At 43.9% G+C, this 71129-nt stretch overlaps 2 protein-coding genes and 1 pseudogene across 3 annotated transcripts; 2 read left to right on the top strand and 1 right to left on the bottom strand.

Moving 5' to 3' along the window:
• Positions 1–10447: 10447 nt before the first annotated feature.
• On the bottom strand, positions 10448–25800 carry CCT5 (chaperonin containing TCP1 subunit 5). The gene is made up of 11 exons (XM_003899495.5): positions 25461–25800; positions 21632–21692; positions 21003–21167; positions 19680–19878; positions 17240–17432; positions 17008–17157; positions 14666–14785; positions 13829–14014; positions 12984–13121; positions 12182–12362; positions 10448–10870 (listed from the first exon to the last, which is right to left on the bottom strand). The coding sequence occupies exons 1-11, from the start codon at positions 25563–25565 to the stop codon at positions 10743–10745; spliced, it is 1626 nt and encodes a 541-aa protein (XP_003899544.1). The 5' UTR covers positions 25566–25800; the 3' UTR covers positions 10448–10742.
• Positions 25801–25926: 126 nt separating this feature from the next.
• ATPSCKMT (ATP synthase c subunit lysine N-methyltransferase) lies at positions 25927–50335 on the top strand. The gene is given in 5 exon segments (XM_009208151.4): positions 25927–26020; positions 36219–36508; positions 39270–39407; positions 40638–40688; positions 48888–50335. Coding segments are annotated over 5 exon segments (756 nt in total). The 5' UTR covers positions 25927–25950; the 3' UTR covers positions 49095–50335.
• On the top strand, positions 49398–50335 carry LOC103884947 (annotated as a pseudogene). Its single transcript, XR_647796.4, has one exon. The product of XR_647796.4 is annotated as a ferritin heavy chain pseudogene (transcript).
• Positions 50336–71129: the final 20794 nt, after the last annotated feature.

Below are 71129 nucleotides of genomic sequence, written 5' to 3'. Positions count from 1 at the left end.
CGATCCTCACAGAGAGGACAAAGACCAGAAATCATCCCTGAGACAAATGCATAATTGACTTTTCCTCTGCTTGCTTTCTGACGTGTAAAATGTAGATTTACTGAGACTCAGAGCCTCACAAGAATGCGAGCATCTGCCTCACTGTCTCCCTCCCCCGTCTTTTCCCTCCTGCTTGCCCTTGCCTTTTTAAATATTGCCGTTCCCCAAACCCCCTTTGGAAAAAGCACAGCTCACGGATGTTTCTGTGGCTTGTGGTTGTTTTCGTGGGTGTGTTCTCAACCTTGGCAAAATAAACCTCTATGGATTGACAGCTGCCTTGGTCACTTTTTGGTTAACATGGTCTTTCTCAATTACAGCCAGATAATTTATTTACTTGGCAAACTGCTCAAGCCTAGATCTGTGCCTACACTTAGCCCCTCTTCATGTCCACAGACACCAAAAAGGCCATTTGTTTTCCCTCCCATTCAGGCCTGGGCCCTGCAGGCAGCTCCCTCTATCAGGTGAGACCTTAGTTCTCCTTGGGTTCCACACTGGGGCTGTTTTCATCCCGGTGCCTGGCCAGCGTGGGTAAAGTCTTGTCAGTCCTGGGGCGCCAGCAACCTGCAAACTCAGTGCATTCGTGTTCTGGAAGACCAAGCAAGAAGGATGCCTGCAGCCTCAGGATCACACCCACCCTTCTTCTGTAAAAAGGCAGCCAGTCTCCGCGGGACTGGCCCCTCTGAGTCCCAGGGTGGGGGTGTGCTTTTCAGGCCTTTAGGTGAGAGCAGCAGAAGTTATCAATGTTATTTGCATTTTAGAAAGATTAAAGTTGGGCCCCTCTGGAGAGGGAAGGAGCACAGCAGCAGGAAGCAGAGATGTGAGCCTGACTGATATGGTTTGGCTTTGTCTCCACTCAAATTTCATCTTGAATTGTAGTTCCCATAATCCCCACGTGTTATGGGAGGGACCTGGTGGGAGGTCATTGTATCATGGGGGCGGTTACCTCCCTTCTGTTCTCATGCAAGTGAGTGAGTTCTCACGAGATCTGATGGTTTTATAAGGGGCTTTCCCCCGACTTCATTCTGTAGTTCTCCTTGCTGCCGCCATGTGAAGAAGGATATGCCTGCTTCCCTTTCCACCATGATTGTAAGTTTCCTCCTCAGCCATGCTGAGCTGTGAGTCAATTAAACTTCTTTTCTTTGTAAAACATACCCAGTGTGTTTTACTAGACATACCCAGTCTCGGATATGTCTTTAGTAGCAGCATGAGAACAGAATTAATACGTTGACCGAGGCAGCAGAGTGGAGAGTTGCTGAGAGATGCAGCTGCTTTTACTGCAGAGACTGAGAAGACACCAAGAAGCAAGACCCTGAGGTTGGCTTAGAGATGATTATCCAGCAGGAATCCTGAAGAGAAGCGGGCTGTGAGGAAAGAGAATTTAATTTTGGTTCAGCCTCGAGTATCAGTTGAGTTTTCTTGGGCTATAAACAACAGAAAACCCGACTGACAGTGGCTAAGAGAGTAACGTTTAAGTGTCTCTCCCACAGTCCTCCAGAGATCCAAGGTGGTTTGGGGGTTTCCTGGTGTCAGGACCTGGAGTTGGTGCCTGCATTCTCTGGGCCCCAGGGCCTTACAAATCCCAGCCACAGCAGGAAGGGAAGGAAGGAAGGAAGGAGCTCTTTCCTGCACCTCTGTTTTAGCGAGGGAGGGAAATCCCCCAGCTGTGTGCCCCCTGTGCCGTGGGAGAGGCCGAGGACCTGGGCATCAGCTGCAGGGGAGTTGGTGACCGGATTGGATAAGACCCTGACTCACTCAGCCAGAGATGGGTGCGCTGCCTCTGGACAGAGCTGGGCTTTGGTGGGCTATGAAGAGGAGTGTGGAGGCTTGTTGTGGGGGGCAGTTGCGTGAGACCCATGTGGCTGTGTAACGTTGGGAGTCGTCCATCAGGTGGCTGTGGCAGGCATGGCAGAGGGAGAGTGTGAGGAAGATGAGGGTGAGAAGAGGAGGTTCAGGAGGGAAGAGCTGGATGTGTCCACATTCCATGTTTACCTTGTTGTGGATTTGGGCAACTTACTTCTCTGACCCTCTGACTCAGTAAAAGCTATAAACTGAGTAAAATAACAACTCTGCAGGGGCGCGTTGTTAGAGTAGGTAGTCAGGAGCAGGGCAGGAGAGGTCTACCTCCCCAGGAATGTCAGGTGGCCATCAGGTGACGGTCAGGTGGTTGTTAAACTGGCTCTCTAAAATAATACTTGGTCACAGCCAGCACCAGGGAAAGGCAGTCTCTCTACAGATAGAAAGGCCTGAAGCTGGTGATCTGCAGCTTCCTGATAAGATCTCAGGATTTGGGCAAGCAGGCCCAAGGATGCACCCTGAGAGGCAAGATGGTGGACAGCCTGGTCCAAGGGAGGAGTTTGAGTCTTCCCTTGGAAGGGAAAAGAAATGCAAACTTTGGAACCATGCCAATGTATAAAACCCCAAGTCACAGACTGAGCAGGGCACTTGGCCCTCTTCCAAGTGTACTTTGCTTCCTTTCGTTCCTGCTCTAAAACTTTTTGATAAACTCTCACTCCTCCTTTAAAACTTGCCTCAGTCTATCCCTCTGCCTTATGCCCCTCAGCTGAATTCTTTTCTTTGAGGAGGCAAGGATTTGATTTGATGTAGACCCTTCAGATTCACACTGGTAACAGTAGGTGAAGTGTCATCAGCACGCCTCACCCTTGAATAAATGCTGGTGGATACAGGGTGGTTCTCCCTGAATGCATATTAAGTGGCAACCGCAGAGGGGGACAGCCAGAGGTGGGAAGCAGCCAGGGATGTAGGAGCAACTAGAGGGCAGAGCTCCAGGAAAGCCACCAGAGGAGCTTCAAAAAGGAAGAGAATTTAAAAAAAAAAAAAAAAAGACAGGAAAAGGTTGTGTGTGTGAGAAAGAGGACTCCACCTCAGAGGGCACCCCCGGGATTTGCAGCAGCAGGACACAGTGATTGCAGCACAGGTGGTTTCTATGAAGGGCGGGGTCCACAGACCATCACTGTGGGTGGAGGGGGCAGAAGGTGGAAGGCAGAAGAGGAAGGGGGGCCAACAACAGTGCCGCAGAGAAACGGAGTGAACAGGAAGGGAGTGGCTCCAGGGGACACAATTGAAGGTTTTGTTTTCCTATGCTTTGGTTTTTTCTTTCTATCTTTCTTTCTTTTTTTTTTGTTGAGACAGGATCTGGCTGTGTTGCCCAGGCTGGAGTGCAGTAGTCCAATCACTGCTCACTGCAACCTCTGTCTCCCAGGCCCAAGCAAACCTCCCTCCTCAGCCTCCTGAGTAGCAGGGACTACAGGCACCTACCACCACACCTGGCTATTATAAGTCCAGAATGTGTCCTGAGGAGCACTAAAGACACTCTCAGATACAGAAAGAGTCTCACTGTGTTGCCCAGGCTGGTCTCGAACTCCTGAACTCAAGAGATCTCCTGCCTCAGACTCTCAAAGTGCTAGGATTACAGGTGTGAGCCACTGCGCCTAGCTGGTTTTTGCTTTATAAGGTGAGATTCATGCCGGAAAGTGCTAACAGAGGAGGGGAGGCTATGTGTGCTGGTAAGAGATTTACAGACAGGAGGAGCCTATTCTCAGGGTCTAAACCAGCAAAGAGCTGGATTCTCACCATGTTCCATGTCCCTTGCGTGTTGGCAGAGGACTTACATCATCATCACCTCCAGGGAGCCCCCACGGATGGGGGCAGCCACTGCCTTGAATAGTGCACTGTGCTGTGTGCTCAGAAGAAAGAGACTTGGAGGGTCTTGCCTTGGCATGTACATGCTCTAACCTGGAAATCATGCTGCTGCCACAGGGCACTGGCACTGGTCTGCAGTAGTGTAGGGGTTAAGTGAAAACTTCCGTATCACCCTCTGAAAGTCACTGACGAGGCAGGTTAAAAGGAAAAAAGGCATACAAATTTATTTGATCATAGTTTTAGGTGACATGGGAGCCATCAGAACGATGACCAAAAGATACAGGGGAAATTGTACTTTATTGATTGGTCGATTGTTTTAGAGCCAGGCTGCAGTGAAGTGGTGTGATCATGGCTTACTGCAGCCTCCAACTCCTGGGCTCAAGCAATCCTCCAGCCTCAGCCTTTCAAGTTGCTGGGACTGCCAGTGCATGCCACCACACCGGCTTATGTTTTTTTTATAGAGATGAGGTCTCATTATGTTACCCAGATTGGTCTGGAGTTCCTGGGGTCCAGTGATCCTCCCACCTCAGCCTCTCAAAGTGCTGGAATTACAGTCATGAGCCACGAAACTGTCCATTTTTATGCTTAGGTTCAATAAAGTGTGGGCAGCATGTGGAAAAACAATTGGAGAAAAAGGGTCTAATCTAATGCCAGTGGACTGAGTAGGAGCCCCAGCAAGGCCTGGCAAGACTCTTCTTGGCCTCTCAGGGCAGCATTTCCTCCTTCTGGTTATCAGACAGGACCCTCTCTGCAATGGGAGTCTTTGAATTACAGGCAAACAAGATAGGTCAGATAATTTCTTTATGGCCAGTTTTTATAGGGAAGTGGCAACAGGGGGTGGTTTTAGAGTAATACTTTCAGGTTTTGTGGCTGGCTTTGGGGGGAAGGAGGTTCTGGTTTCTATGACCACCTAGGGGAAGAGGGATTCTAGTTTTCAGCTTCAGGGCAGAATGAAGGGCCAGAAACAGGAGGGAAGGAGGTCAGAGAGAGCTGCTTCTGAAGCCTTCATTTTGGGGTGTTGTATTCTGAGACCCTCACCAGTCACAGAACCCCATCCAACCACAAGGAATCCGGGCAGTGCAATCCTACTGTAAGTCCAGAATGTGTCCTGAGGAGCACTAAAGACACTCTCAGATGCAGAAATGAGGAAACAAGCTCTGAGAGATGGAATCAACGGGACACTGGAATTGTCTTGGGCAGAAGGAGGGTACCCTTCCCTCTCCCCTCCCCCACTGAGGCAAGACAGAAGCGTAAGAGTTTCCGATTGCTGCTTTGACAAATTTTCACAAACATAGCAACTTAAACCATGCAATGGCATGTGGAATCTTTTTTTTTTTTTTTTTTACAGTCTCCCTCTGTCACCCAGTGCAGTGGTGTGATCTCAGCTCACTGCAACCTCCACCTCCTGGGTTCAAGTGATGCTTCTGCCTCAGCCTCTGAGTAACTGGGATTACAGGCATGTGCCACCATGCCTGGAAAATTTTTATATTTTGAGTGGAGATGGGGTTTTACCATGTTGGCCAGGCTGGTTTGGAACTCCTGTCCTCAAGTGATCAACCTGCCTCAGCCTTCCAAAGTGCTGGGATTACAGGTGTGGGCCCCTGCGCCCGGCCAAGGCCGCCATCTCGAGTCTCCTGCTGAATCTTTCACCTTTATCCGTGAGCCCCTCTGGGCTTGTGTGACTACACTGGGCCCTCCCGGATCACTGCCCTCTTTTAAGGTCAGCTGATTGGCAACCTTAATGAAATCTGCAAAGTCCCTTCTCCCAGTATCTAGATCAGTGCCTGAAAAAATAAGCAGATGGGCTCTTGGGAGCACAGCTTTAGAATTCTGCCTCTCACAGGAGGTGAGGGAGGATGAGCTGCTGCCAGCGAAGTGGCGGCCGACGAGCTGAAAGTCCACACTGCTGGCTTCAGTTGTGTTTTTGCAGTAGGCGTCAAGATCATGTGATAAATAGCCTGCTAAGTGGACATTTTCAGCTGCTTATACTGAAAACTATATAAAGTTAAAAAGTTTATTTCCATAAGGGAGTGGTCCATTCAAATTATGCAGTGTCGCCGGGCGCGGTGGCTCAAGCCTGTAATCCCAGCACTTTGGGAGGCTGAGACGGGCGGATCACAAGGTCAGGAGATCGAGACCATCCTGGCTAACACGGTGAAACCCCGTCTCTACTAAAAAATACAAAAAACTAGCCGGGCGAGGTGGCGGGCGCCTGTGGTCCTAGCTACTCCGGAGGCTGAGGCAGGAGAATGGCGTAAACCCGGGAGGCGGAGCTTGCAGTGAGCTGAGATCCGGCCACTGCACTCCAGCCTGGGGGACAGAGCCAGACTCAGTCTCAAAAAAAAAAAAAACAAATTATGCAGTGTCTCTTGGACTTGTCAATGACTAGGATTATGATGAGGATCAAATGTTTTGGTTTCAGGATTCTTTTACACTTTTTTTTTTTTTTTTTTTTGAGTCAGGGTCTCACTCTGTTGACCAGGCTGGAATGCAGTGGCAGTGTTAACAGTGGGTAGCTAGTCAGGCATAAGCAGGGCAGAAACAGCGGCCCCTAAGCCTTTGCCGCCTCAGGTGATGCCAGCTGACCCTCAGGTGATTGGGTCAGGCAGTTTTTAACTGTTACCCTAAAATAGTTGGTCACAGCTGGTGCCAGGGAAGGGCAGGCTCCCAATAGATAGAAAACACCTGAAACTGGTGATGAGCAGCTTCCCAACAAGATCTCAGGAGTGGGGCAGGTGGGCTCAAGCATGCGCATTAAGAGGCAAAATGGCGTCATCTAACCGGAATGCTAGACTGGTAAGGGAAGAAGGCCTCAAGTGAACATGTGTAGAACTCAGTGTTTACTAAACACACTGCCCTGCTCCTCTCCCAAGTGCAGGCAGGCCACTGCGCATGCGACAGCCCTCGCCAGGGGCATAATCAGGGGAGAAGTAACACAGGACCCTGGAAATACGCCAACATATAAAACTGCAAGTTTAAAGGCCCAGCCCTCTTTGGCTCTCTCGTCGCCTGCTTGGTCCTCCTCCAAGTGCACTTTTCTTTCATTCCTGCTCTAAAGCTTATTTTTAGTTTTAGTTTTTGAGACGGAGTCTTCCTCTGTCACCCAGGCTGGGGTGTAGCGACGTGATCTCGGTTCACTGCAACCTCTGCCTCCCTGGTTCAAGCGATTCTCTTGCCTCAGCCTCCCGAATAGCTGGGATTACAGGCTCCTGCCACTACACCCGGGTAATTTTTTTGCGTTTTTAGTAGAGACAGGGTTTCACCATGTTGGCCAGGCTGGTTTCAAACTCCTAATCTCAAGTGATCCGCCCACCTTGGCCTCCCAAAGTGCTGGGATTAAAGGTGTGAGCCACTGCACCTGGCCTAAAGATTTTTAACCAATCTTCACTCCTGTTCTAAAACTTGCCTTGGTCTCTCCTTCTGCATTACGCTCCTCAGTCGAATTCTTTCTTCTGAGGAGGTGAGAACTGAGGCTGTTGCAGACGCGTACAGATTCAACGCAAGTAACAGCATGGTCATGGCTCACTGCAGCCTCAAACCCCTGGGCTCAAGGGATCCTCCTGCCTCAGCTTCCCAAGTAGGTAAGACTATAGGCACAGATCCCCACGCCCTGCTAATTAAATTTTTTTTTTTGTAGAGACAGAGTCTCACTTTGTTGCCCAGACTGGTCTCGAACTCCTAGGCTCAAGCGATACTCCTGCCTCAGCCTCCCAAAGTGCTGGGGTTACAGGCATGACCCACTGTGCCTAGCCACAGCATGTTCTGGAATATGAAGATCTGGCCACACAGATATGTAGTTGGAAAAGAGTAGTATTTTAATTGCCTTTCACAAAACTGGATATTCTTCAATATTACACCAAAACCAAGCAAGTGATAGACTAAATACACTTTCTTCTGTCACACTGGTCCATCTTGCATTTTGAAAAGGTCTTGTACCTGTGCATGACACTGTAACATCATATGCATATTTGGCAAATATTGGTCTAGTGAGCAGATCTTCCAGTTGTTGACACATTTCATTATGCAACGTCAAAGATTCATCCTTTATTATTAAGAAAGTGTCTTGCTCTGTCATTCAGGCTGGATTGTAGTGGTGTGATCATGGCTCACTGCACCCTCAACCTCCTGGGCTCAAAAGGATCCTCCCACTTTAGTCTCCCAAGTAGCTGGGACCACACGAGCATGCCACCAGGCCCAGCTAACTTATTTTTGGTAGAGACAGGGTCTGTGTTGCCCAGGCTGGTCTCTAACTCCTGGGCTACAGTGATCCTCTTGCCTCAGCCTCCCGAAGTGCTGGGATTACAGGTGTGAGCCACTGCGCCTGGCCAAAAAAATGATTTTCTTTTTGAAAGTGTATGATGCCGCTGCCTGACTCACACTAAGCTGTGGTTTTAATGGTCATTGCTTTTGCACCATCAGTGCAAATGTCAACACAGTGAAAAACGCAGTAAGTTTAGTGTAGGAAAATACATCTGACCTCGTGGGCCCCTCGAAAGGGCCCTGGACCCCGAGGGATCCATGGAGCAGACTTTGAAAACCAGTTTTAATGTACATAAACCGTTTAGAGCAGTGATAGGGCACACACATTTACATCTTTACTACTTTGTCCTGTTTTCCCCACTTTTCTTGCCCTGCAACACTTTCTCGGGCATTTGCCTTTGGTCCCCGCTTTTCTGGTGCTTTTAGATGACCCCGTCCTGCCAAGGCTACCTGCAAGAAACACCTACGTTGGAGAAACTTCTCCATGCTTACAAATTACTGATTAGTCAATTACTACCATGTCACCTTCCTCTGGCCCCCCAACCCCTAATCTGTTGCAGCTGTTTCACCTACAAAAAGAAAATGAGATTCAAGAAATTCAGTCCCATGTAAAAGAAAGACGGGCCTCTCAGCCCTCCCAGTGGCATTTGTGCTTCACAGCAGCTGCTTACAGAGTTGACCCTCATCTGAATTCAACCAACCTCAGGTTGAGAACACTCAGGGAAAAAAATTGCATCTGTACTGAACATGTAGATTTTTCTTGTCATTACTTCCTAAATACAGTATATTTACATATCATTTACCTTAGGTATTATGAATAATGAGATGATTTAAAGTATACAGGAAGATGTATGTTATATGCAAATACCACACTATTTTTATCAGGGACTTGAGCATCCATGAAATTTGGCACCTGCAGGACATCCTGGAACCACCCCCACATGGAGATTGAGTAGGCTGAAATAAAAAACACGACATTCAACAAACCTCCAATGAATCCAGCACGTGTAGAAATTGGGAACCAGCAGTAAAACATGGGGACTTACATGGGAATCTAGCCTTTGGGTCAAGCACCCTAAGTTGCTTTTGCTCCACATGGGGAAGGAGAGGGTGTGGCCAAAGTACCAGCAAAATCAAACTTGAGTGATTTGGAATGTGGAAGATAAAATACATCACCTGGAAGAGGTTTAGTACAAATCAACAAATGAAACTCATTAAACATGAAAGGCTTGTAAAACATCTCTAAGTTTCTCTGTTCATTGACCAGTTTCTCAACCACAAAAACACACCAGGAATGTCTGTGAGGTTCAATTTTGGAAAGGGGGATTGGTTTATGGCTCTTCTGATACAACCACGGACCCCTCAGATAAGACTCTGGTCCAAAGAAGGCTGCCGTATGTTCTCTGTAGGCTAGAATCAGTCCTTGTAAATAAACTCAGTTTAACGCTTTCAATACTTAACTGCCTAGTTCCATATAAACGTGAAAATTAGGAAGAATGCAATTATTAGCACACATTCCTAAATCCACAGGAGTTATTTAGCAAAACATCCAATGCATGAATGTACAGAGAAAACACAATGACCCAATAGTTACGACTGGGAAATCTCCAGGTTCACATGAGAGGGTAACCCAAATTAATCACTTAAGCAAATTTAGACAAGAGTTACCACTTCCTAATTCTAGGGAATCTGACTAGTTATGGTGGCATAACTAGTGATAAAGTTCATCACGTTGAGCTTTATCATCACGATGCTCTTTAAGAAACACTATTTTAGAAAATCTAGAGAATCACAAGCAAATAGCAGAATAGGGTAGGGGATGAGCTGGGCCACTCTGGGGTCAGACTGCCTGGGATTGACCTGGCCCTACTACTTGCTGGTGGTGAGATGCTGGCAAATTATTAGTACTCACCTGTAAGATGTGAGCAGTAGGAAAGGGTATCTGCCTCACTGGGTTGTGTCGAGTTCTCAGAGCATGTCTTGGCCCAACACTGTTAGCCAGTACTACTTTAGTAAGCACAATTAATTTCAGTCACTCTATCTGAACATGGTAACTGCAAGATTTCTCCCTTATTTCCTGTAATTTACTTTAACCTCCACTTACTGTGTCCCTCTGATAGGAAAACAAGTGGGTTCTGAACTGCCCTAAGCCTGTGCTGGTGGTCAGCTCTGCACATGCTGCTTCTGATTCTGCACATAAGCTGTGTTCAGGGTGGGGCCAGGGCCAGAGGAAAGCAAAGGCTCACATGGGTCTCCATCAGCTCTAAACAATATCCTCGGTTAGGCTGTGAGCAACCTAGTAACAGCACTTAAGGCATCCCGTAATTCTGTGGTGGACCCTCTACAAAGGGCCCACCCATTTAGATAGGAAGAGGATCAAGCCCATATTCCTCTCAATACGAAAGTGCATCTTGAGAGCTCATGTTTAAGCTGTTAAAATAGTCCCTACAGCTTATTTTGAGGGGGAAAAAAAATCCACCCAAACCCCTTCAATTAAGGCAGCATTTAATTACTGTTACAATAAATGTTTCTTAAACCTGAAGAGAAGATAAAGGTTGTTTAAACAGATTCTTTTAATACAATGAATACAAAAGCATGTTGAGATAGTACCCCAATTACACGGCTTTGAACAAGTGAAACTATGGTTACCAAACAGCTATTTTTATTATAGCATCTACAGTGTCTGGAAAAGGATGTAACAATAAATAACTGTAGACACATCACAACACATCCATTTACTTAATCAGAGAAGTGGATCTTACTACATAGTATTCTCAGTGTCTTCATTCTTCAGATTCTCCAGGCTTACGAATGTCATCAATCTTCAAAATCATTCTAACCATTTGTGTTGCAAGAGATATCTGTTGCTTTTTGCCAATCAAGGTTTCTATGACATGCTGTTGCTTCATATCTGAAAAATACAAGGAAATTGATTATCCTAAAATAGCATACAATAAACTATCAATAACCAGCTCTACTTTCTGGTTTATGGAATCACAGTAAGACTTAAGAAATACAAGCTCCTGGAAGCCAAGCAGGAGGCCACTAATTTCAGTTCTATTTCATTTTCAGATGAATGTAATTTCATTATTTCCAATGACACTCTGGAACTCGAACCTGGTAGAGAGAGCTGTTGAGAGGGGGCTTTCTTCAATGACTAGCTACAGGATGAAAATTTTCAGTAACATCTTATCCCACAAAGTAACCATACCCTAACTTAGGAAATCTAAAGTAAGTGAATCCGACCATAGCTGAAATGTAAGATATTTCCAAGAAAGATCTAGAAATGCTAATTTTTTTTTGGAGACAGGTGTCACCCAGGTTGGAGTATAATAGCGTGATCTCGGCTCACCACAACCTCTGCCTCGCCTCAGCCTCCTGAGTAGCTGGAATTACAGGCATCTGCTACCAGGCCCAGCTAATTTTTATATTTTCAGTAGAGATGCTGTTTCACCATGTTGGTCAGGCTGGTGTCAAACTCCTGACCTCAGGTGATCCACCCAGCTTGGCGTCCTAAAGTGCTGGGATTACAGGCATGAATCACTGAGCCCGGCCCTAGAAATGCTAAATTTGAGCACAACCAAGCATTCAAGTTAGAAACATTACATATTTGCCTCACAAAGAGTTGCTATTATTGAAACTCTTGGGATATGAGCATGGAAAGCAGAATGTACCACCTATACTTTTAAGCAAAAACAAACTGTCACATTCTGTGGATGGATTACAGACATGGCCTGATTCAGTACAGAAATGCCTGGGACCACTGTTTCAACAAGCTACAGTCACCATATCTTTTTGGGAGCTGGGCTACAGAGGTTATAGTATTACATTTAGAAAACACTCCACAGTGTGCTGGATTAACCACATAGTGAACTGTGAACTAAAGCCCACTTCAGAGCTGTTTTATACGCTGTCCACTGACAGACATTTGTGTAAAAACAGCAATATGGCATTACTTCCCAAAAACCAGAGATTAAAACCTAAGTCATCTTTGGTGATAGTACCATATGTAGTTTACTGTTACTAAAATGAGTCTTATGTTGCTAGGTCTAGTAGTCTAACCAATTCCTATGGCAATCAATCAAACATTCTAAAATCCAGGATTTGAACACCTGAAGTGGGTTTACATATTTAAAAAGATACCATCATCTCACAGTACACACAGTGGATGATTATTCAGTTTAAATCAGACACCGCACGCAGAGGTGTGACAGCTCCTCACCATTTGTCCCCTTGTGCAAACAGTCGATGCCAAGAGCAGGGTTCATCTCCTTCACCTGTCTGGCTCGGACTTCGGTCATCGTCTGGATGGGATTCATGCCACTGTTTTCAGAGAGGGCCATGGGGATGACCTCCAGCGCGTCGGCAAACGCTCTCATGGCGTACTGTTCTAAAGTGGGGCACTGGAAAGGTGCGGAGGTATGGTAAGTGCACTTGGCAAAACAAAACAACCCAGCAGCACCTTGAAAACACACTGTATCACATACTTGGAAAAGTCAGCTCACAAAGACTTTTAAGAATAGGCTGTCTCTCACACCAACATGGCACAAGTATACATATGTAACAAACCTGCACGTTATGCACATGTACCCTAGAACTTAATTAAAAAAAAAAAAAAAAAGAATAGGCTGTCTCTGTTTCTGTATCTATCAGAATATTATAATGTCATTACAGAATACGGGCAGAGGGTATACATACATGAGAGATGTCTCAAAATACAGCAGCTCTTATGACTTATCTTTAAGTTATACTACTAATTGTGAATTTCACATAACATTAAAAGACCAGAGATTTATTATTTTAAGAATGAACTGGCTGAAAACAGCTGAGAAATGCTAGTTTATGGTAACCTGAATCTGAATACAGGAACATGGGAATTAACTTAGATTAAAACACCTGTCACCTACACACAGCTCACGATGCTTTTGTTCGTTTTGCATCCAGCACCTCGCTGTTCTGCAGCCTCACAGCCTCCACTATCGGCGAGGCCCGAGTCTTTCACTAAGTCTGCACATATCCCTTACCTTATCCGCCTCTTGGCTAACTGCCAGGGCACAGGATATCTCAGCAGCCCCTCCTCCATACACCACACGATTATCACGGATGAGGTTCCGGATGACACACAATGCATCATGAAGGGATCGTTTCGCCTCCTCAATGATCTAAGGAAAACAGCTTTGCCTAAATTAATGTGATCAAGATCTATTCAATTTAGAGGCAAGTATCTGGCACCTTTTTAAAGACAGACAGGCTGTGCTCTAATATTTAGATGGCCTCCACTATCGGATGATCTGTATCTTTCTAGCTTTCCTTCCTGTAACATAGTTAATAAAATTCAAGAGGCAGAGGTGGCCAGTGACTCATTCTAGGATACACGGTTAAGCAAGAGTCAAAAACCAACAAACCTCACAAAGATTTATCACAATGTGCTACAACTCATTCTCAAAGAACAGAGATCATCGATGGTTATTCACTTGGGTTCTCTTTTTCTACCTTAAGGACAGATGTAAGTCATCCTTGGGAATACCATATTGTAATTTGTTATTAAAATGAATCTTATGTTGCTAGGACTAGCAGTTTAACCAACCCCTAAGGTAATTGTACCCAACATTCTAAAATCCAAGACTTGAATATTTAAACTGTGTTTAAGTATTTAAAAAGATATAAAAATCTCATAGCGTATATTGTACACTATAAGGACAGCAGAAAGGCAAATGTGCCTCGTGAAATTAACCATGATACATCATTGTTTGAGAAACATGATTATTTTTCTTAGGGTGACTGTGTCTCTGTTAAATATATACAGGCAAAAAAACCAGACCATGAAGCAAAATAAGCAATAGTATAGGACAAATAGTTGAATTCTCACCATCTTATTTCCTCCTCTAATAAAAATGGTTACAGCTCTGGAGTTCTTACACTGCTCGATGACCAGCATTTTATCCTTAGTTGTCCCAAATGAGATCTCCTGTACAAGACCAGCAAAGCCCAGCTTCTCGGCTGTGAGCTCTGAGAACCTGGGGACGATGCGACCTCCTGTAGCGATGGCAATCAGCTAATCGGGGTGGTCAGGGAGAAGGACGAAGACAGTACTGGTGAAGTTAACTTTCAAAACCGGGCACAAATGAGCAAAACTTGATCTAAGACCACCTTGTTCACTAGAATTGCTGCCCCACTTTGACCAAAACATCTTCAGTTCAACCCAAAGCACTTTGTTAGGTAACAAGGCTCTTGAGGAGCTGGGCGTCTTGATCTGGGGCTTTGGTGCTGCCCGGATCTATCACCCTGCGCCCGTCCCCTAAGCTCATGCCCTCATCTCCCCTCTGCGCAGCCCTCCCTCTCTCTGGGAACCCAGCCTGCATGTTCCTTGCACTGTGCTGCAGTGAGAACCACCAAGGCAGCATTGCCCGGGACTGCCGTTAGTATCTGGATGAGACCAGGTCTTCCAGCCTTAGTAAGTCAACGACAGGGCCAAGTGAGACAACACAGGGAGAGAATTTCAACATGCCAGGGAACACCAGAAACACACAGCACTGTTAACCAAACAGTAACAAAGATTCCAGTGCTTTCCTCTCTCCCAGCTCACCCTCCCCTCATCTCCCAGCCTTGGTATGATGCAGTTATTTAAGGCAGGGCTATCAAAACACCCCTCAACACATAAGCTGAACCCCTACATCTCAAAGTCTCTTCATGTGGAGCAACCTACCTCAATTTCAGGTCCTCCTACCCAGCGAACCGCAGGCAAGTTGTTCTGAAGAAGTAAGTGATTTGCTTCATCATCAAAACCCCACTGACAAATTGCTAGGTTAGCACCAGTCTCTTTAATCTGGGAAAAGAAACACCGCAATCGTATTAAGAGAAAGTGGGTATTTATTCTTCGCTATAATGTTTGAAAAAAGGAGAGGCACAATTGGGTGTAAGGCATGTGCACTTGAACACAAAACCAAAGGAAAGAGAAGGAAGGAAACAGACAAGTGTCCACTTTTCTGTCAGTTCCAAATTCTAAATAGTGAGTATTTTATCAATGGGGATCACCTCATTGTCTAAAGATGCTTTAAAAACCACAAGTAGTAATTCATGCTGAACCCTATTGTTAAAACGATGCGAAGTCAACAGAAATGTCAACAAACAAAGCTAATACCCTTCCCAACCACGGGGGAAATGGCTAACAGCTCTGTCCTGTCACCAATACCTACGGAGTAGTTTCATCTGAGTATGTTTTAAACACACAATGCTATGAACCACTTGCAACCTGCCCATCTCACTTGGATGGACAATCCTCAGTGGATCCATAGATACAAACTAAATCAGGTGCCCACAGAGGCGACCCTGCTTCCCGTAAGGAGCACCCTCACCCCGACCTGCAAAGGGCAAAGTGACTTTTCCCAAATAGGAGGGAAACGATCCGGCTGCCCACCCCACCTCTGGTGCTCACCTGGGACTGCCACACCATGCCCCACAACTCTCACCTACCTGTCTCCATCAGGCCTCCCAGACCACCTGCTACTGCCTGGCTCTCCCTCTCTTCCTTCCCTGACCCTCTGAACTCAGTCCAGAACAGCAGCCTCCTTATACAACCCCTGAAAACCAGCCTGCACCTGCAACCCTCCTCAGATGGCAGCTGCTTTCCCTCTCATGTGCTCAAAACAGGAGAGGGGTCCTTCTTGCTCCTCAGTCACCTACAATGTTCCTCTTTGGGTCCCTGCCTCTCATTCTTTAACATTTTTAGCATCTAGCCCCATCCCCCTTCCTTTCTCATTCTCAGCAACCTGCGCCTCACCAGCATGATCCAGTAACATCCCTGGCCTCTCAGTTTATCTCTGACCTGCCAGCGCAGCTGAGCCACCATTCTCATGACCACTGATGGCCTTTTATGCATAAGCTCCTGCCAGCATGCTCCAATCCCTGAGGGTGGCTGTTCCTTGTAGAAGCCAACACGTTCCTGGCTCAACAGCATCCCCTTCTGTCCTCAGCCTGGAACGCTCCTCCCCTAGGGGCGCTGCTCTCACTCAATGTTGGCCTCTCCTTACAGGTCACGTCTTCTGACCAGTGTCTGTAATGGAGCTGTACCCATCTTTCCCCTATTTGTGCCTCAAGAGCACAAGCTTGGCTTCATTCCCTGCTGTACTTTTAATGCCTACAACAGAGCCTGGTACGTTGTAGGCACAAAGAACTGTATCATCAATGAGTAAGTACAATGACTTTCCCAGGAACAGACATGAAAATCGTCTCTAGTTGGTTTACTATGATAAATAATGCTCTAACCAACACGTTCCTGTCTTCTTGAGTACCGGTGTTTTCAACTCCCAAGGACACAGCCCCCAAAGAGGAGTTGGTAGGTCAGAGAGAAAGCACACCTATGCTAAGGTATTCATAACCCAAACTAGACTTAACCGAGCGAAGAACTGGGATTACTCTAAGTGCATTCTGGTTTAACTCCAGTTACTCATTAACTCTTGTCTAAAATGTATAGTCAGAAATCTTAAGGTAAGCTACATTCAATTTGTCCAGTAGAGCAAATATAATATGTACAATTGAAAACATGGCTTTAGGTAACAGGGTCACTTCTTTCAGGACCCTGAACATACTACCTTTCGAGACAGAGTCTCGGTCTGTCACCCAGGCTGGAGTGTAATGGTGCGATCTCAGCTTGCTGCAACCTCTGCCTCTTGGGTTCAAGCGATTCACCTTTCTCAGCCTCCCGAGTAGCTGGGACTATAGGTGCCTGCCACGCCTGGCTAATTTTTTGCATTTTTAGTAGAGATGCGGTTTCACCGTGTTGGCCAGGACGGTCTCGATGACCTCATGATCAGCCTGCCTTGGCCTCCCAAAGTGCTAGGATTACAGGCGTGAGCCACCACACCCTGCCTGAACACGCTACCATTTTAAGACAAAATCAGAATTCTTCCCTGTTTATGCTTTTCTATGTGATTTTTTTCCTGTGTATGTTTTAGAACTGAAGAAAGACTACACATATTTACTAACCAAACCTAACTAATTGTACCCTTTGGGAGTTTAAATTCCACTGAGGACTCTGGTAAGTCTTACTTGTTGAATCATCTCTTCAAATTTCTCCTTTTCGTATTTCTGAAGGGCTTTATAATCTTCAACAGACGTCACATCCAGCTTATGCTTTGTTTTTGGTTTGGGTGGTTCAAATGGACATGTGAGAATTGCAATCTTAGCATCTTCCACTTTCTATGGGGGAACATAAAGACATTTTAATTGGTGGAATTAAGAGTTAACCAACAGTGCGAAGCTGTGAAATGCAACGGCTTACTTTCGGCATCTGTGGGTGACTGAAATCCTTGTCCACAATCACGCCCTTAATCAATTTAGTGTCCTCCAGCCTGCCACCCACTTTGCCTTCTACTTTGATAAGCTCAAAGTCAACATCTCTCCGCTCCATATCTGCTACAGTGAGGACGGCATTCACAGCAATCTCAGCCATCTGTCGGTGACAACTGTTGACCCTGATGAAAACACAAAACAAACTTCACTGGTTTCACAACTACTACAACCAAAGCAGGCCACATGATACAATGTTACTCAAAGATATAAATCAAATGATATTTTAAGTCTTCTAGAAGGGAATGCCACCTCAACCTGCATTTTCAACAGGTTGGGGCAGAGATTCTTAACCTGTGATCCATGAGCCCCAAAGGGGACCGTATACTTTTATGGGGAAAAAATCACATCTTTATTTTCGCTAACTCTGAAATTTACTATTGCCTTCCATTATGAATGTACTCAAGAAACCACTGTAGTCTGGCATGAACTAAGGTCTTAGAATGCACGACTTCTACAGAATACTGTTACTATTTCACAAGTTCAGAACAGAATGAGAAAGGTAAGTAATCACTCAGGAAAAGTCAGTCTTATATCAATGAAGCGTAGCACTAATCTGGAGGTGAAAGGACTGGACAGGGCTGCTCACTTTCTAAGAATTCACCACAACATCCGTTACAGATGGAGGATGTTACCTTTTTGAAAGCTTTCAAACATGTGAATAGACTGCTCAATAAATTCATTTTAGAGTCAAGAAAAACAACTAGGGAAACCTAGCACTTGAAATAATGTCTGAAATCGTAGATTATCTATAAAAGAGAACCATGAAAGTAAACGTTTTATCTTAAGTAGACGACTTCATACTCGCAAACAGAACGGGGCCAACTTATAAAGCAACAATAGATTTGTACACTTCAAGTAATGATGTTGTCCTCCTTTCATGAGAAAATAGTGTTACACTTATGACAGAGGCTACCCGTAGAGTACTCACTCTTGCCTAGGGAGCTAGTCTCTGCTGAGATCTGTGGTTAGAGGAGGACAACAGGCACTGCTGAAGGCTTCTGCCTTAACACAGGCTTTGCTCAGGGGAAAAGGCAACAGAAGCAGACACTTTTCCTACATTTTCTCTGATTACTCTGAGTTGAGAAGACCCCTCCTTCCTTTTTGCTATAACCACCACAAGCACACAATTGAAAACCTCACTGACTTAATATAATGCCATAAAGCAGCTTACACTGGATTTTTGTTACATTATGGCAACAGACCTCAAGTCTTTGTCATGGTTCATCATCAGTGCACCCCTTGGTTGAGGTTGCCTAGAGTCTCCTGGGGGAGAGCTGTGTCTCAGTGCCCAAAAGACCTGGCAGTAAGCCTGGCAAACGGGTAGTATGCAAACACTGAAAACACCAGAGACAAGTCACTTTCAAGACTCTCTTTACTAAATTGTAATTTTGGATCGGCAATTTGCTGAATAAAAAGGAGAACCCACCCCAGTGGCTCCCCAGCAAAGAAATTATAGAAAGTGTTATGAAAATTCACATATCCTGGCCGGGCATGGTGGTTCACGCCTGTAATGCCAGCACTTTGGGAAGCCGAGACGGGCGGATCATGAGGTCAGGAGATCGAGACCATCCTGGCTAACACGGTGAAACCCCATCTCTACTAAAAATACATTAAAAAAAAAATGAGCCGGGCGCGGTGGCGGGCACCTGTAGTCCCAGCTACACGGGAGGCTGAGGCAGGAGAATGGTGTGAACCCGGGAAGTGGAGCTTGCAGTGAGTGGAGATCGCGCCACTGCACTCCAACCTGGGTGACAGAGCAAGGCTCTGTCCCAAAAAAAGAAAAAAGAAAAAAGAAAAAAGAAAATTCACGTATCTTCCAGGTAGGACCCTTTCTAGTTTTTTTTTTTTTTTGGAGACAGGATCTCACTCTGTTGCTCAAACTGAAGTGCAGTGGTATGATCATGGCTTGCTGCGCCTCAACCTCTCACCTCAGCCTCTGGAGTGCACTATCATGCCTGGCTGGTTTTTTATGTTTTGTAGCAATGGGGTCCCACTATATTGCCCTGGCTGGTCTTGAATTCCTGAGCTCAAGCACACTACTGCTTTGGTCTCCTAAAGTGCTGAGATTACAAGTAGGAGCCACTGCACCCAGCCCTGACTGATTTTTAACACAATCTATTCTGCTAAATTAAAATAACTATATTTTGCAAATATTGTCAAGGGGATTTATGCATGAACTTAGAAATTCAGTTCTCAACTACAATACAAAATGCATGTATCTGCATCTACAATAAAAACAAAGCAAAACCAAGTAATTGAAAGAAATCAAATCAACACAAATCCACCAGTGGTCATTTTGTGCTGCCTTTAAGAGATGGCAAACAAGCTGCCTCTACAAATGTGTGATTGTATCGTCTACTGAAACGTACACTTTGGAGCCCAGCGTGGTTTTTGCTGTCTGAATCAGGGGTTCGGTGTCCTTTATGTCAACAAGGACGCTATCACTGATCTTGTCCAGGTGTTCAATAGCAACGCGGGCAGCCTGCTCATAGCCATCAGCTATTCTGATTGGGTGAATGCCTCGGTCTAGCAATTGCTCCGCTTCTTCTAACAAGGCACCAGCCAGGACTGCAAACAAACCAGCAGACAATCAGTTTAGGAAAACAACAAAACTTCACTTTTAGTATAATCAGCACAAGTTAGATGCTGTCATGGAAAGAAAAAGCTTCCAGAATTAAGCTGGAAGTCATCTTAGAGGCAGAAGCTATCTATTTTTAAAAGAAAGCCTCTTGTTTTGGTTCTAGCAAAGGTCTAATACGACACGTGTCCCCTTATAGACGAACATTCAACCCTCAGTGATGTAAACAATGTAACTAAAGAATATAATGTAAAAAGAACATTTTTCTAAGAGGTAAAAAGCTATTATGTTTCATGGGCCAAGGTCTATTCAGTAAAATTTATCCTGGTGATAAGACTAAAACATTTGTTTATTATTTATTCCCCCCACCCCCATCCTCCTTTCTCCTCATTTTAGGGTCACATAGATGAATTTTGTTTAAATCTACCACTCTCCAAGCGCACCGAGAACAGTGCCTGGCATACAATGGTATCCAATAAATATTTGCTGAATGAATGAATTCAAATTTTATCTGCAGAAAAGAACATTACTGATATTTTGTCTTCAATTTCCCCAACTTTTTAAAGATTTCAAATCTACAAAAAACAAGGTACAATACTAAAATGAGTACCAGTTTACTTATTAACATTTTGCCACATTTTCTCTACTATGTACAAACTGTTTCTGTTCAGCTATTTGAGAATCAGTTGCAGAAACCATGACATGTCACTCCTAAGTATTGAGGCATACAACTGAGAATAAGGGTATTCTCCTACACATATGCAATACAGCGGTCACGCTCAGGAAACTCAGCATTGTAGTACATGATCCATAATCAAATTCCTCCACTTTTCCCAAACCTCTTTTACAGCTTAAAAGACAAACAAAATCAGCGTCCAATCAATCATTACAGATTTCTCTTTGCCTAACAATCCCCAGCCCTCTTTCTATTCTTTTCTAACACTGTCAGTTTTGAAAGTCCCGGGCATTTGTTTTGTAGTGTGTTCTTCAACTTGGATTTGTCTGTCTCCTCAAGCTCTGATTCAGAGACAACAATCTCGGCAGGCATGTTAGCCCTGTGGTCTTAAATGACATCTGTTAAAAGAGAAAGGAAGGATGTTTTGTCTTTTCTTACCAACCACTCCCGTGGTTCCATCTCCAATTTCATCATCCTGAGACTTGGACAGTTCCACCATCAGCTTGGCAATCTGATGATCAACATCCATCATGCTTAAGATGGTGGCCCCGTCATTAGTTACAGTCACATCGCCATCCTTATCCACCATCATCTTATCAAGCCCTAAAAAGACAACATTTAGTAGGCTTTGGGCAAACAACTGGCAACCAGTATCACAAACTATAAAAAAAGACCTCTGCACCCAGCTCTTATCTATGCAATTTATTATATGCAAATATTTCAACATACACAAAATAATAGCTGCATGAAGGCATTTTGAGATTGGCTAATGCAAATGGCAAAAAATTATGGAGCATCATTAAGTATAGTATTAATCTCAAGACAACTATGATTTGGAAAATGCTAATGAAATGATATTAAACATGTTTAAAAAAAAAAAAAGGCCCGACCTAAAACTACACGCGATTATAACCATGTTTGAGAAACCTGAGATACACTACAAAATTTTCGCTGTGTTAAGGAAGTAAGATGCTGCCCTCAATACTCCACCTTTCTGTAGAGAGGTTTGTATTGACAGTTTTATCATTTAAATCTTTTGCTAAAAACATGGAATGGTGGACTCTTACCATTTGGTCCAAGTGATGTTCTCATTGTATTTGCTACAGCCTTTGCTGCCATTATATGAGACTAATGAAACAAACAGAAAAAGCAAATACTGTTACATACAATTTCAATGGTTAAAAGCACATATCTGATGATTAAAAATCACTTACGATTTAGTTTGTTTTCTAGAAGCTTCTACATTTAAGGGGCAACAGACAAGTCTAAGTATTATAACATTTATAACTCGTTTTAATAAGCAATTCTTATATAAAAGAAAAATAACTAAGTGCTTTGTGTTATCTCACTGAATTTTCAACACATTAATGAGACAGATTCTTTTACCAGCTCATTTACAGCTGAGAACAGGGACAGTATGACCATGACCTTACAGGCCTTGCAAGATCACTGTGCAACACAGTCCTCCCTGAGCATCCATGGGGAACTGGTTTCAGGAGCCCCTGAGGACACCAAAATTTATAGATGCTCAAGTTCCTTGCATCCAGGCTTCTATATCTGTGGGTTCCACATCTGCAGATAAGAAGGGGTCTGTACTCATGAGAAACAGTCCAACTGTAAACATACAACACCTCATTGTCACACTATGATTTACTGGATTTACTGCAGAGTTATAATCTTTTGAGCTGGGTGCGGTGGCTAGCACCTGTAACCCCACCTACTTGGGAGGCTGAGGCAGGATTGCTTGAGGCCAGGAGTTTGAGATCAGCCTGGGAAACATGATGAGACCCCGTTACAAAATAAAAAGAAAAAACGTTCTTGCTTTAAAAATCTTCCTCCACCCACCTGAAAGCCTAATAATTATATTTATAGATCAAAGTTAGTGACTGGCTTTTTTTTTGTTGTTGTTGTTGAGACGGAGTCTTGCTCTGTTGCCCAGGCTGTAGTGCAGTGGCATGATCTTGGCTCACTGCAACCTCCGCCTCCCAGGCTTAAGCGATGCTCCTGCCTCAGCCCCCCAGTAGCTGGGATTACAGGCATGTGCCATCATAACTGGCTCATTTTTTTTTTTTTTTTGTATTTTTAGTAGAGACAGGATTTTGCCACGTTGGCCAGGCTGGTCTTGAACTCCTGACCTCAGGTGATCCACCCGCCTTGGTCACCCAAAGTGTTGGGATTACAGGCGTGAGCCACCACGCCTGGCCCGCAACTGGCCCTCTTAAGGAAGGTGAAGTAGCTGTCAAAGCGATAATAAAAAAGTTACCTGGTTTTTTTTTTTTTCACATTTAGCTACCAAATTGAGTGAAATTATTATTATTATTATTATTATTTTTAGGAGAAAGCAAGAGGCAGAAAGAAAAGGATGTAAAGAATTTGGCAAATAGGAGAGATCCCGAAATCCCGAGATATATTTTGCTCTACTGCACAGTAAAGTGGAAAAAATCTTTTTCTTCCTTCTGCTAGTTCTGTGTGTTTCCAGAGGGAAGAGTCTAAACATCAAGCCATAATACATACTATGGACAAACAGAATTATGCTGGCTGGCCTGGAAACTCAGCCTGCTCTGTTTTAGATTATACGGTTTTAGAATATGACTCCTTCCTAAGCCAACTAATGCCTGCACTTTTTTTTTCTTTATTTGAGACACAGTCCTGCTCTGTCACCCAGGCTGGAGTGCAGTGGCATGATCTTGGCTCACTGCAACCTCCGCCTCCCAGGTTCCAGCGATTCTTCTGCCTCAGCCTCCTACGCAGCTGGGATTACAGGTGCATGCCACTACACCCGGCTAATTTTTGTATTTTTAGTAGAGACGGGGTTTCACCATGTTGGTCAGGCCGGTCTCGAACTCCTGATCCTGTGATCCACCCGCCTCAGCCTCCCAAAGTGCTGGGATTACAGGCCTGAGCCACCGCGCCTGGTCAATGCCTGCATTTTTAAGGTGAAATATTATACAGCTAAGTGTTAAACAACTGAAGAATCTCAACAAAATACATATTACCTTTAAGGCTCTAAATGACCAGAGAAAAAGAACCGTGACCATTACCATCAAAACGTTCAAGTCATGGCCCATACATTTCTTTCACTGTTGCCTTCAATTTCTATATATTTTGGTTCTTCAAGTTAGCTGGACGTTTTATGAGGTCAGGGAGCAAGTGTATATCCCCACACTGCTGAGCCTCAACACTCAAAGGATGCCTACCCACAGCATCCAGAGAGATTTAAACACCCACGTTACTGTCCAAATGAGCTCCCACAGCAAAGAATGATCCGACCTCGAATGTCAATAATGTCAAGCTTGAGAATGCTGCTCTAGACCGGCTTTGACTTCGAGAGGTGGCCTTGAACCATGGTGCTGATCTTTGCTTGCAATTGCTCTTTAGAACAATTTCTCAACTGCTCTGGGCCCAAGTCCCCAGTTTTGGAAAAAGAACAACTATCTCAGAGTGTGAGACTTCTGGGCACAAATGCATGCAGTTAGAACAAAATGGCTGATGCAAAACAACCTATAGCTTTAGTTATGTTGTTATAATGCGTGTGTGTACTGGATGTTACTTTCCCTGCCGGTCCCTGTAAGTGAAAAATAAAATAGGATACATAATACAAGTAGCTTGAAACTTTTTTCTTTCTAGAAAGGAAACAAATACTGAGTGCCTGCCATGGATCACCCACTGTGCAGCCCCTCTAAGTCACTCCATTGAACATCACTGTCAAGTCTTCAGCTTTATGGAGATGTATCACCTCCACTGGAAAAGGAGGTTCCGAGAGGTTGTGTAACTTGCACTAAGTCAAACAAAGAGTCCATGGGGGAACTGTATTGTTTCTAACTTTGTGTAAGTAAACTTCCAAGACATTAAGTGAACAGGGACACCTGAGACCTGGTTGAATAGTCTATTAGGAATTCACTTTATAACAAACCCTGAAGGCCCTCCCGGAGTGTCCCTTCCTCTGCATTTTCTGTCGACATCTGGTGCTCAGATGACCCTTTCTTACCTGCACCCCTGCCCTGGCTTCTTTAACCCCTTTGGTCTTCCTTATTCCCTTCGGTCCATCTCAGGCGTTGCTGCCTGAAGCGCAGCTCTACTTAAATTCTGCTCAAAACCCCCCCAGTGGCTCCCCTTCTTCCCCAAGGATAACGTCGTATTTTCCATGCTGGGCATTCAATAGCTTCAGTGCTCCATTAAAACCGGGTGGCTCTTCCACTCTACAACGTGCCATGGGCATTCTTGCCCAAGCCTTTACTTCTACGTTTCCTCTCCCTAGAATGCTCTCACCCCTGATCTAACGCTGTCCTCCAGCACTACGCTTATCAGAACTCTCTCCATAGCTGTCCTTCTCACCGCACACCGCCTTGCATTACGATTTTGTGCGTCCGTTTTTCACTCTTCGCTATTTTTCCTCAAGGGTGGGCAAAAAAGCACTCAGAAATGAAATACCCTGTAAGTGACCACACCTTTACGAGTGACAAAGAAAACGGAAGGGCCGTCGCGGGTGGACCAGCGCAGGGTTAAGCAGCAGCGCCTTAACCAACAGGTGACGGAGCATCTCCCCGGCGCCTTCCCACGGAAGCGCAGCCCCACGCGGCCGTCAGGCTGGAGAGGCCGGGCGGGGAGGCGGTCCCGCTTCGCTCCCGCGGGCGACCGGACTGAGCGGCCCCGCCCAGCTCCGAAGGGCGCTGGCGGCCCAGCCTGCCTGGCCCCCCAATTCCGAGCCCAAGATTAGGCGCTAGCCTCTCCCGAGCTCAGTGAGCCGGGTGCGCGGCCGGAGACCGCCGGGAGACGGGGATTCTCGACCTTTCCGGGGAGCACATGGCACAGCGGCTCCTAAGCTCGCGCAGGCGCAGAGCCACGGCCTCCGCCGCCTCCCCTCAGCCCACCGCGAAGAGGTCCCTGTGCCATTACCTTAAGGGCCTCAAGTCCCATAAGACGGGACTTGCGGTCCTGATCCTTGATGATGAGAAAAGGGCGCCCATATTCATCGAAGGCGAGGGTCCCCATAGACGCCATGGTGGAGTAGCCGGAGTTACTTTACCCCAACCGGCGGAGACCGCTACGGAAGCGAGAACGCACTTTTCTCTCGCGGGAGGACCCAAAAGCTTGCGCACGCGCAGCACAAGACGCGCGGGACTTATATTTTTAACTGAGACTAATTTCACGCCAGACAGTATCTTCTGGAATCGGCGGCCTTCGGGAACTTCTATTATCCAGGAAGCCGTGGGGGGAGGTTTGAAGACACTTAGTGGAAATCTTAGGACACACAAGTCAAGAGAAGATTGAATTTGTCAGTTTTTATAAATTTTACCATTGAGAGTTTCTGATAGTGGGTACCAAGGAGGAATTCATTGACTTAAAGCATTATTTCTTCATTTTTTCCAACTCCGGCTCCGAGAAGATGGTAGGACCCATTTCCTTTTTTTTTCCCCCAAAACCACTTGCAAATCTCGCGATGGAGGGAGGAGGAGGTGAGGCGGGAAAGGCGTGGCGGGCTCCTGTGGGCGTGAGAAGGGGTGCGGGCGGGCTGGCTGGGGGCTCGCGGTCAGCTAAGGTCTCCACTGTCCAGCCGGTGGTCGGGCAGGCGGCTGCCCTGGCCTCCAGCCTGGCATTCGGTGCCCAGAGCTCGTGGCCGCCGCGCCGTGCCCGCGCCGGTTCTGGGGATCGTTGGCGGCGGGCGCGTTTCCCGGTGCGAATTCCTCTCTGCCAGAGACTGTTGTGGGCTCCTTGGGGCAAGTGACTCAGCCTTTAGCACGATGTTAAGGAATAGGAATAGTGGAGGCACACTGATGGATTGGAATCGCAGTTCTGCCGCTCTTCTAGCTGTGGCTTTGGGGAAATCCCTTAACTTATTTATCTCTCGGTTTCCCTGTCTGCAAAGTGACGGTGGTAACAGTAGTGCCTACCTTACAGGGCTGCTGTGAGATTCAAGGAGAACGGTGCCTGGCCCTTAGCAAGCTGTGTTTAAGTGTTGGTAAATCAATTAACATTTTGCACAAATGGCCCAGTAACTTGCCACGGTTTTACAGCTAGTAAGAAACAGAGTTACACAGCCTGATGCAATGGGTGCCACACTCTTTTTTTTTTTGGAGACAAGACTGTAGCCCAGGCTGGAGTGCAGTGGCGCGGTCTTGGCTCACTGCAGCCTCCGCTTCCCGGATTCAAGCGATTCTCGTGCCTCAGCCTCTTAGGCAGCTGGGACTATAGGCACAGGTCACCAAACTCGCTAACTTTTGTATTTTTAGTAGAGACGGCGTTTTGCCATAGTGGCCAGACTGGTCTCGAACTCCTGACCTCAAGTGATGTGCCCGTCTAGGTCTTCCGAAGTGCTGGGCATGAGCAACCGCAGTGCCCTGTGGGTCCCACTCTTAAGCCCTGTATTATGCTGCCTCAGAAAGATCTAGGTAACCGCAGCTGTCCTCTAAATCTCATGCTGCCTTCCCTTGCGCGCTCCAAGATCATGACTTGATATTTGATAGGTTTAGATTTATTTGTTGAGGGGTTCCAGCCTTACTTCTCCGCTACTGCCATAGGCAGGGACTTAGCTAATAAAGTTGTATTATTCCCAGACTTTATTAGGTACTCAGTAAATGTTGAAATGAATACATGCACTATAACATTTGACCCTGGCCTGAAAGTCAAGAACTGACTTGGGGCCTGTGTTCCCACCTACTCCGGGGGCTGAGGCCGGAGGATGGGTGGAGCCCAGGAGTTCAGTTTACAGTGAGCTATAATCCACCACTGCACTCCATCGTGGGCGACAGAGCGAGATTGTCTCTAAAACAAAACAGGGAGGACTGATTTTGTCATTGGATGGTTGGTGATCAGTTAACTCTTAATGCTTGGCATATTTAAATGCGCTAGACATCTTCAAGGACACGTTATTTCACGTTAGCTTTGCCAATTCAGTGTTTCCTCATTAAAAATGGTGGCTTCTGCAATTCATTTGGCTCATTTGATTGTTGTGAAAAATAGAATGTCTTATGGCATCCTCTATGTAGTTTATTTCCTGTCAAAATACTGGGGAGCAAGAGGGGATTTTTCCTAGTATCAATAGCTCATGTATGTCAAAAGGACACAAATGACATTAGACTAGTATAAGAAAGGCTTTGTAAGGACATAAGAATATATGCTAAAGGGACATAACATCTGTTGTAGTTATTAAACAGGTGTGCATATACAAGTGCACAATGAACAGTCCTTACAAGTTGTGACATTCCGATATAAGCCCGCTTTAGACATGTGGCTGGTCACTATTCCAAACAGGGTCCTTCTCTCTTCCTGACCTTTTTCTTTTGGCTTGAACTTGGATTAGAACCTTGGGTACCTTATTGTACATCTGTCACTGCCTCTAGCTTCAGCTGATCCAAATCTTCCACTGAAAATGGAAGTTTTCAACCAATATTAGAAGTCAATAAGCAAGCAGGGCCTGGACACAGTAGAAGTTAACCTCATCTTGTGTTTGATTTTCAAGGATGGACTCTTACTAAGTGCTCAAAGAAAGTAGCCAGTGGCCACTGCCGCCATCATTTAATAGAATGGCTCCTTGTTCCAAAGAACACCTGACAGAAAGTTCTTGCCATTTATGTATGTTGGATAGTCTGGGAGTCTGAACACGTTCCATTAGCAGGATTTGTAGAAACAGTCTTGATGTTAGTTTTGAATATTCAGGGCCTGATTTTCACTGGTAAGAATCGATACAGGGCCTGGCATGGAGGCACTTTGGGAGGCTGAGGCGAGAGAATTGCTTGAGCCCAGGAGTTTGAGACCAGCTTGGGCAACATAGGGAGACCCCGTCTTTAAAAAAAAAAAATTGAAAAAATTAGTTGGGTGTGGTGGCATGTGCCTGTAGTCCCAGCTACTTGGGAGGCTGAAGTGGGAGGATTGCTTGACCCTGAGAGGTCAAGGCTGTGGTGAGCTGTGATTGTGCTACTGCACTCCGGCCTGGACGACAGAGTGAGACTCCATCTCAGAAAGGAATGAATTGTTTTTGCTGAATGGAGCTAACAATGTAGTCCTATGTTGGATGTACTCCTATACTGGATGTACATAGTAACTTCTTCCAGAGCTCCAGCAGTGGGTATGGATCTTGATTTCCCCATGCAAATGTTTGTGACGTTGCAAGACTTGCAGGCATGAAAACTTGGGACAGAAAATAGAACGATTTCATCAAGAGACTCATTGCCCCTGCGTTGCCTTTCTTAAAAACACAAATATTATAGTGACTTTGCTCAGAAAGTTTCATCACAGTGCGCGTAGAATAAAATACACACTGAGCCTGGCATTCAGAGGCCTGCCTTCCTGTTTCTCTCTCTGCCTTCCTGTTTCTCTCTCTGCCTTCCTGTTTCTCTCTCTGCCTTCCTGTTTCTCCAGAAAGGCTTTCCCTGCCTTCCACACCGTGGCTCCAAGGCTTGCTGCTTTTGGCTCCAGCTCAAATACTCTCTCTGCCAACACCTTACTGGTCCTATTGTTGGAATCAGTCTTTTTCTCCACCTCTCTTGTATGCCTGTATCGTTTTGTTTGTGCTACAGCATTTCTCACAACCTGACATGTGTCTGCCTGTCCTGGACCCCACCTCTCATCTGCCTAGACGGGAGGCTGTGAAAAACAGGAACTTTTTATTGTATCTTTTGCTGGTTGAATGGAAAGGTACATATCTACACAGGTGAAATTAAATTTGGGTCATCTGACTTGTGTTTGTTTAATAAACTTGGTGAACAAATGCGTAAACAAAAATACAGCATATCCATACAATGGAATATTATTAAGCCGTGAAAAGAAATAAAGAACTGATACAAGTTGCAACATGGATGAATCTTGAAGACATGCTAAGTGAAAAAAGTCAGTTGCAGAAATCCACACACTATACAATTCCATTCCTTTAAGTCCAGAATAGGAGATTCTTTTTTTTTTTTTTTTGGGACAGAGTCTTGCTCTCTCCCAGGCTGGAGTGCAATGGTGCGATCTTGGCTCCTTGGTTCACTGTAACCTCTGCCTCCCTGGTTCAAGTAATTCTCTTGCCCCAGCCTCCCAAGTAGCTGGGATTGCAGGTGTGCGTCACCATACCTGGCTAATTTTTTGTTTTTTTGTTTTTTGTATTTTTAGTAGAGATGTTGTTTCATGATATTGGCCAGGCTGGTCCTGAACTCTTGACCTCAAGTGATCTGCCCACTTAGGCCTCCCAAAGTGCTGGGATTACAGGCGGGAGCCACCGTACCGGGCCCCAGAAGAGGGGATTCTTGAGACAAAAAGTAGATTAGTGGTTGCTTAGGGCTGGGGAATAGAGGGTGGATACGGGAGTGGTAGCTAAAGGATAAGGGGTTTCCTCTTGAGGTAATGAAAATGTTCAAAAATTGACCGTAGTGTTGGTTGCATATATCTGGATATAAAAAGAAACACTAAATTGTCTACTTTAAAAGGGCAAATTGTATATGTATGAATTATATCTCAAAACTGTTGAAAATTGAGCCCTTCCCTGCAAATGATAGTATTGAGAATAATACTAGCAATTAATAGTCATTACTTAGCCTCTTAGGCTTATGCTAAATGCTTTGCATACATTATTTACCTGTTCCAAGAATCCTATGAGGATAATATTATTGCAAAAGCTTTTTTTTTTTTTTTTTTTGATGAGGTCTCACTCTGTCATCCAGGTTGGAGTACGGTAGCACGATCTCGGCTCAGTGCAACCTCCACCTCCCAGGCTCAAGAAATCCTCCAACCTCAGCCTCCCAAGTAGCAGGGACCACAGGCGTGCACCACAAGGCCTGGCTAATTTTTTGTATTTTTGGTAGAGATAAGGTATTGGCATGTTGCGCAGGCTGGTCTTGAACTCCTGAGCTCAGGTGGTCCACCCACCTCAGCCTCCCAAAGTGCTGGGATTACATGCATGAGCCGCTGTGTCTGGTCAATTTTGAATCGTGTTTAAATGAATTATTTCTAAATTTTACTGAGGAGAAAACCATGCCTTAGTAACAACTTACCTTGTGTTAAACAACTAATTAAGTTCTGAGACTCCAGAACTGTGTGACCCAAATCCCCTTAGCTGCTGTACTGTACAATTGGAATGTCCACAGGATAATTTCTTTATAGAGGGCGTGACAAATGTGCCTTGACTTTTCTTTCTTTCCTTTTCTTTTGTTTTTTTTAAATACCAGGGTATTGCTCGGTCGTCCAGGCTGGAATGTAGTGGTGTGATCATGGCTCACTGCAGCCTCAGCCTCCTGGGCCTAAGTGATCCTCCTGTTTCAGCCTCCCAAAAAGCTGGGACTGCAAGTGCATGCCACCACACATGGCTAATTTATTTTTTGTAGAGATGGGGTCTTGCTGTGTTGCCCTGGCTGGTCTTGAACTCCTGGCCTCAAGCAACCCTCCTACCTCGGCCTTCCAAAGTGCTGGGATTATATGCATGAACCACTGTGCCTGGCCAAATTTTCTTAAATAATTAAATGCGTGACTACCATTTTAGCAAGTAGAGGCATACCTTGTTCTATTGCACTTTGCAGATAATGCACTTTTTTGTTGTTGTTAGAGATAGGATTTTGCTATTATTGCCCAGGCTGGTCTCAAACTCCCGGGCTCAGGCGATCTTCTGGCCTCAGCGTCCTGAGTAGCTGAGATTACAGGTGTGAACCAACATGCCCCATTCAGTAGTGTGCTTCTTACAAATGGAAGGTTTATGCAGCTCTACAAGTCTGTTGGCACCATTTTTTCAACAGCATCGTGCTCACTTTTTGTCTCTCACATTTTGGTACTTCTTGCAATATTTCAAATTTTCCGCTATTTTTTATCTATTATGGTGATCCATGATCAGGGATTTTTGGTGTTTTTATTGTAAATGTTTTGGGGCTCCACAGACCATGCCCAAATAAGAGTGAACTTAATCAATAAATATGTGTGTGTTCCTACTGCTGCACTGGCCATTCCTCCATCTCTCTCCATCTCCTTGGGCCCTCCTATTTCCTGAGACACAGCAACATTGAATTAGGCTGATTAATAACCCTACAGTGGGCTCCAAGTGTTCAAGTGAATGAATCACACTTCTCCCACTTTAAATCAAAAGCTAGAAATTATTAGGCTTAGTGAAGAAGGCAGTGGAAAACTGAAATAGACTGAAAATTAAGCCTCTGGCATCAAATAGCCAAGTTGTGAATGCAACGAAAAAGTTCTTGAGGGAGATTAAAAGTGCTACTCCAGTGAACATGCAAATGATAGGAAAGTGAAAAAGCTTTATTGCTGATATGGAGAAAGTTTGAGTGGTCTGGATAGAAAATCAAACTAGCCACAGCATATCCTTAAGCCAAAGCCTAATCTAGAGCAAGGCCCTAACTCTCTTCAGTTCTCTGAAAGCTGAGAGAAGTGAGGAAGGTGCAGAAGAAAAGTTTGAAGCTAGCAGCGGTAGGTTCATTAGGTTTAAGGAAAGAGCAGCCATCTCCTGAGCATAAAAATGCGACGTGAAGCAGCAAGTGCTGATGGAGAAGCCGCAGCGGGTTATCCAGAAGATCTAGCTAAGATTGTTAATGATGGTTGCTGCACTAAACAGATTTTCTTTTTTTTCTTTTCTTTTTTTTCTTTTGAGACGGAGTCTCGCGCTGTCACCCAGGCTGGAGTGCAGTGGCCTGATGTTGGCTCACTGCAACCTCTGCCTCCCGGGTTCAAATGATTCTCCTGCCTCAGCCTCCTGAGTAGCTGGGATTACAGGCGTGTGCCACCACGCCCGGCTAATTTTTGTATTTTTAGCAGAGACGGGGTTTCACCATGTTGGTCAGGCTGGTCTTGAGCTCTTGACCTTGTGATCCCCCCGCCTCAGCCTCCCAAAGTGTTGAGATTACAGGCCTTAGCCACTGCACCTGGCCAACAGATTTTCGGTATGGATGAAACAACCTTCTGTTGGAAGCTAGAGAGAAATCAATGCCTGGTTTCAAAGCTTCAAAGAATAAGCTGACTCTCTTGTTAGGGGTGAATGCAGCTGGTGATCTTAAGTTGAAGCCAATGCCCACTGGCCGTTCTGAAAATCACAGAGCTCTTGGCCGGGCGCGGTGGCTCAAGCCTGTAATCCCAGCACTTTGGGAGGCCAAGACGGGCGGATCACGAGGTCAGGAGATCCAAGACCATCCTGGCTAACACGGTGAAACCCCGTCTCTACTAAAAAATACAAAAAAAAACCACACTAGCCGGGCGAGGTAGCAGGTGCCTCTAGTCCCAGCTACTCGGGAGGCTGAGGCAGGAGAATGGCAGGAACCTGGGAGGCGGAGCTTGCAGTGAGCTGAGATCCGGCCACTGCACTCCAGCCTGGGCGACAGAGCGAGACTCCGTCTCAAAAGAAAAAAAAGAAAAGAAAAAAAAGAAAATCATAGAGCTCTTAGGAATGATGCCAGATCTACTCTGCCTTGCTCTGTAAATGGAACAGCAAAGCCTGGATGACAGCACCTTTCTTTACAGCATGATTTTTGACTATTTTAAGCCCACTGTTGAAACCTACTGATCAGAAAAAGGATTCCTTTCAAAATATTACTGCTTATTGATACCACACCTAGTTACTACTCAAGAGCTCTGGTGGCCGTATACAAGGACACGAATGTTGTTTTCATGCCTGTCAACACAGCATTCATTTTGTAGCCCAAGGATCAAGGGGGTAATTTTGACTTTTAAGTCTTGTATTCAAGAAATACATTTCATAAGGCTAGAGGCGCCATAGATAGTGATCACACTGATGGATCTGGTCGAAGTCGATTCAGAACCTTCAGGAAAGGATTCACCATTCTAGATGCCATTAATAACATTCATGATCCATGCGAGGAGGTCAAAGTATCAACATTAATAAGAGATTGGAAGAAGTTGATTTCAGTCCTTTTGGATGACTTTGAGACTTAAGTGGAGGAAGTAACTACAGATGTGGTCGAAATAGCAAGAAAATTAGAAGTGGAGCCTCAAAATGAGACTGAATTGCTGCAACCCCATGATAAAATAGCAGTGATGAGGAGTCACTTTTGATGGATGAGCAAGGGAAGTTGTTTCTTGAGATGGAATCTACTACTGGTGAGGATGCTGTAAACATTGTTGAAACGATGACAAAGAATTTAGAATATTTTATGAACTTAGTTGGTAAAGTAGTGGCAGAGTTTGAGAAAATTGACTCTAAATTTGAAGGAAGTTCTGCTGTGGGTAAAATGCTGTTAAACAGCATCACATGCCACAGAGCAATCTTTCGTGAAGGAAAGAGTCTATCAATGCAGCAAACTTCATTGTTGTCTTATTTTTAAAAATTGCCGCAACCACCCCAACCTTCGGCAACCACCACCCTCATCAGTGAGCAACTGTTAACGTCAAGGCCGGATCCTACGCCCATGAAAAGATTTTTACTCACTGAAGGCTCAGATGATCATTAGAATTTCTTAGCAATAAACTATTTTTTAAAAATTAAACAATTTTTTTGAAGATAAACCAGACCAAAATGTCAAGCAATAAAGGATTTTAAAATTAAGTTACATACATTGGTTTTTGAACAGTGCTATTGCACCCTTAATAGACTCCAGTATAGCGTAAACATAACTTTTATATACAGTGGGAAACCAAAAATATTTGTGTAACTTGCTTTATTGCAATATCCACTTTATTGTAGTGGTCTGGAACTAAGTATCTCCAAGGTATGCCTGTAAGTTCCTCCGTAAAATGCCAAAATTATAACTGAAATTATTTAAAGCTTTTGCTTTCTATCAAATGCCATCACCTTCTTAAAGTCAATTTTCTTTACCACCGTCACTAGCATTAGCACTAGCACTAGTACTAGTAGCATTCTTCCTCCCACTGCCCTCTCCCCTGACCCAGTTGGTTTTCCACTATGAAATCAGTTTTACAACTCATTTTAAGGGTCTTCAGGAATCAAGAACAAAGCCGCGCTGAGTGGGGGATACTGGTGATTGGCTGGCTGCCCTGAGGGTGACCCGCTGCTGTTTGCCAGCTTTCTGTGTGTCTTGGGTTCAAATTTGTACTGCACCGGAATAGATTGCCATAGTTCATGGATGTGGTGGGGAGAAAAATGTCCTCTCCAGGAATGTCCACATTCTAATTCCTGCACCTGTACAGATGTAATCAATGGGCTTGAGATGGGAGATTATTTTGGATTATTTATGTGGGCCCAGTGTTATCACGAGGGTTCCTATAAATTAAGAGGGAGCCAGGCATGTGAGAGAAGGTGATGTCAGGACGGAAGCAGAGATTGGAGTGATGTGGGATCCAGAGCCTAGGAATGTGGGCAGCCTCTGGAAGCAGGAAGAGACAAGAAAACCTGCCTGAGGGCCCCAAGAAGGAACGCAGGCCTGCCAGTTCATTTCAGACTGACCTCCAGAACTGTATGATAACAAATGGTGATTTTCTTTTCTTTTTTTTTTTGAGATGGAGTTTCACTCTTGTTGCCCAGGCTGGAGTGCAATGGTGCGATCTTGGCTCACTGCAACCTCTGCCTCCCAGGCTCAAGTGATTCTCTTGCCTCAGCTTCCCAAGTATCTGGGATTACAGGCGTGCACCACCACGCCTGGCTAATTTTGTATTTTGGGAGGCCCGCCTTGGCCTCCCAGAGTGCTGGGATTATAGGCGTGAGCCACTGCGCCTGGCCATAAATGGTGTTATTTTAAGCCATTAATTTTGTGGCAACTTCTTACAGCAGTTATAGGAAACCTATAATTGCATTCAACTCTGTTCTAAGTGCTTTACCTCCATCCACTCATTTCATCCCCACAATATCCCTGTGACCCCCACTTTACAGATGAGAAAACAGGTTCAGCAAGGACAAGGGATTCAGGGGCCCCTCATTAATGAGGTGGCAGAGTTGGGATCCTAACTTTGGCTGGCTCTGGAGGAGTCCTGTTTTTACCTCCTGTACTGTGCTCCTCATTAATCAATTTTAAAATCAATTTCAAGTCAATATTAATTTCAAAACCCTGAGATCTCATTTAAATGCATTTTAAAGGACAAATCTCAAGAGGATATTTAAGGTACCATTCATTTCTTTGTAATCAGTGATTGGGGTCTGCATTATTTTGTGTTTGTGATAGTACTAAAATGATCTTATTTTTTATTCTTTTTGGATCTGCTGTAAAAGTCTCTATTACCATACTTATTTGAGATATTTGGTAAAATCTGATTTTTGTCTCTTCTATTACTTTAAAATTGTGTTGGTGAAACCGGATTGTAGATGCCAGACCAAATTTGATGTGGAATCCTTTAATTCTACTTGAAATTGGGTAATAATTAGACATCTTTATGTTTATTTCTTTTAAAAATAAGACAACAATGAACAAATAAACATATGTTAGCTCAGAACATAAAAATATGTAGTGCATGATTAAAACTTGTAGTAATGGATATTAAATTAATAAATTGCTCGATAAGTTTGAGTACATTGTTTTCTAAGGATGACTCCTAGACACACAAAAAATCAACATGTTGGAAAGAAAAGATTTTAGTCTTCTCGTGGTATTGAATAATGTTCTCCAAAATATCTTAATAGGATTTATTATGGGATCCTACACTTGGCATTTAGCTTGTATTCAGCTGAATTATCCTTTAAAAAGCATGAGTTTATTTGTCAATGAGAATTGTAGGAAAAAATACTCTCTTGGATTTCAGATTTGGTGCTATGTGTGTCTCTTCTGCTTGCTTTCATTCTAGGTATACCCCTAGAAACACTTACAGAAGAAAGTCAGTCAAGACATGTTCTACCTGCAAGTTTTGAAGCCAACAGTTTGCAGAAAAGCAATTGGGGGTTCTTACTTACTGGGCTTGTGGGTGGGACCCTGGTGGCTGTGTATGCTGTAGCCACACCGTTTATAACGCCAGCCCTTCGAAAAGTCTGTTTGCCATTTGTACCTGCAACTACGAAGCAGATTGAAAATGTTGTGAAAATGTTGCGATGCAGAAGAGGATCCCTTGTAGACATCGGTAGTGGCGACGGACGCATTGTGAGTTCTGCTAAAACATTTTAAGGTTTGGAACGAAAACTTAAAATTTCTGCTTTACATTTAGTAAGGCTTACACAAAGACTTACTAAATCTGACAGCTCGAAAGAGTGCTCATTTCATTTTGTGTTTGTTTGACCAAACTATTAAACTACCAGCATGTTTGGAATTCATTTTCCCCAGATGTAATTTGTTCTTAAAGGAGGAAGTGCGCTGTTGACATGCCAGGGGAAAAAGAACGGTTAACTGGTAATTATTAAATTGTCTGTTAAATACTTGGGCCGACAGAGGTGGCATGATGAGAAGAAACATGTTAAATCATGCAAACAACCCCATAGTTGTTTGCTTCTACATTTGTCTGTATTTATCCATGTATAATTAATAATTCCTGGGGGGTAATATAGAGTTAAAATAAGAAAGAGCCAGTGATTAACCCTCACTAAGCCGAAGATCAGACTTTTTTAGCGAACTTCTCTCACTTGACCCCAGTTGGGCACCTATAAATAAAGACAAAAGGCCACTGACGGACAAGTGGGTGTCTCAGAGCAGGTTCCTCTGTGGGCAGGGTGGCACCATCCTTAGCCTTATCGCAGTGATGAGCTGAAAAGTTCCAGCAGCAGTGGGAAAGGCTGGTGCTATGGAAGCATTTAGTGTGAAGGCCAGCAGGACTCTCACCTTTCACCAGCTGCTACAGACATAGAGACTGATTTTGTGATTCTAAGCTAGAATATTCAGGAGGAGATTAGAAAGTTAAGATATTTTTAATTTAATTTATTTTTTTTACTTTTAAAATCGTGTTAAGATACACATACCGTAGTGTTTACCATCTTTTTTTTTTTTTTTTTTTTTTGAGACGGAGTCTCGCTCTGTCGCCCAGGCGGGAGTGCAGTGGCGCAATCTCGGCTCACTGCAAGCTCCGCCTCCCGGGTTCACGCCATTCTCCTGCCTCAGCCTCCCGAGTAGCTGGGACTACAGGCGCCCGCCACTGCGCCCGGCTAATTTTTTTCTATTTTTTAGTAGAGACGGGGTTTCACCGTGTTAGCCAGGATGGTCTCGATCTCCTGACCTTGTGATCCTCCCACCTCGGCCTCCCAAAGTGCTGGGATTACAGGCGTGAGCCACTGCGCCCGGCCGTGTTTACCATCTTAACCATGTGCAGGTGTACGGTTCAGGGTGGGAAGTACATTCACGTTGCCGTGCCACTGTCACCACCACCCATCTCCAGAACTCTTTCCATCTTGCAAAACTGAAACACTGCCCCAATTAAATAACTTTCTATTCCCCTCCTCCCCTCACCCTCTGGGAGCCACTATTTGTTTCTAAGAAATGTGTTAGTGGCCAGGTGCAGTGGCTCATGCCTGTAATCCTAGCATGTTGGGAGGCTAAGGTGGGCGGATCACGAGGTCAGGAGTTCAAGACCAGCCTGACCAACATGGTGAAACCCCTTCTCTACTAAAAATACAAAAATTAGCCAGGCGTGGTGGCACATACCTATAACCCCAGCTGCTAAGGAGGCTGAGGCAGTAGAATCGCTTTAACCCGGGAGGTGGAGGTTGCACTGGGCCAAGATCATGCCACTGCACTCCAGCCTAGGCGACAGAGCGAGACTCCATCTCCAAAAAAAAAAAAAGTATTGGTCTGTTTTCATGCTGCTGATAAAGACATACCTGAGACTGGGTAGTTTACAAAAGAAAGAGGTTGATTGGACTTACAGTTTAACATGGCTGGGAAGGCCTCACAATCATGGTGGAAGGTGAAAGGCAAGGAGGAGCAAGTCATGTCTTACATGGATGGTGGCAAGCAAGGAGAGAGCTTGTGCAGGGAAACTCCCCCTTATAAAACCAGATCTTGTAAGACTTACTCACTATCATGAGAATAGCATGGGAAAGACCTGCCCCCATTATTCAGTTACCTCCTGCCAGGTCCCTCCCACAACACATGGGAATTCAAGATGAGATTTGGGTGGGGACACAGAGGCAAACCATATCAAGAAATCAAAGGGAAAGTTTTAAAATCCATATTTGAATGCTTTACGTATTTGAACGGTATCTTTGTGGTTTCTGAGAAAATGTTTTCTTGTAGCACTGTAGTTACTTGGGAACTATCTTAGGTGGAACAGCTGAGTCAAGGGATGCTCCCTTAAAGAATGGGGCAGGACAGGACGGGCAGAGAGAACCCAGGACTGCCCCATATCCCTTCCACTCTCCGGAGGCTGGTGGGATTCCACAGTTGACTTTATTCGGATTAATTTCATTTTATTTTACCTGTTTTCAGTTTTGAGTGAATAGTCATTAACTACAAAGGGAATATGTAACTAATTGCAGATTTTTCATTGACAGGTTATTTTTATTGCACATTATTACTTGTTCACAAGATCATCCTCCCTGACACATTCATTTCACTGCTGCTGTGCTAGCCCACTGATGGAGAGATGTAGTGGATTTTCGGCAATGTTTTGTTCAACCTCCCCGGGGGTTGGCTGACCTAGAATCAATTATGGAGGTGTTCAAAGTGAACCTGAATGTCTATTCTGATACTTGAGGTGAAATCTTTAATCAATCAAGAAAACTAAGTTACATAGGTTGACTATTACCTTGTCCACAAAGCTGTATCACTTTAGAGACACATTTTTAAATGATGTCTTAGTCACAGGAGGCACTTTTTGATTGGCTGTTTAAACCATCGATAGGAGATATTCATATTGTTTGACCATATATGTTCATTTTTTCTTCATATTTTGAATAAATCCTGCCTCTCTCCACAGGTCATAGCGGCTGCGAAGGAAGGATTCACAGCAGTTGGTTATGAATTAAACCCATGGCTAGTTTGGTACTCCAGATACCGCGCTTGGCGAGAAGGTGTGCATGGTTCTGCCAAATTTTATATTTCGGATTTGTGGAAGGTATGTAAGGCAGAGAATGGCCCTAGAGAAATCCAAGGGAAAGTTTATTATTCAAAATTAGTATGACTGAGAACTGAAAAATGTATTAAAAGAAAAATAATTAAAATCCATGCGAATATTCTGGCATAATGAAATGTATAAAATTGATACATTTTACAAATAGTCTCCTGTAGAGAGAAGCTTAAAGTTTTTATGCATAGGTCTTGTGAATTCCAAGAATTTATTTACTAAATTATTGTGTTCTAATTTCTGTTTCTTACAAAATAATGAGATTTTTCATCTCATTTGGAAATCCTATAAATTATTATTGATAAATATTAGATTTTTCCATTTGTGTGCCTGTATATGTGTGTGTGTGTGTATGCATATTCGTATATTTAGAGAGACACAGAGATGGGTGCTAGAGAATCATGCTGTCATGGTTATTTCTTATCCTCATAAAGTATAAGATACTTCCAAATTTATTTGTACCTAAAAATGCTCTGTAATTTTTCTTTAGGAATGATCCATAAAATGCTTTTTCTTAAATAAGAATTTTCCATTGTAATATTGTCATCAGTAGCTTACAAAAATTCACTTGAGTTTTGCTTGCATTGTTTTTTTATGCCATATGTGCATAAACGATCTCTCTATAGAGTAAATAAGACTTTTATTGGGCAATAAGAATTTTAACTGGCAAAGCACATTTCCCCCCAGTTTTTCAACTAAAGACCATTTTATTGCACTTTTTTTACATAGTATTTTAGAGAAGAGGAGGGGGACTCAAATTTTAAGGATGGTTCAACAACAACAAAAAAAACCCAGATGGTTCTGAAGTCTCTCGCGTTCTGGTGAAGCTGGTTTGGTGTAGAGTGGACTGGTGCAGGAACATGTGGCCCCGGTGCCACCAGCTGGTCACAGTGGGGTCACAGTGTGGTCACAGTGTGGTCACTAGCTGTCTGACACATGACCACTGGGGCGCGCCCTGCATGGAGTTGCCCTGAGGATGAAATGGGATGACTTACAGGGAAGCGTTTGGAAAACTGTAATAGATTGAATTAAAATGAATGAGAGCATGAATGTGTTATTCTTTTCCTTGTGAAATCTTAACGAGGGCCGCTCTTTTTAGGAGTTTGTCAAAACCCACCGTTTGGTAAAACGGAAAACTGCTACCCATTTCTGTGAAACAAGTTAAGCTTAACATTTGGCTTTTTGCATTTAATCTACCGATTGTTTTCCCACCTTGTTCAGGTTACTTTTTCGCAGTACTCGAACGTTGTTATTTTCGGTGTGCCTCAGATGGTGAGTACGCACTTTTCTGCTCTCTCTTTGGGGTTAGATGATGTTGAGGGCCCTTCCAGCCGCAACACCACCACTCACCCGTGTGACGGTGATGGCCTCCCAGAGATTTTAGGGAACACTGGATTTCAGTTCATTGATTTAATAAAATAATTCAGAGTCCTAGAAGTTTAATCATAAAAGATTCAGCCATACTTTTAAACTTTGGCTTCAGATGAAATTCTCAATGATTTGCCTAAGCCTTAAACATTCCAGTTTGGAAGCTGCTTTCTGAGGTCCCCGTGTCTAATGTAGTTGGCAGTTTTCACAGCCACTCACTTCCACTCGGCTGAAGTCGCTCTGGAAAGTTAATGGGATGTTCCCTCTGAATTGATCATTCCTCCCATTTGGCAGGAAGATAATTTTCTGGGTGGATGAGCATTGAGTAGTTTCAGTTTACCTCAGTTTACTGATTTGCTAAAGAATGTCATATTGAACTTTGATTATGTACTTTCAAAAGTGAAAATGCCACAGTACTGCACTGAAAATGGCCCTCCTTAGTCTTTGGAAAGATGGTCATGGTGGGAAGCTTTTACTGTATTGCTGGTGCACAGACCATGGAAGGAAATCCCTTTTCACTTTTCAGTCTATCATTGTAGCCATCATAAAATTGGCAGAATTGGCTGTTTGCTAACATGCTGCAATATAGCTGATAGGATTTTAATTTTTTAAAAAGACAATTTACTTTTTTTTGTTTTTTTATTAATACCTGCATTTTTGTATAAGACATTTCAGTGCTTGAGAAATGTATTTCTACTACTAAGACCTTCAGTATAATGCCATAGTCTTTAATTTTAAAATATAATTTAGAAATGCTTTTTTTTTTTTTTTTTTTGAGACGGAGTCTCGCTCTGTCACCCAGGCTGGAATGCAGTGGCCGGATCTCAGCTCACTGCAAGCTCCGCCTCCCGGGTTTACGCCATTCTCCTGCCTCAGCCTCCCGAGTAGCTGGGACTACAGGCGCCCGCCACCTCGCCCGGCTAGTTTTTTGTATTTTTAGTAGAGACGGGGTTTCACCGTATTAGCCAGGATGGTCTCGATCTGCTGACCTCGTGATCCGCCCGTCTCGGCCTCCCAAAGTAGAAATGCTTTTGTAAAATACTTTTTTTTTTTTGAGCCAGGGTCTTGCTCTGTTGCCCAGGCTGGAGTGCAGTGGCGTGATCTCGGCTCACTGCAACCTCTGCCTCCCTGGTTCAAGCAATTCTCCTGCATCAGCCTGCCGAGTAGTTGGGACTACAGGCACTTGCCACCATGCCCAGCTAATTTTTTTATTTTTAGTTGAGGTGGGGTTTTGCCATGTTGGCCAGGCTAGTCTTGAATTCCTGACATCAAGTGATCTGCCTGCCTCGGCCTCCCCAAGTACTAGGATTACAGGTGTGAGCCGTTGTGCCCAGTCTTGTAAAATATTCTTGAAAGTGACAGTATCCTGTACATTTATAATTCTCATTATGCCTAAAATTAAGACCAAACTTTGGTATCCAGCCTTTTCTTATAGAAGTGAAATGAGGTAGAAGGGCACACTCCCTGGTCATTTTTAAGAAAACTGATTGGGATCATAGATTGATATGTAATTTTGATGGTGATTTATTACCTGTGATGTTTGGGCTTTACTTCTAAAATGGAATGTGTTCGCTTTTTGGAGACAAGTAACTTTAATTTGAATCCGTGCTTTATAAAGATAGAATGTTAGCATTTACTGGAAATTCCGTGCTGTGTGGAGAGGTAGGATAATGAAACCATGGTTACTTGTCCCAGCGGGGGGCAGCAGTGGCCTTTGGTAGTCATCGTCACTCCAGGACCTGTGGAGCCAACTCCGGGTGCTTCTTACCATGTTTGAAGTAGACTGACTCACTTTTTGGAGCTGTTCAGTCAGGGGAAATAAGAGTCTTATTATTTATGAATACTTTTGTGATTAATGTCCATTCTTCTGTATGTAGAGAAATCTGAAATAAGGAACATGTAGCATTTCACTATTCCCAAGGAAAAAGGGGAGCAGCTGAAAGACACAAAGTGTCCACGTTCCCTGTCATAACAGAGATTTGGCCAGCTCGCCGTCTCCATGCTGGTGGGTCGGTCAGGGGTGCGGAGGCTGGGATGACTTCTGTTGGTTTAGAAGGCGGAGTTTTGTGTGTGGAGGGCCCCACTTTCAACCTTCATTAAGCTGTGTCTCAGCAGAGGCCATGAGGGTGCGGGGCGTGTGCTGTGAACCATAGCCAGCTGCGGCTGGGTGACTCCACAAAGCCAGCGTGCCATGAGATGTTCCCATGGCAGCTGATGCCCAGATAGATACTCAGTGAGCCAGGGGAGCCTTGGGGAGGTCCAGAGCCAGGAATCCCTGGGGCCGTAAACCCTCACCCCTGTTTCTGATACCAGACTGATGATCCCTAACAGCTCTGTGCAGTTGTAGCTCAAAATCAGAGGTGCTGTAGCAGTTCCACACAATTATGTATCTAACTGAAAAGGAGCAGGAATCCCATTTGGATCTGGTCAAGCCAGTCCTGGGGTTGTAAACATCCACGTTTAACATGAGCTTATGCACCAAGAGCATCTTTTCAAAGTGCAGAGCAGACCAATCTTGTTCTCGTGAAAACCTTTCTGTGACTTCTTGCTGTTTTTACGGATAAGGTCCAAACACTGTGGCCCTGAGGCTGGCGTGCAGTGGCCCTTGCTCCCTTCCAGCTTACTCTGGGCCATGCTGCCCTCAGCTTTCTGTACCAGTCCTCCGTCCTTCTCTTGGCCCCTTGGACCTCACCATTGCTGCTCTTCCCAGAGCCTGGGGCTGTGTCCTTCCCTCTGACTGTGGTCTCCCTGGCTCTGGACTTCGTTGGTGAATAGCACTGACAACTTATGGGCCAGCTGTCTTTTCCTCTGCAAGGCAATTTTTTTTTTTTTTTTCCCTGAGACAGCAGAGTCACACTCTGTCGCCTAGGCTTGAGTGCAGTGGCGCATCTCAGCTCACTGCAAGCTCCGCCTCCCAGGTTCACACCATTCTCCTGCCTCCGCCTCCCGAGTAGCTGGGACTACAGGCACCTGCCACCATGCCCAGCTAATTTTTTGTATTTTTTTAGTAGAGACAGGGTTTCACCATGTTAGCCAGGATGGTCTCGATCTCCTGACCTCATGATCTGCCCGCCTCGGCCTCCCAAAGTACTGGGATTACAGGCGTGAGCCACTGTGCCCGGCCTCTGCAAGGCAGTCCTTGATGCCAATGAGGCGAGCTCCAGTGGCCTGCTTTGCACTCACATAGTATCTTGTTGCCCTGTCCTTGGACGGGTTATTGTGCATTTCTTTGTCTGAAGGCTTCGACAGTGCTTGCTGTGTGCACTGCACCATCAGCTCGGGAGTAGGGAGCAGGCCTGTCCTCTTCTAGCTGGCCCAGGCCTCTAGCACTGCAGCACTGGCACAGGCATTGCTTGGTAAACGGTCATTGAATGAATGAATGTGGTCTGAGTATATCCAGTATTTATACTTTTCCCAGAAAGCTATCTACTTTCATAACTTCAAAGAATGACTAATTTAATTTTAGTTACAAATTCTGTTCTGAATTTTTTTTCTTTTTTTTTTGAGACAGAGTCTCACTCTGTTGCCCAGGCTGTAGTGCAGTCATGTGTGATCTTGGCTCACTGCAGCCCCAGCCTCCTGGACTCAAGCGATCACCTGTCTCAGCCTGCCAAGTCACTGGGAATACAGGTGTGTGCCACCATGTCCGGCTAATTGTTTTAGTTTTTGTAGGGACGGAGTCTCACTATGTTGCCCAGGCTGGTCTCGAACTCCTGGGCTCAAGCATTCCTCCTGCTGCAGACTCCCAAAGTGTTGGGATTACAGGCATGAGCCACCATGCTTGGCTGTTATGAATTGATGAACAAAAATATTATCATTATGTTCTAATAAAGAAAAATAACTCATAGCTGAATAACTTTTTCTTCCTTCCTTCCCTTGTTCATTTGACAAGCGTGGCCACTATAGCAAGCCCTGTTCTAATCACTTGGAATATTTCAGTGAGTACGAGAGAAAACACGCCTGCCCCAGGTGCTCATATGCTAGTGGGGAGAGCAGATACTACATGAGACGCCTGTAGAAGATGCATCATACAGCAGAAGCAAAAGTGCTGTGGAGCAAAGCAAAGCAAGGGCGGGGTGGGGAAGGGACAGGATCCCTGCAAAGGTGACCTTTGAGGTTAGGGAGGGGGCTTGCAGGAAAAAGCGCCTTGGACAGGGTGGGGGGCAGTGCGGCAAGCAGGCAGGTATGGCGTGAGTGTGCGTGGGGAGGTCAGAGAGGAAGCAGGATGGGAAGGACACCAGCCCTTGGAAGGACAGAAGCCTTGAGTGAGCAGAGAGGAATGCATGCAGGGCTGGCTGGGCTGGAGAAGGGTCACAGGCTGCCATGTGGAGGCAGTGGTGGGTACAAGCTGGGAGACAGGTTATAAACTCTTGCAGATGTCCAGGCCGTGGAGTAACTGGTGAGAAGCATCAAATTCTGTGTGCATTGTGAAGGTAGAATCCACAGGACTAGCTGGCAGATCTAACATGGGGAGAGAGACAAAGGCGGGGTCACAGGTAGCCCCAGGGTGTTGGCCCAAGTTACTGGAAGTTTGGAGTTGCCTTGGGAAGTGGAAGCTTGTGTCTAGCACCTTAGACCACTGGGCCATCCTGCCACATGCTTGGGGTTGCCTTGAACTGTGCTGGGGAAGGTGCAAGCGGAGCTGACTGGGAAAGTCAGCATGTGCATGTGATGTTTGGGTGTGCATGACATCAGGCTGGCAGTGGTGGGTGAGAAGGAGTCTGGGGTTCGGGCCAGAGAACGGGCTGGAGATGTACGTTTGTTGGGTATCAGCACAGATGAAGCCTGGGAGTAGCTGAGATTCCCTGGGGAGCACGAGGATGAGCCGTTGAAGACCTGAGCTCTGGACCCTGGCATTAGAGTTCTGGGAAATGAAGGGCAACCAGTAGGACTCGGAGAGGGGAGCCTGGGGAGGAGGAAGTGCCAGGAGTGAGTTACCCTGGTGGTCCAGTGAAACCGGGGTTCCTAGGGGGCGGGGTGTGTGTGTAAGGCAGGGCTAGGTTATCTTATACCTTTGAGAACTATGTTTAAAGTTTTGTAGACATAATTAGAATAGGATGAGTTCATGTCACTTTGAAACCTATAATTGTATGAATAAATTTGAATTCCATTAGGCAGACATGACACATCACGGCTTCTCTTTGTGTATGATATCAAGCACCAGATTCGTTGCATATTTATGTGTAATTTAGTCAGTTAATTTCTTATGATGGAAATAGCTCCTTTCATTTTTAGGTTTATCTTGACTTAGCATATGACAATCATTTGGAAATAAAAGAAACTATAAAAGAGAAAAGAATAATAGCATCATGAATAAGTTTACAATTATCTTTTTTATGAACAAAATTACCATAAGAAATCTCTGATATTTTGGAAAAACACATATTGTTTCATTCTTTGCTTATTTAATTTTTCCCTCAAGGAACACAACTTTTTTTTTTTTTTTTTTTTTTTAATCCTATACTGGCTATTGAAAGAATAGAAATTCCTCCATCCTTAATAGAATTTATTCTGTGTTATCTTGGCATTGATTCTGATGAACAATTAGAATTTGGCTCATTCCAGCCATAGGTCATGTAGAAGAGTTTTTCTAAGCACTTGTATAAGATTTAGGTCAGGACTAAAACCATCATAGAAGCCCTATCAATTTCATCTTGATTTAATCTGGTTTTTTTAGAGGAGTAATTTTTGCTTAGATCTTGTTTTCTAAATATCACTTCTCACTAAGAGGAATCAGGAATCTTTGAGAAAAAGGCTGAATCAGGGCTGTGGAAGGAAGATACAAAAGCCAGGAACATTTTATTGAGCCAGAATGTAAGGAAGTGCTCACAGTGTTTGATAACAGCGTGTCCAAAGGACAGAGAAGCCAGCGGCAAGAGCCTCCCAGTGGCCAAATTAGGACAATTCGAGCATTCGAATACACAAGGACAGTAATGGATTATAACCTATCAAATGAAATAAGAATATAGGTGTTTGTCCTTACAGCAGATTGGGAGACAAGAAGAGAGAGAGGCAGAGCAGGTGAGGGGAAAGCCCTGCCTTATGGTAGAGTGCCAACTGTACGTCTAGAAGAAAGGACAGAATTAGCAGATTGATTCAGGCCAGAATTGTCCGTGAGTGCTACTTCAAGTGTGGGGACTGTCTGATGAGTAACAGGATTCACATCAACCCGAAGCATCTCCTCACAAACTACTCATTATAAAAGGAAAAATAGCAACTGCACAGTGGAGACACCGGATTCCACCTTCACTGTGTGACTGATGCCATCATCAAGAGCAGAAGGGCCTCCTGGGTGTCTGGAGCCCTGCTAAGTTCACAGCCTCACAGGTGGGGTGTTGCCAAAGACCACACACTGCACTGCTCATGAGCATACATCAGAGGACCCACTGCCAGGGCTGCTTGGTCCAATAACTGAAGAATGTTATTGTCACAGAAACCGAAGAAAGACTGAGGAGCTGTTTTCCCTCTAAGGGGACCAAAGGAATGCTATGGCTAAACGCAAAAGTGATCCTGGACAGGATCATACCTTTGGGAAATGTTATACAGAACATTACTGGGACAATGACAGAATTGCAGTGTTATTTGGAATTATTATATTGGAATACAATGTTAAATTTCCTGAAGATAACTGTGCTGGGATTATGTATGAAAATATTTTTCTTAGAAAATACACACTGAAGTATTAAGGGAGTAAAGGAGCATATTGTATGCAACCTTTTCTCCAATGGTTTAGGGAAAAAAATGTTCAAAGAGAGAGGAAGAGAACAAATGTGACAAAATGTTGAAAATTGGTAAACCCATAGGCCAGGTGCAGTGGCTCACGCCTGTAGTCCCAACACTTCGACAGGCTGAGGCGGGCAGATGGCTTGAGCTCATGAGTTGAGGACCAGCCCAGGCAACATGGCAAAACCCCATCTCTACAAAAGTAGGAGGTTGAGGTGGGAGGATGGTTTGAGTCCAGGAGGCGGAGGTTGCATTGAGCCAAGATCGCACCAATGCAGTCCAGCCTGGGTGATAGACCTTGTCTCAAAAAAAAAAAAAAAAAAAAAAAAAAAAGTTATTGAACCTGGGTATAGGTATACAGGAGTTCTTTGTTCTTCTTTGTTCTGTTATTGCAACTTTTCTGGAAGTTTGAAATTATCCCAAAATAACAAGTTAAAAGAAGAAAGTAGAAAAAAAGTATTTTTAGGATGTGAAGGTGGTAATATATTTTTAGGACCTGCAGACAAATTTTTAAGTAGTTGTTAATTTGTTGATGTAATTAAAATATCAGTACTTTTAGCGAATAGTAAAAACTCTTTTCTTTGTTGGTAGATTGACAACAAAATGGTACAACAGTGGTATAAGTTAGGCTAACTCTGAAGAAATCCATTATTAGTACATTATGGGTACATTTTAAAAAATTATGAAATATTTCATGGTATTTCCAGTTGGTAGAATTGTGTATGTTTTTTCATGGTCTAACTATACTACGTTTCATTGACTGTAGATCTTGATTTTAGGATGCACCATTGCTATTGAGAAACAAAAAAAATTGCTAATTATAATTCTAAGACAGTGTTGTGTGATGTGTCCTGATTTCAGAGATGTTAAAAATGTGGAAAAATGTAGGCGCAGTGGCTTATGCCTGTAATCCCAGCACTTTGGGAGGCTGAGGTGGGTGGATTGCTTGAGCCCAGGAGTTTGAGACCAGCCTGGACAACATAGCAAGACCCCCATCTCTTTAAAATTGTGGAAAAATAATGTCTTAAATATAGGAGACAAGGTATATTGAAGTGTTGAACTAAATTATTTAAAACTGCTGCTGCTTATAATTGCTGCCACATCTTGATTTTATTGAGAAAACTATAAATCTGTGATAGACATCTGCTAAAAATGGCACATTTTATAATTAATACTAGAAGATGTTCTTACAACTGCTGTCAGTGTATCTTCTGTATTTTAGTGGATTGTTTGTTCATGTGTTTGTGTCCCAGAATGCTCTTTTTAACAAGTAGTAATTTTTGCTCAGGTATTTTCAGGGACTCTTAAGTACAGAAGAAATTTTGGGATCATTTCCTCTGACTCACTGCTCACTAAAATAATAGCTGTTACTCCCCACAGATGCTGCAGTTGGAGAAGAAACTTGAACTTGAACTTGACGATGATGCACGAGTCATTGCTTGCCGGTTCCCCTTCCCACACTGGACTCCAGACCATGTCACTGGGGAGGGGATAGACACAGTGTGGGCATATGACGCGAGCACGTTTAGAGGCCGTGAAAAGAGACCCTGAACATCGATGCATTTCCAGCCGCCCATTCAAGCATAAACTTTACTGAGAGTGCTTTTCTGAAATGTCCTAGTCTTCCCCGATCTTGTAGAGACTTACAGCTGTGTCCTTAGAAAGGAGCGTAATTGTCTTTGGTTTGGAATGAGAAATTACCATTACTTTCCTTAACTGTTGGAGAAAACAAACAGAAGAAAAACAGGTAGATTTAAAATCTGCTTTTGATGCTATTTTCTTAAAAAATGTACTTACTGCCTTTTCATGCACCTGGATGCATAAAAAGATGAGTAAGTGATGGTCATGGTTATGGGCAGGAAAGAGGCCAACAGCTCTTCACATCATAAACAGTATGGCTTAATGCCTCAATAAGGAGAAATGATTTTTAAAGACAGTGCAGCCGTTCTTCGCCGAGTGTGGTCAGGGTTTCCTGCTTCAACAGTGCTTGGACGGAACCCGGCGCTTGTCCCCCATCCCTGCTGGCCGCCCATAGCCAGCCCTCCGTCACCTCTTCACCGCGCCCTCCGACCGCCCCAAGGCCCCCGCTGCCACTGCAGCACCGCCTCCTGTCCTTAGCCTCCGCCATGACGACTGCGTCCACCTTGCAGGTGCGCCAAAACTACCACCAGGACTCAGAGGCTGCCGTCAACCGCCACATCAACGTGTAACTCTAGACTTCCTACGTTTACCTGTCCATGTCTTACTACTTTGACCGCGATGATGTGGCTTTGAAGAACTTTGCCAAATACTGTCTTCACCAATCTCATGAGGAAAGGGAACATGCCGAGAAACTGATGAAGCTGCAGAACCAAGGAGGTGGCCGAATCTTCCTTCAGGATATCAAGAAACCGGACTATGACGACTGGGAGAGCGGGCTGAATGCGATGGAGTGTGCTTTACATTTGGAAAAAAATGTCAGTCAGTCACTACTGGAACTGCACAAACTGAAATGACCCCCATTTGTGTGACTTCATTGAGACACTTTACCTGAATGAGCAGGTGAAAGCCATCAAAGAATTGGGTGACCATGTGACCAACTTGCGCAAGATGGGAGCACCTGAATCCGACTTGGCAGAGTATCTCTTTGACAAGGACACCCTGGGAGACAGTGATAATGAAAGCTAAGCCTCAGGCTAATTTCCCCGTAGCCATGGGATGACTTCCCTGGTCACCAAGGCAGTGCGTGCATGTTGGGGTTTCCTTTACCTTTTCTATAAGTTGTACCAAAACATCCACTTAAATTCTTTGATTTGTACCATTCCTTCAAATAAAGAAATTTGGTACCCTCCCCCCCAAAAAAAAGACAGTGCATATTACCAAATGTTTGCAGTCTCCTGTCTACTATAACTTTGTTCATACTTAAGTTTTATCTCTTTCCTTTTTGTACTTCATGGCAAAATTAATTTTCTGAAGGATTCAGAGAGGCGTTTATATTTTATAACATTTATTAGAAATAATTTGTTCCATCACTAGATTACTGTATTTTGTTGAATCTAAGCTGTATATACATACATTTGTATACATGTTTGTGTAAATGTAAGCCCAACGTGGGTTCGGATTCCGGTTTTGTCATCAGCAAGAGGCCTTGAACCTATGACTTACTGCCTCTGAGCCTTGGCTTTCTGTGTGTCTTTGCCATTGGGATAATGGTACATGTAACAGTGGACTGGGTACCAATTTCTAAAACTCATGACACCTAGTCTTTGGTCCATAAATGGTGTTTGTTATTTTAGACACTGAGAAAAAGCTTATTCACAGAAGTTGCAGATTATTTCTGCTGGTCACTTTTTTATTTCTTGAGAGCTGCCACTTACTTAATATTTCTCATTTATGAGAAAAGACTTGACTGATTTAGATAAAAGACAAATTAACGAAAACCTTTGAATGTGAGTAGACAAGCTTCATATATCTGTAAAATGAATATTGAATGGTAGCCTGAGTCATTTGTGCTTATCACAGAGAAGAATTGAACTCCCAGTCATACACCTGTAACTGAAATACCATACTGTCTTAATGGAGATGTAATGAAGTAAGATGGTCACATCTTTAACTAAACTTATAAAAATATGGTCAGTTTGATAATTGTCACTTAAATGAGATACATCTGGGGACACATTCATTCATTCATTCAACAGATATGTATTCAGTATCTACTGTAGAAGAATCTCTGAGATTCTGCGGTGAATAGACAGACACGCAAAGCCCCTGGCCTCATGGAATTCCTATTCTGGAAAGGAGAGACAAGCAAATAAACGAGTGAATCTTAGTGTGTGTATGTGTGTGGAGTTCTCTGAAAAATAAACAGTGTGATGGTGTAGCGAGCACCCGTGTGAGTCTGAGATGAGGGGATGGGATGTTGTGGACTTCAGCCAGGTTTTTGGCAGCTACTGTCTGTCCCTTTTCCACTAGCTTCAGTTTCCTTATGAAGAATGAGTTCTTTCTGTGGCATGTGGCTTTGGTGGGAGGGCAGCTCTTGCTCTGTGTCTCTCAGTTGCCTTCCATTGTAGCCAGTCCTGTAACTGGTCTGGGCACACTTGGAGGGGGATCCATGGTAGCTCCTTGCCATGAAGATGTGGGTAGAGGAGGGTTTTGTGGGGCCTTGGAGGTGTTCAACATTTTCTAGAAGTGTTCCTGGTGGATTTATAGAGGCATTGATGTGGTTTGGCTGTGTCCCTACCCAAATGTCATCTTGAATTCCCACATGTTGTGGGAAGGACCCGGTGGGAGGTAGTTGAATTATGGGGGCAAGTCTTTCCCTTGCTGTTCTCATGAAAGTGAGTAAGTCTCATGAGATCTGATGGTTATTGTAAGGGGTGTTTTCCTGCAAAAGCTCTTTTTGCCTGCTACCATTCACATAAGATATTTAGCCACATGGAACTTAAGTCCAATTAAACCTCTTTCTTTTGTAAATTGCCCAGTCTCAGGTATGTCTTTATCAGCAGTGTGAAAACAGACTAATATAGTAAATTGGTGCTAGGAGTGGTATGTTACTGAAAAGATACCTGAAAATGTGGAAGCAGCTTTGGAACTGCATAACAGACAGAGGTTCGAACAGTTTGAAGGTCTCAGAAGAAGACAGGAAAATATGGGAAAGTTTGGAACTTCCTTGAGACTTGTTGAATGGCTTTGACCAAAAGCCTGATAGAAATAGGGACAGTAAGGTCCAGGCTGAGATGGAGATGAGGAACTTGTTGGGAACTGGAGCAAAGGTGACTCTTGTTATATTTTAGCAAAGAGACTGGTGACATTTTGCCTCAGCCCTAGAGATTTGTGGAACTTTGAACTTGAGAGAGATGATTGAGGGTATCTGGCAGAAGACATTTCTAAGCAGCAAAGCATTCAAGAGGTGACTTGGATGCTGTTAGAGGCATTCAGTTTTATAAGGGAAGCAGAGCATAAAAGTTTGGAAAGTTTGCAGCATGACAATGTGATAGAAAAGAAAAACACATTTTCTGAGGGGAAATTGAAGCTGAATGCAGAAATTTGCATAAGTAACAAAGAGCTGAATGTCAATCCCCAAGACGATGGGGAAAATGTCTCCAGGGCATGTCAGAGGTCTTCATGGCAGCCCCTCCCATCACAGGCCTGAAGGCCTATGAGAAAATGGTTTTGTGGTCCATGCCCAGAGTCACTGTGCTGTGTGCAGTCTAGGGACTTGGTGCCCTGTGTCCCAGCCACTCCAGTCATGACTAAAAGGGGCCAAGGTAAAGCTTGGGCTGTTGCTTCAGAGGGTGGAAGCCCCAAGTCTTGGCAGCTTCTGTGTGGTGTTGAGCCTGTGGGTGCACAGAAGTCAAGAATTGAGGTTTGGGAACTTCCGCCTAGATTTCAGAAGATGTATGGAAATACCTGGATGCCCAGGCAAAAGTTTACTTCAGGGACGGGGCGCTCATGGGCAGTGAGGACTGCTACGGCAGTGCAGAAGGGAAATGTGGGGTCAGAGCCCCCCCACACAGTCCTTACTGGGGCACCACCTAGTGGAGCTGTGAGAAGAGGGCCTACCCCAGAATGGTAGATCCACTAACAGCTTGCACTATGCACCTGGAAAAGCCACAGACACTCAACACCAGCCCATGAAAGCAGCCAGGAGGGAGGCTATACTCTGCAAAGCCACAGGGGTGGAGCTGCCCAAGGCCATGGGAACCCGCCTTCTGCATCAGTGTGACTAGGATGTGAGACATGGAGTCAAAGGAGATCATTTTGGAGCTTTAAGATTTGCCGCCCTGCTGGATTTTGGACTTGCATGGGGCCTATAGCCCCTTTGTTTTGGCCCATGTCTCACATTTGGAATGGCTGTATTTATCCAATGCCTGTACCCCCTTTATATCTAGAAAGTGACTAACTTGCTTTTGATTTTACAGGCTCACAGGTGGAAGGGATTGCCTTGTCTCGCATGAGACTTTGGATTGTGGACTTTTGAGCTAATACTGAAATGAGATAAGACTGTGGAGGACTGTTGGGAAGGTATGATTGGTTTTGAAATGTGAGGGCATGAGATTTGGGAGGGGCCAGGGATGGAATGATATGGTTTGGCTGTGTCCCCACCCAAATCTCGTCTTGAATTCCCATGTGTTGTGGGAAGGACCCGGTGGGAGGTAATTGAATCATGGGGGCAGGTCTTTCCCATGCTGTTCTTATGACAGTAAGTCTGATGAGATCTGATGGTTATTGTAAGGGCGAGTTTCCTGCACAAGCTCTTTTTGACTGCTGCTATCCACGTAAGATGTGACTTGTCCCTCCTTGCCTTGATTGTGAGGCTTCCCTAGCCATGTGGAACTGTAAGTCCAATTAAACCCCTTTATTTTGTAAATTGCCCAGTCTCAGGTATATCTTTGTCAGCAGCATGAAAACAGACTAATACAGGCATCAGGCTATGTGCAGAGTTATTAATAACTTAGCATATTTGGAATATCTCCCTTAGTTTCACAAGAATTAGATGATGCTTGTCTCTCAACCTCAAACGGGCTGTTTTATGGAAGCGTTGTGATTTGGAGTCTGCAGGATCTTTAATGGCTTTTTGAAATTGTAGCTTGTTAAGTAAACCGTACAGTAAGGATTTTCCTGCAGAGGTTAGTGTGGCTTCTCTAACTGGCTGATTTAAATTTTTATCAGTTATTAGATTAAGGACATCAATCAAATTTGTACATGACACGAATTAGGGAATGAGAGCTACTATGTTGGCTGTCAAAAGTAGGTTTTATAAATGCAGGTACAGATTGAAATCGGGGCCAATGCTAACTTGATAAAATTGAAAACAAAAGAAGTATAGTTTAGGGGTGATATAGCCTAACAGGACCTGTGATAAACAGAAATGGGGATTTCCATGAACACTTGGGCTGATGACTTAAGCAAACTCCCATCTGAATGCATCTTCCTCCAAAAGCGTGACCCCCAGGAACGCAACCCTGTGTTTCCCAGGTGTCTCAGGTGGACTCCTCAGACCCTCGGTTAGTTCTGGTGTTCAGACTCTCTCAGATCCTTAGCTCCATTAAGTGCATGTGAGATCAAGGTCAAAAGAGTTAAGAAATGAGACTTTCTTCCAGATACACTGTGTTCACCATTGCTGGGAGATAGTGTGCACAACATACATTGCAGCTCAACAGAATAGAAGGTTTTTGCCATTTAAGCCACGCAGCTGGATTCCATTCCTCTGCCAAAGTACTTTTCCCGGTGGCCAAAGGTGTTAAAGACCTGACTGTGAAGAAATAAGTGTTCTGAAGTCCAGGAGCTTCCAAGCTTGTGCTGTTGCATTTATTTCTTAGCTTATCCCTGGCTGAGCACATTCTGGGAAAAACTTCATAGTCATTGCAGTGCATACTTCAGGAGTCTACTGAAGTCAACAAACAGAAGAACAAGAAGTACCCTTGGGGCCCTATGTGCCTTAGTGTGACCAGCCTTTCATTAAGGCACCGTAAGTCACCTGGACCATGGAGCTGTTCTCACCTGGCTGTGCAGTAACATGCAGGCCTCTGACCCAGCTCGCCTGTCCTGGAGTAGGGACGCTAGGGGGTCTGGAAGGTGGTGTGCAGACACTGCCTGCCTCCTACCCCTGCCTCTCTGTCTTGCTAGCAGAACCCTTCGTTTCTCAGGTGTCAGGATCTATGTGCTCAGGGAAGAGAGGCCCTATCAATTACCCAATTCCATTCTCCTTTGTCATGGGTGTTGGGGTGGGCTGTGGGCATGTGACCTGGTTCCTACCAATGAGATTTGAAGGAAAGTCTGCTAGGAGCTTTGGGAAAGGCTTTTGTTGCTAATAGAAGGAGTTACATGAGGAGCAAGCATCCTTCCTATTTTTGAACATGCTATGTAAGACGGTAATGCCTGGAGCTTTAGCAGCCACTCTGTAACCATGTGGGGAAAAAGGAAGATGGAAGCCAAGATGCCGAGGCTGGTGGGGCAGACAGATGGAACGATCCTGAGTCTTGGGGATGCTGCTGAGCTGCTGCACTGGCCCTGAGCCTCCTACTGCGAGATGTCTTGTTATGTGAAGTAATAAGCCCATGCTGTTATAAGTTGCTTTTACATGAATGTTGTGTTATTTGCACCCTACATCATCCTGAAGGAGGAAGGAGGCTTGTAAGGCTAATCCGGGGCAAGGGGAGCCGACAGTGTGCAGTGCAGGCTTGGTGAGGCTACTCTCTCCACCTGGAGAGGACTAGAGGACTGGAAAGTGTGTCCGGAGCATGTGAGGGATGGAGACTTCCCAGGGGCAGGGAGCCCCACTCACAGAGTAGCTTCTAGGAGTGGTGTCTTGGGGAACTCCACCTAGTCAAGAGGGCTGTGCATTTGGACCAGACTTGCCAGGTGATCAGACGGCTCCTGAGGAACACCAGTCCCCCCAGGAGGGCGTCCTGTTCTTAGGGGTATGGGCGAGCCACAGCATAGCCTCAGCCATATCCTCACACCACAGGGAGCTTTATAGGGGAAGAGACTACTTCTCAGGATTAGAAAGGAATTAGGGAAACCAAGGTCACTTTCCGACTGCTCTTCTTGGCAGATGGGGTTACCAAGTATAGGAGCTGGTAACTTAGAAGAGCTACCCCCAGTCCCAAGCCCTGTCACTGTCCACTCTTCTCCCAGCTCCAGCCATCATCTCCTTGGTCCTCATTAGGAAGGGATATGGAGGGAGCCGTACTTCCAAAGGATTCTCCAGTGGGATGGCCGGGAAGAGGCCAACCATACCTCTGGCATGACAGTCCAGCTGGTTGGCTAAACAGGCTCCAGAAATTCCACTGTCCCTGTACCCCCTGTACTGGGGGTACAGTTGGCACCATCCCTCCATGGGGAGGTCTTCTTGGGCAGGGTCTCCTCTGAGCCTCCACTTCCTGGTTCACAATGGGGGATGCCTTTGGTGTGGCCTGTCCCTAAACTAACAATAGTTTAGAATGGATGAGATAAAAAACTAGAAATAGAAAAAAGGAACAGAAGTCACACTGATCAACAGAAATACATTCTGGATGGTCAGTGCCTTGAAAACATATCCTAGGTGACACAATTAAAGAGGCCGTGAATGTTTACTCTGGACGAGAGGATGTTTGGAGGCAGCATGACAGATATTTTCACATATTTGCAGGGTTGCCATGCAGAATAAAGGAAGGTAGTGGATGCAACTGTGTTCCAGAGGTTTCCATGCACTGTATACTCTTCTCCTCCGCAGGGACGTAGCCCTGTCTTCCTTTTATGGAGTCTCGCTCTGTCTCCCAGGCTGGAGTGCAGTGGCGCGATCTCGGCTCACTGCAGCCTCCACTCCCGGTTTCACGCCATTCTCCTGCCTCAGCCTCCTGAGTAGCTGGGACTACAGGCGCCTGCCACCACGCCCGGCTAATTTTTTGTTTTGTTTTGTGTTTTTAGTAGAGATGGAGTTTCACCATGTTAGCCAGGATGGTCTTGATCTCCTGACCTCATGATCCGCCTGCCTTGGCCTCCCAAAGTGCTGGGATTACAGGCTTGAGCCACTGCGCCTGGCCTTTTTTTTTTTTCTTTTTAAACCAAGGGTAGTTAACTTGCCCAGAGTCACAGCCAGACACAGGAGCACTGGATCTTTCTTACACTCAGTTGCTTCCCTGGAAGTAAACCTGTTCTGCTTGGCTTTGGGGAGCAAAGTAGGGTCATTAGGTGGATGTTGAAGGGATACAAAGTTTAAGCTCAGTTTAAACTCAATACAAAGTACCATCTTAACAAAGTCATTAAAAGTTAGAATGTGTTGCCTGTGGGCATAGTTCCTTCTTCCTGGAGATGCGGAGTGGAGTGTGGACAGCCACTTGGTGGGGATGTTGTAGAAGGGATCCATCCACAGGCAGGCATGGAGTCCTAAAATGACCCTGAACCATGAGGAGTTTTCCAGTCTGAGCAGGGCCACCTGAGTCCTTTCGGCAGACCTCCGCGGCAGGTCTGTGAGGCACTAAAGCAACATTTGGCAATAAAAGTGTGTCACGTAACTCCATCTAAACCTAGCATCCCCCTAAACACGAGGGGACTGTGGCAGTTTTCCACTCTGTTATTGCCTAACAAAGTAGCCAAAATATTGGCAAAGGTGATGGATGAAGATAAATGGTATCAGAATCCAGCCAGGAAGTGTGGATGCTCAGAAGAGAAAGTTGGAGTCTGTCAGATCCCAGAGGGTTCAGCTGGAGCTAACACAATGATGCTTACTCCATGCCAATTAGAACTGGGGGACTGTTCTTGAAGCCCCTGGTGGGAATATGTCACTAGTGGTGTCTCATCCTCTTTTAAGTGACACTGCTTCATTGCCAAGGGAGCAGCCTTATGAGGACCAACCCTTGCCCCTTCCCAGCCCTTTCCCAACAGATGGGATCAGTGCTGGGCCTGTGAGCCAAAGCAAGCCAGGCTGTAGGCTGGCCAGCAAAGTGGCCGGCAGGAAGAGATGAGATGTCAGCTTCCATGTTGAGAATTTAGGGAACAGAAAGATTGGGCATATAGAATTAAGGTCATGAGACTGAGGCCAGAGGAATGGCAATGGCTGTGAGAGAGATGGGAGAACAGTCAGGCTTTTCTCTGAGCCCAGGGAGCAGGCCACTGTCCTGAGGGGTGGGACCATGCCTGGGGCTCACTCCATCCACTGGCCAGTGGGGCCTTGGGCTGTGAGTTCAGCAGGAGCAGAGCTGCCGCTGAACCTCAGAATGTCTCCGCCTGTCTCCTCATCTGATTCCATTGAGTGTCATGTTCCTGGAAGAACTCCACTTATGAAATAAGTAATTTTATGATGAATGGAAATACCACTTGCCACGGCAATTATTAAACACAAAGAACTTATTATCCCCCAAAGACCATGCGGGCTATATATTTAAATAGAAAAATGTACATTTATATACATGTAAGAATAGCTGCATTTAAATAACACAGTAAAGTTCCTGTGCTCAAATAGCAAACTTGAGTTATCTGGGACTCCTCTTAGGCAGAACACCTTATTCCTTCAGAATGAGGTGCTCCTGTAATAATGACACATTACAATTATATTGGAGTTGGAACACTTGTGACTCAATGGACTGATGCAAATTGAACATGAGCAGAAAGATCATATAACTTTTATAGGTGAGGGAAATTAGATGTCTTCTTTTTCTAATTTAATATTATGGTGTGAACATTATCCAGGAAGGATTGATAAAACAATAGTTCATTGATCGCTAGGTTTAATTTGAAGCTGGAAGGGAGGAATCAAGTTAGTTTTCTTTTCTGTAATATTGTGGGATGAAAAAGTGGGCCACACAATTCTTTTTTAAAAGAATCCAGATGTCAGAATAATTTCACAAAATGCACATGTATCCCACACTGGGTGGTACATGAAAGTGGCACGGTCTGATAGGGTTTGCTGTGAAATGGCTTTGTAGTGTTTCTCGTGTGGACTGTGAGAGTTAAAGGAGGGATAGGGTGACATGATGCATTAGGCTGAATCTAGGTAAAGCACAGCTAGCAGTTAGCAGGATTGTGAGGCAGGTAAAGCACAGCCAGCAGTTAGCAGGATTGTGAGGCAGGTAAAGCTTCCGCCTCGCAGGGCATTTCCCTTTCTGCTTTCCTATGCCTCATCTCAGGCACTTACCCTTCGTGATTTTGTCACATGGCTTTTTTTGTTTTTTCACATGCCCACTGATCTTTGATTTAAGTGTTAGATTACATATTGCTATTTTTATTTTATTTATTATATTTTATATATTATATTAATTATATCTTTATTATTTTATTTTTATTTTTTGTGGGACAGAGTCTCATTCTGTCGCCCAGGCTGGAGTGCAGTGGGTGGCACAATGTCGGCTTACTGTAACCTCTCCTTCCGAGGTTCAAGCAATTCTTGTGCCTCAACCTCTCGAGTAGCTGGGATTACAGGCGCCCGCCACCATGCCTGGCTAAGTTTTTTGTATTTTTAGTAGACAAAGGGTTTCACCACATTGGCCAGGCTGGTCTTAAACTCCTGACCTCAGGTGATCCACTGGCTTCGGCCTCCCAAAGTGCTGGAATTACAGGCGTGAGCCACCGCACCCAGCCCCGTCGTTATGTCTTTAAAGGCCTTGTCTCCAAATACAGTCACGATATGTGGTACTGGGAGTTAAAACTTCAGCTTTGAATGCTGGAGGGGAACACAATTCAGTTCATAACCACAGCTTCCTAGGTTAACTACAGCATCATTTAATTAGTAAGTCACTGCATGCAGCCTAGATGGGTATTGGTTGGAGACTATTGAAGTACATAGCTAATTTATGGAGCAACTGTGAGGAAGACTTTCCAGTGACCTGCACCAGTGACCTGCACCAGTGACCTGCACCAGTTCATGGGGAATTCCCCAGATGCAGCCTTCTCTGCTATCACATGCACTCTGCCTGGCACAGGTTAAACGTAACCAGCTTTACAGACAAGGCAGTGTTATTGGGACCCCTCTCAAGACATGTGCAACTTCCAAACCTGAGCATTGACAGAAGCGATCCTGGTACATAGGGAGGTAACTTGGGCAGTCCAGGCAGGTAGCTGAGGGGAGCTGAAACTGCTTGAGGGGATGATAGTACTACTAATGATAAATAGCGTGGGGATGCTGCTTTGGGGATGACAGGCACATGAGCACTGAAGGATTTATGCCTCCTTGCAAGCCCAGGACCGACAAGGTGAGGACTGGCAAGGTGGGGTGCCCCCCTCTGTGGCCGTGCAGGCACTCCTTTTACATTTTCTTAAGACACTACTGAAAGATCTTCATATGGAGAGCCATTTCCTTTCTTGCTGAAGGTTCTAATTCTACTCTTGTAATTCAAAGCTAAGCTCCCCTTGCCTAGGAAAAATTGCCTATGAACCAACACAACTTTCAGGTTACTCTGACATCATTCCTCTGCGTGCCAGTGGTGTGTGGGTTACTCTGACATCATTCCTCTGCATGCCAGTGGTGTGTGAGTTAATTGGTGTTATAGTGACAGGTGTAGCACAGCACACCTTGAGTGCAAAAATAAGAGCAGAACGGTGTAAGAGCTGCTTCCATTTACGTGAAGAAGAGTGTTCACATGTTGATGCATGCACACGTATATGTGTGCGTGTGTGAGCATACACATGCACTTGCATATCGTGTTAGAAATAATCTGTGTAGGCTGGGTGTGGTGGCTCACACCTGTAATCCTAGCACTTTGGGAGGCCGAGGTGGTCGGATCACCTGAGGTCAGGAGTTGGAGACCATCCTGGCCAACATGGAGAAACCCCATGTCTACTAAAAATGCAGAAATTAGCCAGATGTGGTGGTGGGCGCCTATAATCCCAGCTACTCAGGCAGCTGAGGCAGGAGAATAGCTTGAACCTGAGGGGTGGAGGTTGCAGTGAACTGAAATTGTGCCACTGCACTCCAGCCTGGGTAAAAGAGCAAAACTTCATCTCAAAACGAACACAAATAAATAATCCATGCATAGATTAATACAGGAAATTGGTCATCACTTGTGCCTGTGCGGAAGGTATGGATGGGGATTGGGACCTGAGAGGAAGACTTCTTCTTCATTATATATTTTAAAATAATTTTTGCAATTTTTACCGAGTTTAACTATGACTTTTCAAATAAAAAATTTTGAAGACTTGCACGTTTGAATAGAAAATTAGCTTTGATTCATGTATGAGATGTAACTTTTTTTTTTTTTTGAGAGGGAGCCTCGCTCTGTCGCCCAGGCTGGGGTGCAGTGGCGCGCTCTCGGCTCACTGCAAGCTCCACCTCCCGGGTTCATGCCATTCTCCTGCCTCAGCCTCCCGAGTAGCTGGGACTACAGGCGCCCGCCACCACGCCCGGCTTTTTTGTATTTTTAGTAGAGACGCAGTTTCACTGTGTTAGCCAGGATGATCTCGATCTCCTGACCTCGTGATCCGCCTGTCTCGGCCTCCCAAAGTGCTGGGATTACAGGCGTAAGCCACCACGCCTGGCCGAGATGCAACTTTTTAAAGCAGGTATGGAAGAGAGAAATACTCAGTGACGCTGTGGGACTGAAATAGACTGAACTGTCGTGACCATGTACAGTAGTAAATAATGCTCCGGAAATCAGAGCCAGGGTGCTTCAGGGCAAATCCATTAGCATTCAGAGGGAAGCTTTCCTGAAGATGGAGAAGGGGATTTCAGATGACTTGCATTGGGTAAATAGTGTTAGTTCATGATGTGATTTTTTTTTAGCTTCTGTCTTTCCCCCTTTTTTTTCTGTTATGTTTTTATAATAAAAGAAAAAGACAGAAACATACTATTTGTGAGATTTAGGCCAACAGCTTAAAGAACCAAAAAAGTTAGCAAGAGGCAGACAGAGGGCGGGCAGCGAAAGGCCGTCGGACTCAGCCTGGAGGAGCAAGGGAGCAGCCTTGGGCAGAAGCCCCCTTCTCGGTGGGTCCTTTCCATCCCCTGGCTGCAGTGGGTGATGTCTGGTCTCCAGCGGCCCTCCCTCTGCCTTGGCCCCCATTGTCCTTTCTTGACTTCTCTGAAAGTTTAGTGCTACCTTTTAGAACTCGTTATGTCCCGCACCAGATTTTGACAGCAGGATAAAAGCCAACACAAGTTCTCTTTTGCTTTTTGTATTGTCTAAAAGAGGACATATTGGGTGAAGAGCAAATGATGCACACATACAGCACCGAGAGGAACCTTTAGGTTCCTAACCCCAAATGACCATCAGCCCTCATCTAAAATATTTCTTTTGTGGTTTTTGGAGTCCCTGCAGAAATGTGTCCAGAAATAGGCCATTTGCTCCCAATTCTTAAGGCAGCCTGTTTTACCTTGAGGCACCCCTGTCAGAAATGTCTTTCTCTTTTTGCTTTTCTTTTTTTTCTTTTTTTGGAGAAAGGGTCTTGCTGTGTCACCCAGGCTGGAGAGCAGTGGTGCAGTCACTGCAGCCTTGACCTCCTGGGCCACCCACTGGCCCTAATTTCACCCTCTGGGGACCACGCTGAGCAAATCTTAACACTTTCACTATTGGCTAAAACTTGGAATACCGGAAGGTCTCTCGTTTCCCCAGTCAATCTTCTGTTCTTATAGTTCTTTATGTAACCCAGTGGTCCCCTAGGCTGGTAACTCTCCTTAACAGAAGCTAGGTTGTAAATCATCTTTCTGGAATGTGGCTCCTAGAGCCAGACACAGCCACTGGTGTGGCCCACCTAGTGCAGAAGAGAACAGACCACCCCTTTCCTTGCTTTTGAATGAGGCTGGGACATCATACTCTCAACTTCTGTGGAATGTTTGCTTATACTTCTGATAAGCCACATATGCCACATAATATGTCTTATATAAACCACGTAAGTGGAGTTATTTTTGACCCGAGTGGGTTTTATGTTTTTGAAGCAAGTGAGGAACCTGAAATATATTCCTTTTTAAATTTCATCATGTTAGATTTGCCCCATTGCTATGGGTTATGTAGGGCTTTTTGGGTGTAAATTTAATCAATCATTTGGTTATCTCTGTGTACTTTATGCCACATGCGACTTTAATAACCATGCGATCGGTGTTCTTGTCTATGTTGTCTGAGAGGAACAGACACAAACTTTGAGACAGGGCTGTGATCAGACACCTGAGACCTCTCTAGCAGACAAATTGTATCTAATTTGTGCTGTTGTTAAGCGCTCTTAGGAGATTGTTCATTTATATACCTACTTATTTTTTTGAGACAGCTCTCCCTCTCTTGCCCAGGCTGAAGTGCAGTGGTGTGATCATGGCTCACTGCAGCTTCTACCTCCTGGGTTCAATTGATACTCTCATCTCAGCCTCCTGGGTAGGTGGGACTTATAGGCATACACCACCACACCACCTAGCTAAGTTTTGCTTTTTTTTTTTTTTTTCGTAGAGACAGGGTTTTTCCAGATTGCCCGAGTGGTCTCAAACTCGTGGGCTCAAGCGATCCACCTGTCTTGGGCACCCAAAGGGCTGGGACCACCTCACCTGGCTGATTGTAGATTTGGCTAATAATCTGCTCAATGATGCTCTCTTCTAGCTTCTGTTTCTCTGTTTTGACCATAAAGACCTTCCTAAAGTCCAGTTAGTCCAAATTGGAATTTTTAATAACAAATTTTCTCTTAACATAATGATGAATTGAGAGAACATTTCACTCTACTAACCTTTTTCATTTATGATATGTCAAAACATGTCTTTTGGGGAGGGAGTGTTCCAAAAATACAATTATTTATTTCACATTGATCATATTTCTGATTTTATTTACAATTTATGAATTCTTTTCCACTTACTGGTTTTTTCCTGTTCACTGGTTGACTGAGCTGACTTCTCTTGTCCTCGCTCCACCGCTAACTTGTATTTTTGACTGTCCTATCTGTCTTGCCTCTTGGGCCCTGTGGGTCCTGGCACGTGCTGTGTGCTCTTTCTGTCCTTGATAGGATCATTGACCTTTTCCTTCCACATTTACATTTTTCCCAATACAATTTTTTATTTTTTTTTTTAGACAGGGTCTCACTCTGTCACTCAAGCTGGAGTGCAGTGGTGTGATCTTGGCTCACTGCAACCTCCACTTCTTAGGTTCAAGTGATCCTCCTACCTCAGTCTCCCTAGTGGCTGGGACTACAGGCACGTGCCATCATGCCCGGCGAATTTTTGTATTTTTAGTAGGGATGGGGTTTCACCATGTTGGCCAGGTTGGTCTTGAACTCCTGATCCCAGGTGATCCGCCTGGCTCAGCCTCCCCAAGTGCTGGGATTACAGGTGTGAGCCACTGAGCCCGGCCCCCAGTACAGTTTTTGATTGCAAAATTCGTGCCCTAATGGAGTCTCCGGTCGTGTGCCTTGTTTACATTCAACTAGGCATCATCTTTTTTTTTTTTTTTTTTTTAATGTTTCATTTCGTAGTCTATCTGCTGATGCTACATCACTTTTGTTTCCAGTAAATGAAAGGAAAACATTTCCACCCACTTAGGCAAAAAGAAGAAGAAGTGCTTGAGTGCTCAGCAGTTCTCTGAGATGAGATAAGTGCGTGATAGATTTATATTTTATTCTGCTTCACAGTTTGGCTCACGTGTAGGTGTTTTGTGTCTTCAGTCATTTGGTGATTATTTCTTCAGGTTGGTTTTACTCAATGCCATTTAAGACAGGAATTTTATACTGTATCAGGGGAATTTTCATTAAAGCAGATGATTCTGATTTTTTTTTTTTTCAGGCATAAAGAATTACTTTGCTATAGAACACAATGGATTATGTTTAGACTGATATGAACAAACAAATATTTCAAATTATCCATATGACTATTGGTCAAATCATACAATCTGCTAGCAAACATGAAAATAATCAGATTGATTATGATGAATTCTTTCCCAGAAGCAAATGAACTATTGCTGAAATTAAAACAAGAAAGAGGATTTTACTGCTCAATTTGTGTGTGAAGGGAAATGATGAAGGACAGTGATTTGCAATTTATAGGCAATTTTTCCTCACAGCAGGAGAAAGTTTCAAAGTGGGCTTGATAGTATTTTCTTTCAGTTTTCAATCCTTCATTCAGAAAAACCAATATTCTGTCCTGAGAAAATAGAAATATCTTCTGCATGTAGGTTATAATGATAAGTTATGTAAGTGCTATGTAGGAATGTTTTAGTTTAATGTTTCCAGGTGTTAATGGAAGAATATGAAAGTCATACGCTTAAAGAAATTGAAGTATGATTTACATACAGACAAATTCACCCTTTTTGGTTTACAGTGCTGTGAGTTCTGACAATTCATGCAGTCACATAGCTGTCACCACAATCAAGAGGTGGAAAAATTCCATTATCCACAAAATTCCATTGTGTCCTTTAAGTCACTCCTCTCTAGCTCCTACTTCCTGGTAACCACTGATCTGTTTTCTGTCCCTATAGTTTAGCCTTTTCTTTCTTTCTTTCTTTCTTTTTTTGAGATGGAGTCTCACTCTATTGCCCAGGCTAGAGTGCAATTAGTTTAGCCTTTTCTATAATGCTGTATAGGTGGACTCACACAGAATGGAATTGCCCTTTGAGTCCAGCTTCTTTCCCTTAGTATAATGCATTTGAGTTTCATCCACGTTGTTGCATGTTTAGTACTTTTCATCAATGAGTAGCGGTCCATTGTATGGATGTACCTGTTTGTTTATCCATTCACCAGTTTGGATGTTTTGGAAAATCCAAAAACATTTGGATTTTCCCCAGTTTTGATGATTATGGATAAGGTCGCTATAAACATTTGCATACAGGTTTTCCGTTGTGAACACGAGTTTTTGTTGACGTTGGGTAAGTAAGTGGGGTTGTATTTGAATGTTACGAGAAGCTGCCTGAGTGTGCTGTACCCTTTGGCATTCTCACCCACAGTGTGTGACAGTCCAGTTGCTCTGCATTCTCATCAGCACTTTGTTTTCTTAGTTTTCTTCCTTCTATCCTAATGTGCTGGTTTCTTATTAGGCTTTCATTTTGTTTTCCTCATGACATACTATGTGGAACATCTTTTCATATGTTTGCTTGCTACCTGTATTAGTCCGCACTCTCACTGCTATGAAGAATACCCGAGACTGGGTAACTTATAAAGTAAAGAGGTTTAATTGACTCACAGTTTTACATTGATGGGGCAGTCTCAGGAAACTTACAATCATGCAGGAAGCAAAAAAGAAGTGGCACCTTCTTCACAGGGCAGGAGAGACAGAGTACAAGCAAGGGAAATACCAGACGCTTATAAGACCATCAGATCTCATGAGACTCATGATCACTAGAACAGTATAGGGGGAACTGCCTCCATGATCCAATTACCTCTGCCTAGTCCCACCCTTGACATGTGGGGATTATGGGGATTACCATTCAAGATGAGATTTTGGGTGAAGACATAGCCAAACCATATAATTCCACCCCAGGCTGCACAGAGCAGGGGGCCCCTGGGCCTGGCCCACCAACCTGCCTGAGTGTGCTGTTCCATTTGACGTTCTCACCTGCAGTGTATGACAGCTCTAGTTGCTCTGCTTCCTTATCACCTCTTGGTTTTCTTAGTTTTCTCCCTTCTGTCCTGCTGTACTGGTTTCTTATTAGGGTCTCATTTTTCATTTTCCAAATGATGTACTCTGTGGAGCATCTTTTCATATGCTTGCTTGCTGCCTATGCATCTTCATTGGTGAAGTGTCTGTTCAAATGTTTTGACTATTTAAAAAATTGGGTTGTTTGTTTACTTACTATTGAGTTTTGATAATTCCTTATATATTTAGGACACAAATCCTTTATCAGACATTTTTTTTTTTTTTTTTGGAGATAGAATCTCACTCTGTCACCCAGGCTGGAGTGCAGTAGCCCGATCTTGCCTCACTGCAACCTCCACCCCCCAGGTTTAAGCAATTCTCCTGCCTCAGCGTCCTGAGTAGCTGGGAATACAGGTATGTGCCACCACGCCCTGATAATTTTTGTATATATAAATTTTTTTTTTAGTAGAGATGGGGTTTCACCATGTTGGCCCAGGCTAGTCTCAGATTTCTAACCTTAGGTGATCTGCCCACGTCAGCCTCCCAAAGTGCTGGGATTACAGGCATGAGCCACCACGCCTGGTCCAATGTATTTTGCCGATATCTTCTCCTAGTTTGTGGGCTTTTCTTTCTTTCTTTTTTTTCCCCCCCTTCTTCCTTTCTCTTTTCAAAATAGAGACTGGGGTCATGCTTTGTTGCCCAGGCTGGTCTTAAACTCCCAGCTTGAAGCCACCCTCTTGCCTCGGCCTCCCAAAGTGTTGGGATTACAGGTATGAGCCATGGTGCCCAGCATAGTTTTTCTTTTCGTTCACTTACTAGTGTCTTTTGCAAAGCAGAAGTCCTTAATTTTGATGAAGTCCAATTTAATCAATCTTTTCTTTTATGAATTGTGTTTTGGTGTCATATCTAAGAAATCTTTGCTACAGTCACAAAGATTTTCTTCTATGTGTAATTTTAGAAGTTTTATAGTTTTAGGTTTTATAGTTTAGGTCTATGATTTGTTTTGAGTTAGTTTTTATGGGGTAAGGTTTGAATTAAGGTTGGTTTATTTGCCTGTGGCTACCCAATTAGTACAGTACTATTTGTTCAAAAGACTATTCTTTCTCCATTGAATTGCCATTACATCTGTGTTGAAAATTAATTGGCCAAAGTAAATGTGAATCTATTTCTGAACTGTATATTTTGTACCACTGATTTATGTGTCCATCCTTTATTCAATACTATGCAGTCTTAAGTATTGCAACTTTATAGTACATTTTGAAATTGGATGGTGCATCTCCAACTTTGTTCCTTATAAACATTGTTTTGCATATTGAAATTGTTTTGTCTTTTCATTGGCATTTCTTATCAATTTCTACCAGAAAGTCTTTGGGACTTTGAAAGGGTTTAATTAAATCTATTAAATTGGGAGAATTAATATCTGAACAATATCGAGTCTTCTAATCTATGAACGTGGTCTATCTCACATTTATTTAGGTCTTTAAAATTTTTCATCAGTGTTTTATAGTTTTCAGTATATAAATCTTGCACATTTTTTTTTGGATTTATACCCAAGTATTTTATATTTTGGGCACTATTGTGAATGGTATTTAAAAAACGTCAACTTATGATTAGAATTGTTTTATTCCTTGTACATAGAATTACAACTGATTTTTACATACTTATATATTTATATATTTTTATATACTGACCATGACTTTGCTAAGCTTACTAGTAGTTCCTTTGTAGATTCTTTATCATTTTCTCTTTTTTTTGAGACAAGGTCTCACTCTGTCACCCAGGCTGGAGTACAGTGGTGTGATCTCAGTTCACTGGAACCTCAGTCCCTGGGTTCAAGTGATTCTCCTACCTCAGCCTCCCAAGTAGCTGGGACTATAGGCACATGCCACCATGCCCAGCTAATTTTTTGTATTTTTTGGTAGAGATGGAGTTTTGCCACATTGGCCAAGCTGTCTTTGCGATTTTTAATGTACATAATTTTGTTTACAAATTGGGACAGTTTTATTTCTTCCTCTCTAATCTGTATGCCTTTTTTTTTTTTTCCCTTATTGCCGTGGTGAAGATCTTCACTTTGATGTTGTATAAGAGTGGGGAAAGAAGACATTCATGCCTTTTATTGTGTGTTAGGAAGAAAGTATTCAATCTTTCACCATGAAGCTTTATGTTAGCTTTAGCTGTAGCTTTTTTGAGCATAATCTTTATCAGCTTGAGAAAGTTCTATTATAGTCTTAGTTTGCTGAGGTTTTACAAATAATGAATTGATGTCAATCATTTGATTAAAAGCATTCCTCAAAATGCTTTTTCTGTTTCTGTCAAGATGATCGCATGTTTTCTTTTTTAGTCTGCTGACATGATGAATGACATTAATAGACTTTTGAATGTTGAACTAGCTGTGTACTGCACAGATAAATTGCACTTGGTTATAATGAATAATCTTTCCTGTGATTACTTGATTTCATTTGCTAATATTTTGGTGATAAATTTTGTATCCTATATTCATAAAGAATAGTGGTCTTTAGTTTTCTTGCAAAGGTCTTTTTTGGATTTTAGTATCAGGGCAGTGCTAGCCATTTGAGTTCAGGAGTGTTTCCTTATTTTCTCTTTTCTGATAGAGTTTATGTAGAATTAGACAAATGCTATTATTCCTTCTTTAAGCAGTGGTAAAATTTATTAGTGAAGCCATTTGTACCTGGAAATTTTAATAAAACTATTAAATAAAGGTAGGCAAACAACCAAGAATATAACAATGAGAGAAAGACAGGAGTAAAAGGGTCAGATAGAAAGTGATTGAATTGGAAGAAAGGCAAAGCAGATCTAACATTTGTAAAACTGAAGAAGAGGAAGAGCGAGGGAAGGCGAAGAAGACAATGAAGATGAAGAAGATGATAATGAGGAAGAAGGAGGAGGAGGAGGCAAAGGAGGAGAAAGAGAAGATTTACTACCACCCATGGACCAGAACTAATATTAAAACTATGTTTCAAGAAAGAAGAATAAATGAAAGTATATTTGAAGAAGAAGAAAAATAAAACAATGAAACAGATCTAATGCTTAAAACTATATTTCAAGAAAACTTTCTGGAAATAAGAGAAACCCTTAATCTAAATATTGAAATGGCCTATGATATGCCTGGAACAATGGAATGGAGTAATCAACTCTAGGCTATAATAGTATAGTAAAATTTTTAGATTTTAAAGGCAAAGAAAAACTTCCTCAGGGCCTCCATGCGAAAAGACAGTATTACTTAGAAGGTTAAGGAAATTAGGCTGGCATTAGCTTTCTCAATAGCAATGTACAAAGCAAAGTAACAGTGAAGCAACATTTTTAAGAAACTCAAGGAAAGAAAATGCAAGCCAAGAATTTTACTTTCAGTTGAGCTATTCATTAAGAATCAAAGCTATATAAAAATAATTCTACATGTACAGGAACTCAGGGAATAATACTGTACTCAGGAATCTTTTCTGAGGTATCTACCAGAAGAGGAGCTTCATCAAACTTACAAACAACTAGGGAAATTTTAGCAAAAGGACTAATGATGGCAATTTAATATATTTTATTGTAGAAATAAGACTAAAACTAGAGTGGAAATGTGAGTAGAAAAAACATGCAAAAGTCATAGGTTCTGATAAAGTTGAAAAAATGTTATTAAGATACAGGAAAAAAGAGAGAAAAGGGAAAATGGTAAAAGACCATTTCTTGTTATATAGCTAATATGTGTCAGTCAAAGCATTCCAGTGAAGACCGAAAAGCAGATAGTAAAGTGGTAAGAAGAAAGGTGTGTAAAGGCACTATAAATATATAAAGACAACTACTAGAACAAATATATCTTTTATCAATACCATAAGAAATTAAAAAAGTGCGAAAATAGTGTCATCACTGAATTAGGTTTCCAATTTGCCTATATTCATGTGAAATTTTCCATTTGCAGAAAAAAGCTCTCTGTATGCTAGATAGTGGGATGGTGAGAAAATAAGTAGGGATGTGCTAGCTCTAAATATTTTTTTCTTTATCTCCTTTATTTTAAAAAAATTCTCCTGTTGACAACTTAAAATCTCTATGAACAACTTTCTTTCTTTTTTTTTTGAGATGGAGTTTTGGTCTTGCTGCCCAGGCTGGAGTGCAGTGGCGCCATCTCTGTTCACTGCAACCTCTGCCTCATAGGTTCAAGCAATTCTCCTGCCTCAGCCTCCCGAGTAGCTGGGATTACAAGCATGCGCCACCATGCCCGGCTAATTTTGTATTTTTAGTAGAGATGGGGTTTCTCCACGTTGGTCAGGCTGGTCTTGAATTCTGTCGGCCTCCCAAAGTGCTGGGATTACAGGCTTGAGCCACTGTGCCTGGCCCTTATGAACAACTTTCTTAAACTTTGTAGGAACTGCTATCTTTTTCATTGCTGTTGTTTCAGAGAGGACATTTTCAGTGTTTTTATCCCATTTGTATTAGTAACATCTAAATGTCATTCCAATTCAGAGATACTTGTATGAGCTTTAATACTGTTATGTTCACATTCAACCTGTAATCTTTGACCTAGAGTAGAAATTTTTAGTCCCTAAATTACAGGTGCCAAATGCTTAGTTTGTTAAGCTTATTTTCTCTCTCCTTTGGCCTAGTGTTAAAAATGTTTGTCATGTCAGGTGACATTGTGCTAAGCATTTCATTTCTGTCTATTTAAAATATGAAATGGAGATATTATTAATAGT

The sequence above is a fragment of the Papio anubis genome, chromosome 5 (assembly GCF_008728515.1).
Source record: "Papio anubis isolate 15944 chromosome 5, Panubis1.0, whole genome shotgun sequence".
Taxonomy (NCBI): domain Eukaryota; kingdom Metazoa; phylum Chordata; class Mammalia; order Primates; family Cercopithecidae; genus Papio; species Papio anubis.
Note: the sequence above shows the minus strand (reverse complement) of the source record. Positions and strands in the feature narration are given on the sequence as shown.

What these genes read in the sequence shown, in the direction of transcription:
- CCT5 (XM_003899495.5), bottom strand. Translation starts at nt 25,565, where the DNA reads ATGGCGTCTATGGGGACCCTCGCCTTCGATGAATATGGGCGCCCTTTT. An exon ending in GTCACCCACAGATGCCGAAA is followed by an intron (nt 17,158 to 17,239) that starts GTAAGCCGTTGC and finishes GTTCCCCCATAG; the next exon opens with AAAGTGGAAGATGCTAAGAT. An exon ending in TTAGAGGAGGAAATAAGATG is followed by an intron (nt 13,122 to 13,828) that starts GTGAGAATTCAA and finishes TGTTTTCCTTAG; the next exon opens with ATCATTGAGGAGGCGAAACG.